Source organism: Helianthus annuus, chromosome 12 (genome assembly GCF_002127325.2).
Source record: "Helianthus annuus cultivar XRQ/B chromosome 12, HanXRQr2.0-SUNRISE, whole genome shotgun sequence".
NCBI lineage: Eukaryota > Viridiplantae > Streptophyta > Magnoliopsida > Asterales > Asteraceae > Helianthus > Helianthus annuus.
Genome location: NC_035444.2, coordinates 137817317 through 137889405, shown reverse-complemented (window position 1 = coordinate 137889405; position 72089 = coordinate 137817317). Strand labels below are relative to the sequence as shown.

The 72089-nt window shown below is 36.7% G+C and overlaps 2 protein-coding genes and 2 long non-coding RNA genes across 5 annotated transcripts; 1 reads left to right on the top strand and 3 right to left on the bottom strand.

The window, feature by feature from the left end:
- Nucleotides 1–3408: 3408 nt before the first annotated feature.
- On the bottom strand, nucleotides 3409–5299 carry LOC110895724 (phosphoglycerate mutase-like protein AT74H). Its single transcript, XM_022143045.2, has 2 exons — nucleotides 4716–5299; nucleotides 3409–3999 (listed from the first exon to the last, which is right to left on the bottom strand). Exons 1-2 carry the CDS (start codon nucleotides 5155–5157, stop codon nucleotides 3605–3607), a joined length of 837 nt encoding a protein of 278 aa, XP_021998737.1. The 5' UTR covers nucleotides 5158–5299; the 3' UTR covers nucleotides 3409–3604.
- Nucleotides 5300–22121: 16822 nt separating this feature from the next.
- LOC110893369 (F-box/kelch-repeat protein At3g17530-like) lies at nucleotides 22122–23180 on the bottom strand. Its single transcript, XM_022140480.1, has one exon. The coding sequence runs from the start codon at nucleotides 23178–23180 to the stop codon at nucleotides 22122–22124; it is 1059 nt and encodes a 352-aa protein (XP_021996172.1).
- A 3502-nt stretch (nucleotides 23181–26682) lies between these two features.
- On the bottom strand, nucleotides 26683–27563 carry LOC110895722. Its single transcript, XR_002567334.2, has 3 exons — nucleotides 27408–27563; nucleotides 26951–27257; nucleotides 26683–26877 (listed from the first exon to the last, which is right to left on the bottom strand). It is a non-coding gene; the product is annotated as an uncharacterized LOC110895722 (long non-coding RNA).
- Nucleotides 27564–65025: 37462 nt separating this feature from the next.
- LOC110897041 lies at nucleotides 65026–68099 on the top strand. Of its 2 annotated transcripts, XR_004875358.1 has the most exons (6): nucleotides 65026–65316; nucleotides 66144–66300; nucleotides 66420–66675; nucleotides 66923–67005; nucleotides 67094–67147; nucleotides 67244–68099. It is a non-coding gene; the product is annotated as an uncharacterized LOC110897041 (long non-coding RNA). The 2 variants fall into 2 exon arrangements; XR_002568388.2 differs by having other exon boundaries at nucleotides 66420–67005.
- The last annotated feature ends 3990 nt before the right edge of the window (nucleotides 68100–72089 follow it).

Here is a 72089-nt window from a genome sequence, read left to right as displayed (position 1 = left end):
TACTTCAGGGGATAACAATGGGATATGTTCTTCGTTTGAATTGTGTAACCAAGCCACAAACGATATGATGCCAATTGATTACCAAAAGGGTGCTATACCCCTTTTTGGTAACTGCCAAAATGTAAGGAGCCACAAACGATATGATGCCAATTGATTACCAAAAGGGTACTATACCCATTTTTGGTAACTGCCAAAATGTAAGGGTGTGACTTACAAGAGTATATTTTTTTTTTAAACGTCACTTTCACTAAATGCAAAACATTTTTTTCTTTTTTTTTTCTTTTCCTTTTTCTTTTTCTTTTTGGAACGTGACTTTCAGTAAAATGAACAAACCATTTAGAGGGTGTTTGGGGTTGAGTTTTGAAAATAGATTATGCGTTTTAAATAATTAGAATCAGATAATTAACTCTGTAACAAAACGTGATGTTGAATGATAGTGTTTCGATTTGATTATGTTGCTTGATATCACAATAATCAGATAATCAACTATTTGAGTGTTTGGCAAATATATATTTAAAAAAATAAACAAGTGAAAATCCTTTTCTAAATGCAAATAATCAATTTTTGGAAAACTGCGTTTTGTTGCAGTAGGGGGGGCTGCTTTTGGAAAACTGCGTTTTGTAAATTTCTAAATGCAAATAATCAATTTTTTAATTTTTTTTTACCCAAACACTCAAAACTGATTATTTACGATTTCAAAACTCAATAATCTAAAAATCTCCTTCAAAACTCAACCCCAAACACCCTCTTAATGTTGTGGTTTTTTAAAAGTCGCCTCCCTTTTTAAAGTGTGGTTTTCTAACAGAGTACGTTTGTTAAACAAAATTAAAAGTCGCGTCTTTTTAAAAGTGTGATTTTCTAACAGACATGATTGTTAAACAAAAGAAAATTAAAAGTTGCGTCTTTTTAAAAATGTGGTTTAAAACATCATGCGAAGAACACATACTGGACTATAGGTTTAAAACACCATATGAAGAATACATACTGGACAGCAGGTTTAAGACACCTTACGAAGAACACATACTGGACTGCAGGTTTAAAACACCATGAATGCAGGTTTAAAACACCACACAATAGATTTTCGTACACAGCAGAAAAGAAACCGTATTACAGTGATGATGATAACTTCTTGTGATCTTAAAGATTTATACGAGATGACAAATAAATCACAGATTCTTAAAGGATCGTAAAAAAACCAAATCGGAATCCTAAAATAACTCCCAGGCAGTTATGGGAATATTTATCATTTAATTGAATTATTGAGTAAATTTCCTTTTTACCGTTTTGAATTAATATAACTCAAGGACACATGTCAGCCAGAATATTTCTCACACTTCTCACAGTCAAGCCGTTTTTACAAGATCCTCAATCATCAGTTACATATGCGAGAGGCAGTTATGTACAAAATGAAAGGATGTGGGTAAATTGAAATAAAGGGTGAACTTTTAAACAAATTAGACATTATCCTATATATTAATAAACCAACCTTATGAATAATAGATGTCACATCATAATCAATAGTAAACTTTTCTTATTGGTTCACATACATCCACTCACATATTGACACGTGACAAAGTTAATGAATATGAAATATTGTTACCCCACCCACACCCACCCCCTTAGACAAAATTGTTGACTTCTTTTCCCCTATCACCCGAAACACCCAATGCTTAAGTGTACTTCTACTTTCATTTTTAGATGTGATTTTATTGTAGTTTTTTTTTACTCTTTTAAGTTTCAAAGGAAGTAATACACTTTGCTGATCTGAAAAAGACACCACTAACAAAACCTAGAAATGAAGCATGATAAAGATTTTAACACAAAGATTAAACCTAGAAACCAGACATGTGACGCAAGAAATCCAAAAGAAAAAAAAACGTTTTAATGCTTTATAATCATATATGCTAACCACAATGTAGATCGCGCAACGCGCGTCGGGCAATGACCCTAGTAAAATTAATTTCTAACCGTATAAGAGATGAACTCATTATCTAGCCTTATTCTTATATTAAACTTTCGTCCATTTTTGGAAAGAGCATCAAAAGATATGGTTTTCTAGTGGATTATTTGTTTCAGACGTTTTTTTTTTTAATTTTGATTTGGTTCGATTTTGCTGTTCAACCTATAAATAGAGTGAATTGCAAGTTTTGTCCTTTATCTTTAGGCCATTTTGCAAGTTTTGTCCTTTATGTTTAAATTTGACGAGTTTTGTCCTTTATGTTTAAAAATCAAGCACGTTTTACCCTTTGGGCCTTAAAAATCAAGCACGTTTTGACCTTTATGTTTAAAAATCAAGCACGTTTTGTCCTTTATGTTTAAAAAATCAAGCACGTTTTGTCCTTAAAAATCAAGCACGTTTTGCCCCAAAGGGTAAAACGTGCTTGATTTTCAAACATAAAGGACAAAACTCGTCAAATTTAAACATAAAGAACAAAACTTACAAAATGGCCTAAAGATAAAGGACAAAACTTGCAATTCACTCTTATAAATAGTACATAGTATCAACAAATTGGTATTATGTATATATAAATTGTCATTTTAGTCCCTGGGGTTTGATCCAAATTGTCATTTTAGTCCAAATAGTTTTGTTTCTTCTTTGAGTCCCTAACTTTTCTATTTTCTTGTCATTTTGATCACATTGCCTAACTCAGTCTAAAAATATGGTTATAACAGGGTATTTTTGACATAACTGTTGTGTAGTGATAACCAGGGGTAGTTTACAACATAATTTATAATCCTCATAATAATTTAATGCCAAAAATACCTCTGATTATAACCTGGTTTTTATACTAAGTTAGGCAATGTGATCAAAATGACAAGAAAAAGGAAAAGTCAGGGACCCAGAGTTGAGAGAAAAAAAACTATTTGAACTAAAATGGCAATTTAGACAAAAACTCAGGGACTAAAATGACAATTTACTCATAAATTATTTAATTAATTTTCCTGGTGATCAGTAAATAATATATGAAAATATTTTAAAACTAAACTAATACATCTAGAATGGAATGAAAGTGAAATGAAAGAAATAAAGAGAATGGAGAAAAAAATTTGATGACGGTTAAATTGCAATCTATTTCTATTCATTGGTTGTTTTAATAAATCAATAAAAAAAAGTAAGAAGACTAAGTATTAAATAAATCAATAAGAATTTAGAGAAAAAAAAAAACAAAAATTTGGTCCGACCATCCCATCTGGTTCAAATAGATTCAATCGGACATCCAATCCTAATGGAAGGTGGTGTACTCCACAACCAAAACTCAAATAGTAGGGAGTTCAATTATGTAGTGTTCAATCATATAGTGACATAATTACCCAATAAGATCTAGATATGTATTGTTGTTAAAAAAGGCCTCAACCGGACCTGTCTCATGTATCCTCAAAATGACCACATCATCTGTTCTCAAACGATATAAAAGAAATCTAAACATTGAGATAATCAAAACAAAGAGAGAATCAATCTAGTCTTGCATTGTATTCACTTTTGCTTACAACAAATGGTCATCTATTAATCAATCACATCAGTGAACAAAACTCACCAATTTTCTTCACACAGACAAATTTCTAATTATTGCATAAACATATTAGCAGCTCAAAACCCTTCTCATCAATCTATTTTGTCAGTATTGTGATCTCCATTGTTAGCATCCTCAGAATCGGTATCTAAATGGTCAAAAAGACCATCCATTAACCATTGGCATTTCTCAGTGGCTCGACATTTTTGGTCATTTATCATCTGCTGCGAGAGCCCCCACTCCAGCATTTCTTCATCCGAATGGTGAACTGCAAGACTGTACTCACCACTGTCTCCTAACTGCATTACTCGAAACTCACAGTTGTTCAAATTGTTTAGGTACTCAAATTGTTCGACTGTCCACTTGAACCACTTCATTAGAAAGACTCGGGAAGCGAGCCCGTGTGAAACTATGATTATATTTAAATCATCAGAGGGGTCATGATGGAGCCTGGTGTCGATATCCCTCCATAAAGATTCAAGAAAGCCTAAAAATTCAAACAATTTTTCAGAAATTATAGCAGAACTTTTAGGCAACTGAAATTGACATTTAAAGTCATAAATATGGCTTTAAAGGCGTTATATCCTTGTCAATAAGTTGTAAATTATAGCAGAATTGTTACATTTTCAAAAATATTTCGGTTAGAGCCACTTAATCTAAAGGAAGCAAGTTTTGACCCGTTTACTTGTTTATTATAGCTCAAATTTTTAGTTATAATTCTCTGACAGGTTAAAATTTTGAGATGGGTTGAAAGTTACTCAAACTATATTTCTCAATGCACGAAGACTCCAAATCAATTCATTCAAAAATACTAACTAGATAACTTTTGTAATCATATTAGACAACCCTAATTGTCAATAACAAATATTAAATTAAATTTATTGACAAAATGTTTTGGACTTTTGGGTAACTCTGACCCATACAGAACAGATGGTCATTTTGGTGTGCTACCTAACTCGTCCATTTTACCTCTCATTACAATTAGCAACTACTCATTGAATTTCTCAAATTGAATAATTTATATGTATAGACAAATTAATCATCAAAGTTTAGAGCGTTGGAACTCAGAACTTTTCTTATGATTTATGTTAAATTGCATGATGGTTGAAGAAATTTATATGTATAGACAAATTAATAATCATGAAATGAAAGCTATAAGTAAAACAAGAAAGAATGAAAAAGGAATTGCAGAGAGAGACTTACTGGAAACACGATCAAAGACATCAGCAGCGGACTCGCCCTCGGGAAAGCGATAAAAGAATCTACCAAATTTCTCTCTGGTCTCCTTAATAATCTTCATCCTCTCAGTAATCTGAAAATTCCCAAAATCCTGTTCCCTAATTCTGCATTCCTCCTTAACCCCAATTACTCTCTTTCGAGGGAAGGATCGGCCGATCTCCCGTAGGGTTGACCTGGTTCGCTCATAAGGCGACACGTAGAAGCAGGCCTTCCACTTGCCGGACTCGGAGATTACATCCCGGATCTTTTTTCCGGCTTCTTTGGCCTGTTGAATACCGGCTTCGGTGAGTGGGATCTTGTAATCTGGTGTGGTGGCGTAGGCTGAACCGTCCAGATTGCCCGCGCTCTCCCCGTGACGGACCAATATGATTCTTTTCGGAAGGAATTTCTGTTGTTGTTCACTCATTTTCTTTCTTTCTCAGCCGATTGGATCACAATATAGATCAGATCAAGATAACTAACTGGTGTCAAAAGGGTGTGGTGTGGTGTGGGAACAGCTCACATTCACGTTTCTTCTTCACCTGCAAAACACCGGCATACAAAATTCTTCTTCACCTCTAGATATTTTCATATATATTTATGAGTAAATTACAAGTTTTGTCCTTTATGTTTTTTCCAAATTTAGGCGCTCTCATTTACCTTTAAAATTGATGACTTTTATACTTAATGTTTGAAAATGTTGCATGTTATGTCCTTTATGACAAACCCAATTATAATTTTTCAGTTAAGTTATGTTATGTGCAGTGCACATGAGGATAGAACGGTCATTTCACCTCCCCACTTGTCTTTCCCCCTTTTAATACCCTAATTTACTTTATCTTCAACCTTCATACTCATCTAAACCATCATTCCCTTCATCTTCAGTTTGGATCAAGAACAAGAATCATAATCTTCCATTTGGCATTTTCAGTTTCAGATCTCGATTTAGGGTTTAAATAGTCAAGTTGGTTGAATGAAATAAGCAAGATAATTTGTAGTAGCAAATAAAGATTTCTTATTTCTTTTCTTTTCTAATTCGTAAATCACAGCTAGCAACCGAACACTGTGAAACGTTTTTTTTTTTTTTTTTTTTTTTTTTGTATAAAAGGGTAAAATAAAGCAATTTATATCATAGTTGCAGTGTTTGTTATGGATCTAAACAAGGTTCAAACGTCTTTGCTATATGTGTCCAAGAAGAAGTGCAAAGCAAATAATAAAGTATATGAATCGGTTCCAAATGTTTCTGATTTGGTATACAGTTTTGAAAATTTCTCACTTTATTTTTCTTCAAAACCATATTTTCAAGTTCTAAACTTCAAAAATAAAAGTTTTAAAACAACAAATATCCACTGATTAAGCGTAAATTAATAAAATCGTTTCTTACGGCTTGAAGTATAAACATGAATAAACGGAGAGAAAGCCGATATACCCTAAATCGAGATCTAAAAACGCCAAATGGAAGATTAGGATTCTTGTTCTTGAGTGATTGATCCAAACTGAAGATAAAGGGGATGATGGTTAAGGTTGAAGATGAAGTACAGTAGGGTATTAAAAGGGGGGAAAGACAAGTGGGAAGGTGAAATGACTGTTCTACCCTCATGTGCACTGCACATGAGATAACTTAACTGAAAATTATAACTGGGTTTGTCATAAAGGACATAACATGCAATATTTTCAAACATTAAGTACAAAAGTCATCAATTTTAAAGGTAAAGGACAACATCTGAAATTTGGAACAAACATAAAGGACAAAACTTGTAATTTACTCTATATTTATTTTGAGTAAACTGCAATTTTACCCCGTGAGGTTAGGGGTCATTGGCACCCTTACCCCCCCTAATGAAATAATTGCAATTTTACCCCCACTGTTTGCTGTTATGTCGCAATCTTACCCCCGGCTTCAAATTTATTGACTAATCTGTTGATTATAACTTGAAATGACTATAATGCCCTTTCATATTACCACCTGTGTTTTGTTCACTCTGTGATATTACCCCCTGCCACCACTGCCACCGCCATTCACCACCACAACCACCACTGCCACTTCCAGCCACCATAAAACTGCAATATTACCCCCTCTCTCATAAGCCCTCCACCACCACCACCACCATCAACCACCACTGCCACCACCTATCACCACCACCATCTCCCCCACCAACCATCATCACATATTCAAACATCATCACATATTAGAACTTAATGCTTCCGGATATTATCATTTCTTTTCTGATTGCAAATTCAATCATCAAATTCTCTACAACTAAACGAATTCTAATAACTTTGACTATATTCTTATTCAAAAATGGAACATATGCTTCCAGATTCATAATATAATTTGTGCCGATAAATATCGCAAATCTGATACCGTATCTGTGATTATGAGAAGATGAATCTGAATCTACTTTATCCAATTATTCATAAATGCAGATAAGGTAAACTGAATTCATAATATTGTGTTTGAATCGATTGATTTGGTAATATTTAGTGGAAGCATGAGAAATTGTATGATTCATCAACCTCCACAGTCCAACGCACCGTCACCGGAAACCTGCAACTCCGGTGTGCCACATCTGGAGAACTATAATAATTTTCAAAACCATCATACTATCCTTGCGCATAACAAATTATAGCTAGATTTGTTACTAATGAGCTTCAAAATTAAAATTAACAAATGACAGCTACAACAAACAGAATGTATATCAAAATCAACTTGAAATCCAAAAGTACAAGTGCACATTCCCTTTCTAAAATAATTACCTACATTATATATTCATCAGATACATATACATCATCAACATAAACAAACATAATGTGACAACCGGTGATTTACGGTTCCTAATTACGCGATTAACAGATGTTTAAAACGATAATAAATAGTGTTTATGATGAAGATTAACTTAATGAGGCCTTTGGAGTGCCTAGGAACGTCTATCCGACTTCACAGTGTGCGAACGGTGGTTTACAGAGAAACCTGTTAAACGTTAAACAACGACTAATTGAAACCGAACAGAATACTGACAACCCCGACAAGCACGAACCTTATACGAGTATTTTGTATTTATAAATTTAGTTTTACAAATTTATTGTGCTTCTGAACGACACAAAACGCAGACGCGAACGAAAAACGCGGAAACAGTAACGCACCGGCAATCAACGACGAAACTGACGCACCAGACTCGATTTTCGTCTCGATATTAATATATTATGATATATTTGGTTTCGTTTTCGAATTTTAATATACGTAGTTAAAATCGGATCGGAAAACGGATCAGAAACGGCAAACGGGGCATTTACGCGATTTTAACGAAACCAACGAACGCACACGATTAATAACGATTATCGACACTATTTTTACATGTTTTGACCCTAAAACATCGAATTATGACGTTTCACGATGCGCGGGTTTTGAAAACGGGTCTCGTGGAGAATTTCGGCCACTTAAACGCAGGATTCGGGCTTGTGGGCCTTGGGCCCAAGCCCAAATCCCATTATACAAACTCTTGTAAATAAAGGGGACCACCCCTTTGTTTTTCTCATTTTACACAAACAAACAGACGACACACACATGTCCTCTGCTCTCTCTCTCTAGAAGTAGTTTCCGGCGACAAACAAATCGACAAAGCCGGCCGGTGTACGGCGGAGCCGCCGCCGCCGGCGGAGCTCTGGCGACCCGCATTTTGTGCGCGTGGCGGCGCGTACGCCCCTCCTTTTCTCCGATCTACCCTCTAGCCCCTTTTTCTGGTGTTGGTTCGCGGATTCAACACGCGAAGACTTGGTAAAACTTAACGACACATTTATTTCGGGGTGTGACAGATTGCTCTGATATGTTATATAAACTTTTACACGTACGACTTCTCGGGACGACAAGCGATCTTAACGATATATTTATATTTTGATATAAATAATTATTTATTTCTAATATCTCGAGAATCAAGTCTTTTCAAGACTTGTTAGTTATTATCGACGATAAAACGATACTTATCAAATATGACTTAATCATTTCCGATAAGTTAACTACTTACCGTTGAATCGTTCGACTAACGATTCGGTAGAGCTCGGTGACACGTAGTTTAGTTACCGCGTTTATTTAGAAACTTATTAGATATTCCATGTTAGGAATATTGTAGAATGCACGCTAGCAAGTCAAGCCTTGGAAACGACATCACGAAGTCGTAATTAGCTAGCTTCGCACAAGGCAATTCAGGTGAGTTCATAACCCCACCTTTTTACGGTTTTACATTGTTGTAAATGTTTTCGAGGTGGAATGACATGCACGTTTTGCAGAAAACACATAAAGTTCTCAATAAACAAAGATTGCGTGTTTTTAGACAAAGCACGTTTTGCAAGAACATACAAAACTTTTGAACGAACGAAAACTCATATTTCTAAATCATATTACGAATGGATTATACTAAATATACCGGTTTTTACAAAAGAAATGCGTATTATAAAAATGTGAATGATTTTCATAACTAGGGAGGGATCGTCTGGTGATAATATATAGAGACTGGGGAGTCAGCCTTAGAGGTTGGGGAGGTTCAGTCTTAGAGGCTGGGGAGGTTCAGCCTTAGAGGCTGAGGAGGTTCAGTCTTAGAGACTGGGGTAAAATACATGTTACAAAAGGATTACTTACAATACTATTGGTATGATTAGCCTAGGAAAGAACCATAGATCATGTGATAGGGTAGGCGGATACTTAAGGCCATTAATCCTCGTCGTAGGACCGAGGGACATGAGTGATAGATCTATTTGGGTGTAGCGAGCCCCATCCATGAGTCCGCAAAATCGGCCATGTGGTGACTATGTCTTCCAGCCGAAAGCCCGGTACAAAGTCTGCTAGGTTTGAGTCTTCCTACACCGTCACACATATTAGTGGCCTTGCAAACCATTGGTGATCTTTTCCTTGTTTGCTTTCATACCGGGATTTACATACATACATACTTACATTGTTTACAAAGGTTTTACACAAATTCAAAGCATAGGGATTATGAGGGCATGAAGTCAAAGTTAGGGTGGGCAATGACAGTTATACAAATTTTACAAATACAAGAGTTTACAAATACATGGTTCTACGAACATAATGCGTTACAAATACGAAGTTATACGAGTACAAAGTTTCCATATAACTTGGCAAAAAAATGATTTCTAAATTCCTTTTCTCAATATTATTTCACAAACCGGTTATTCAAAAGATTTATTTCAAATCTTTTACAAACAAACTATGAACTCGCTCAACTTTATGTTAACTTTTTCGCATGTTTCTTTCTCAGGTCACATTTTAAAGTTATGGCACGGTTGGAATAGGAGAACCATTTGGAGACTCGAGTACTTAGTGGGCGTTCGTTTTCTGGAAGTCTTAGCTTATTTGCTTCCGCTGTGCAATGATGATACCAGTACAGTCACACCAATGCTCTGATATTTCAGGGTGTGATAGATTGGTGTCCAGTCAAACGTATCGACACGCGAAGACTTGGTAAAACTTAACGACACGTTTATTTTGTTATTTTTATAGTATTAATCTTACGTGTGAAACTAGCTCGAAACGATTAACTATTAGTTCATTCAACAAGACTTATATAAATATTGATTTTATTGTTTGAGCATTGATTGAATTTTGAAAATATAACGATAACTCGTGTTGTCGAGGGCGTCCAAAAACAAAGGAAACTCTGCCCGTTTTTCGAGAAAATCCGTAAAATGATTTCGTTTTATTATAACACCAAGTTATCGGATTTAAATAATCTTTTATAAAAACAAGTGTATAATTCTCGTTAACACTTTATGATATATGAAAACGACGATTCGGATATTACTTACAATAATAAGTGTAGTTATTATGCTAATTCTAAACTACGAGATTTCGACAATTCTTTTACAAAAAAAATAATAAATAAATAAATAAATATAGTCGATATATTTATTTCGAATAACAAACAAAACGCCTTCTTTTATAAAATAAATATAGTTTTATATATTTATTTCAAATGTTGAACAACACGACTTCTTTTATGAGAATAAATATAATTTATATATTTATTTCTTTATTTCAAAGTTCAAACGACTCTTATACGTCTTATAAAATAAATATAGTTTACATATTTACTTCAAATACCATACAACGCGAATTCTTTTATAAAATAAATATATTTCATATATTTATTTCAAGCGCCAAACAACTCGCATTCTTTTATGAAATAAATATAACTATCGTATTTATTTTAAACGACATCAACACGAAAACGCTATCAAATAAATATAAGTTATATTTATTTCAAACGCCTAACGACACATTATATATATATATCATATATCAACGTACAAGTTTGTTATATGTTATATAAACTTTTACACGTACGACTTCTCGGGACGACAAGTGATCTTAACGATATATTTATATTTTGATATAAATAATTATTTATTTCTAATATCTCGAGAATCAAGTCTTTTCAAGACTTGTTAGTTATTATCGACGATAAAACGATACTTATAAAATATGACTTAACCATTTTCGATAAGTTAACTACTTACCGTTGAATCGTTCGACTAACGATTCGGTAGAGCTCGGTGACACGTAGTTTAGTTACCGCGTTTATTTAGAAACTTATTAGATATTCCGTGTTAGGAATATTGTAGAATGCACGCTAGCAAGTCAAGCCATGGAAACGACATCACGAAGTCGTAATTAGCTAGCTTCGCACAAGGCAATTCAGGTGAGTTCATAACCCCACCTTTTTACGGTTTTACATTTTTGTAAATGTTTTCGGGGTGGAAAGACATGCACGTTTTGCAGAAAACACATAAAGTTCTCAATAAACAAAGATTGCGTGTTTTTAGGCAAAGCACGTTTTGCAAGAACATACAAAGCTTTTGAACGAACGAAAACTCATATTTCTAAATCATATTACGAATGGATTATACTAAATATACCAGTTTTTACAGAAGAAATGCGTATTATCAAAATGTGAATGATTTTCATAACTAGGGAGGGATCGTCTGGTGATAATATATAGAGACTGGGGAATCAGCCTTAGAGGCTGGGGAGGTTTAGTCTTAGAGGCTGGGGAGGTTCAGCCTTAGAGGATGGGGAGGTTCAGTCTTAGAGACTGGGGTAAAATACATGTTACAAAAGGATTACTTACAATACTATTGGTATGATAGCCTAGGAAAGAACCATAGATCATGTGATAGGGTAGGCGGATACTTAAGGCCATTAATCCTCGTCGTAGGACCGAGGGACATGAGTGATAGATCTATTTGGGTGTAGCGAGCCCCATCCATGAGTCCGCAGAAGGGCCATGTGGTGACTATGTCTTCCAGCCGGAAGCCTGGTACAAAGTCTGCTAGGTTTGAGTCTTCCTACACCATCACACATATTAGTGGCCTTGCAAACCATTGGTGATCTTTTCCTTGTTTGCTTTCATACCGGGATTTACATACATACATACATACTTACATTGTTTACAAAGGTTTTACACAAATTCAAAGCATAGGGATTATGCGGGCATGAAGTCAAAGTTAGGGTGGGCATTGACGGTTATACAAATTTTACAAATACAAGAGTTTACAAATACATGGTTCTACGAACATAATGCGTTACAAATACGAAGTTATACCAGTACAAAGTTTCCATATAACTTGGCAAGAAAATGATTTCTAAATTCGTTTTCTCAACATTATTTCACAAACCGGTTATTCAAAAGATTTATTTCAAATCTTTTACAAACAAACTATGAACTCGCTCAATTTTATGTTGACTTTTTCGCATGTTTCTTTCTCAGGTCACATTTTAAAGTTATGGCACGGTAGGAATAGGAGAACCATTTGGAGACTCGAGTACTTAGTGGGCGTTCGTTTTCTGGAAGTCTTAGCTTTTTTGCTTCCGCAGTGCAATGATGATACCAGTACAGTCACGCCAATGCTCTGGTATTTCGGGGTGTGATAGATTGGTGTCCAGTCAAACGTATCGACACGCGAAGACTTGGTAAAACTTAACGACACGTTTATTTTGTTATTTTTATAGTATTAATCTTACGTGTGAAACGAGCTCGAAACGATTAACTATTAGTTCATTCAACAAGACTTATATAAATATTGATTTTATTGTTTGAGCATTGATTGAATTTTGAAAATATAACGATAACTCGTGTTGTCGGGGGCGTCCAAAAACAAAGGAAACTCTGCCCGTTTTTCGAGAAAATCCGTAAAATGATTTCGTTTTATTATAACACCAAGTTATCGGATTTAAATAATCTTTTATAAAAACAAGTGTATAATTCTCGTTAACACTTTATGATATACGAAAACGACGATTCGGATATTACTTACAATAATAAGTGTAGTTATTATGCTAATTCTAAACTACGAGATTTCGACAATTCTTTTACAAAAAAAAAAAATAAATAAATAAATAAATATAGTCGATATATCTATTTCGAATAACAAACAAAACGCCTTCTTTTATAAAATAAATATAGTTTTATATATTTATTTCAAATGTTGAACAACACGACTTCTTTTATGAGAATAAATATAATTTATATATTTATTTCTTTATTTCAAAGTTCAAACGACTCTTATTCGTCTTATAAAATAAATATAGTTTACATATTTACTTCAAGGATTAGGTTCAAACGTGAACAAATTTTCTAGCGTGAACCGCGTGAACTGATCTGAACCATTGATTTCATATCCATTTGACAAGGGCAAGATTGTAACTTTGCATAAAATCTTAAAATGGTTATGAATTTAAAATCTTATTAAAATGGTTATTAATTTTAATGTAACTTTTCATATACATTAATTTCATACGTGAACTGCAATATCAGTTTCATAAAATGGTTATTAATTTAAAATCTTAACATATTTTTTTTAATTTTCTAGATTATCTTTCATGATCTTTTCAACAAATATCCATATTTTGTTGATAATTGATCCACAATTCACGTACTTATCAAGTTTTCTACCCCCAGAACATTGATCTATCGGAGATTAATAAACGACTGTCTTTCATCACGTCACCCTCTTCATCTCGCCAGACATCTCATCTCGTCGGAAATCTCATCTCGCCGGACATCTCGACGGACTTCTATATTGTTGCCGTCGCCGTCACCTGCCAGACATCGGAAGATAAGTTGGACTGATATTCCGGCGATCATCGTAGCCCATGTTGTTTAACTAAATGGTTATTCAGTTTGCGAAATTCTTTCACTTACAACTTCAATATTGATTAGAACTTGATTTTTATGTTTTTGTAATTAAATTGGTGTGTTTGTCTACATTGAAACATAGTTGAATTATTTCTGGCAGGTGATACCGTAATTCATTCATGGCCGACCCAGAAATCGACAATCATAATTCTAACCAAAACGTTGGCGATAATGTCTATGTTACAACAATGGATCGTCCAGGTAGTGTAATCGTATGACCGTTGATTTCCATATATTTAAACGAACATGTAAGAGTTTCATTGTTTTTTGGTCGTTTCGGCAATATTAGAATTATAGTTTACTCTTTTTTTCGTTGAATTAGAGTTTTCAGTCCTCTTTTTTATTGGGTATAATATTTAGCTCCGTCGTACACATGTGTACTGGTGTGTTCAATACACTCCAACGCGATAGTACACATGTGTATAATATACGGTGGTTACATGTAAATAACATAATCTAAGTTAATGAACCTTTAAAGACCCGCATCATTGTTTGTCCTTGTAATTTTGAATGATTCTTTTTGTATTGTAATTATGCAGAGTCGGTTGCTAGTAACGTTTACGAAACTCCAAATGGGCCCAAAGGAAATAGCAAAAAAGAAATTCAAAAAACATAGGAGGAAATGTAATTTCGTGGCAAACGGGTGAGGAAGCATGATAAAAGGAATTGTCTACTTAAAAAAGGTAAACCAACGAAGGATGATTCGTCTACAGAAGAAGATGATGAGCAGTATGTTTATGACGAAGGAAACGAAACCAATACTATGGCCATTTAGATGAGAGCGAAGATAACGGTAGTGACATCTAGGAATTTTCTTGGATTTACAAACAATTGAAACAATTTGGATAGTCTTTTTTTTTATTGTTTTGTGATTTTCATTTAAGTGTTTAATCATCGCTTTTTTTTCTGGTTGTTTGATGCGACATAATAAGACTTGTTATCACTAACAATTATTATTTTTCTTTTCTTTGATTGCACTTGTATTATATCTTAAACAAAGTCAATATAGACATAAATAACATTCATCTCTATTGAAAAAATCTGAAAAAAAATCCGTACACATGTGCACTTTTCTGCTAAATATTATACACATAAACAACATTCCTCTCTATAGAACACAGCAGTACACATGTGTACGACAGAGCTAAATATTATACACAATAAAAAAGAGGACTGAAAACTCTAATTCAACGAAAAAAATGAGTAACTATAATTCTAATATTGCTGAAACGACCAAAAACAACGAAAATCTTACATGTTCGTTTAAATCTATGGAAATCAACGGTCATACGAATACACTACCTGGACAATCCATTGTTGTAACGTAGACATTATCGCCTATGTTTGTAAATAGGTGTACTTGTATATTTACATAACAAGTACTCATGTGCACTTACTTTACTATGTTATAACTCTGCTCATTTTTTATTGTAAAAACGCTTAATTAGATTTAGTACACATAACCCATAATATGTACACTAACAACCTGTCAAGTAGTCTGACATACAAAAAAACCAAACATATACAAAATAATCAAAATACCAAACCTGTCAAGTTTCATTTTTTCAAAAAATATCAAAATACCAAACCGTCAAATGATTCTAGTTTGCCAATCACCACATGTTTATTAATCAAATACATACGAAAAACTCAAACCATCGCCTGGTCATGTTCAGTTGCTTCAGCCAATACGCGATTACGGTGCTTGTTAACCTTTGAAGTTACTAGCCTTATTGCGTACTTCTTCCTCAAACGTGTCAAGCACGCCTTCTTGGCCACATGCCCAAGTGGGAAGCCACTATCCCACTTAACGGCTGTTACCCCAAACCACGTTTCCCATTCCATAAGATATCCTCGGCCTGAACGCACAAATAACAACCAATGTATATTTGAATAATTGGCCACGCACAATTTAACATAGTATTCACAATTATAATACACAGTTTAACTTACAAAACAATTTGTATGGCCGAACAGTCGCGGCTTTATTCCTTTTACTTTATCAGCATGCCCGAATATATTGCATCCGCTTGTTCGCTCCTTTTCCTCATAGTTTAGTATTGATACAAAGTTATTTATCACTCCATCGTTAATCCACTTGCTTGGTTGTAAATCCATCATTTGAAAATGGTACAACCCAACGCCACTCTCAGTTTCAAACACCAATTTCCTGCAAAAATGTCATAATAAATTAATAATGTTTTCAATTAACCGAATGTCGGCCAATTACACTAGCATACGAGTACACCTGTGTACCAATCAGACACAAAGGATAACTAGCCTTGTGTGTCCACAAAAAACTATCGCATTTTTTTAACCAAAAAAAAATCCGACTAAACATATGCGGTTCTCGAACCCAGACCCATCAGTAAATATGTGTACATCGCATACTATGGTCATTTTTCAAATTCTAACACATGCTCATGTTCACAAAAAGTATGACATATGTCGAGTACACATGTGTATTGTCTTGTTGTAGTGATTTGAACACAGCAGTACACATGTGCAACTATATGGGTATACACATGTGTACACCATGTAAACAGACCTATTATTCAAATAACGCACTCAAACTAAAACGTGTACTGCACATAACATTTATAGTACTACATGTGTGTGTTTCGGGGAATAGAGCACGTACACACGTGTAAATATATAATCAGACTTGCTATCGAATATCAATCATTTTTCGGAAAAGAATACGATCCTTACGCATTTGTGTTGGCAACTTCGTTCAGTTCCGTTTCAAGCCCAACTTTTTTTCCCTGTCTTTTTTTTGGCGACCAGTACACATGTGTACTTAAACCACATAATCATATATAACTCAACATACTGACGCCCTAACATATTAAAATCATGGCACAACCCTTCATTGTGTTTAACCAAACTTTTTATTCTACAAAATTAACAAACAAAACAAATCTAAAACTATTTTAACACTACATACATAGGTGTACATCACGAATTAACAAAATTATCAACAGAATTGCCAAAACCGTACACAGGTGTACTATGAATCTGAATCGATTGAAGAACATACTTACAATTCAATAAAAACAGAACAACAACACAACATTCAAGCACTGAACAGCGATTAACTACTTCAACGTAATCGTACTCCGATTCGATTGACTCCTACTTAAAATCATACCATTGTAACTAAGATTTGTAAATAAACAACTTTCATAACACAACATTCAAGCCCTAATTCCGATTTGCGATTTTACATCATTAACAAACTAAAAAGAACATGCAGGTAGTTTCGATAACATATAAGGATTAAGATTTTCAAATGTGTACCTTTGATTGTTGAAGAAGTACCAGATTTATCCTCTGCTGTCATCGATGAAGAATGGAGAAAATGGGGTGTTTTCTTCCTCTGCCGTCGCCGTAGAAGAATGGAGCAAAGAGGGTTTTTTTTATTTGATTAAAATGGATATCTAAACAAGTAATAAACAAATAATTAGATTATTACGGGATTTCATCTTATATTATGGAAATAATTTTGTTTCCTTATTTTAAATAAGCAATTAACATAATTACACTTTTACCCTTTTGATTTAAAAAAAACAATAAAAGATAACCTATTAATTACAATCATGCCACCCCATCAACAAATCAAGATCATATTAATCGACGGTCAAGATCTGTTCACGCAGTTCACTCTTGGGAGGTTGTTCACGCTGGAACCCTACCCTTTACTTCAAATACCATACAACGCGAATTCTTTTATAAAATAAATATATTTCATATATTTATTTCAAGCGCCAAACAACTCGCATTCTTTTGAAATAAATATAACTATCGTATTTATTTTAAACGACATCAACACGAAAACGCTATCAAATAAATATAAGTTGTATTTATTTCAAACGCCTAACGGCACATTATATATATATATATCATATATCAACGTACAAGTTTGTTATATGTTATATAAACTTTTACACGTACGACTTCTCGGGACGACAAGCGATCTTAACGATATATTTATATTTTGATATAAATAATTATTTATTTCTAATATCTCGAGAATCAAGTCTTTTCAAGACTTGTTAGTTATTATCGACGATAAAACGATACTTATCAAATATGACTTAATCATTTCCGATAAGTTAACTACTTACCGTTGAATCGTTCGACTAACGATTCGGTAGAGCTCGGTGACACGTAGTTTAGTTACCGCGTTTATTTAGAAACTTATTAGATATTCCGTGTTAGGAATTTTGTATAATGCACACTAGCAAGTCAAGCCTTGGAAACGACATCACGAAGTCGTAATTAGCTAGCTTCGCACAAGGCAATTCAGGTGAATTCATAACCCCACCTTTTTACGGTTTTACATTTTTGTAAATGTTTTCGGGGTCGAAAGACATGCACGTTTTGCAGAAAACACATAAAGTTCTCAATAAACAAAGATTGCGTGTTTTTAGACAAAGCACGTTTTGCAAGAACATACAAAGCTTTTGAACGAACGAAAACTCATATTTCTAAATCATATTACGAATGGATTATACTAAATGCGTATTATCGAAATGTGAATGATTTTCATGACTAGGGATGGATCGTCTGGTGATAATATAGAGAGACTGGGGAGTTAGCCTGAGAGGCTGGGGAGGTTCAGTCTTAGAGGCTGGGGAGGTTCAGCCTTAGAGGCTGGGGTAAAATACATGTTACAAAAGGATTACTTACAATACTCATGGTATGATTAGCCTTGGAAAGAACCATAGATCATGTGATAGGGTAGGCGGATACTTAAGGCCATTAATCCTCATCGTAGGACCGAGGGACATCAGTGATAGATCTATTTGGGTGTAGCGAGCCCCATCCATGAGTCCGCAGAATGGGCCATGTGGTGACTATGTCTTCCAGCCGGAAGCCCGGTACAAAGTCTGCTAGGTTTGAATCTTCCTACACCATCACATATATCAGTGGCCTTGCAAACCACTGGTGATCTTTTCCTTGTTTGCTTTCATACCGGGATTTACATACATACATACTTACAGAAATACTTGATTTATACAAATTATATACCAGGTTTTATACAAATTCAAGGCATAAGATTATGCGGGCATAAGTCAGGGTGGGCATTGACGGTTATATGAACATTTCAAATACAAGAGTTTACAAATACATGGCTTTACGAACATAATGCGTTACAAACACAAAGTTTCCATATAACTTGGCAAGAAAATGATTTTTAAATTCATTTTCTCAATATTATTTCACAAACCGGTTATTCAAAAGATTTATTTCAAATCTTTTACAAACAAACTATGAACTCGCTCAACTTTATGTTGACTTTTTCGCATGTTTCTTTCTCAGGTTATTTTTCAAAATTATGGCATGGTTGGAATAGGAGAACCATGTGGAGTCGAGTACTTAGCATGCGTTCGCATTCTAAAAGTCTTAGCTTATTTGCTTCCGCTGTGCAATGAAAATACCAGTCCAGTCACGCCAGCTCTGATAATTTCGGGTGTGACATATAATCTGATAATACAGTTTAGTAAACAGCAGAATGTGCAAATCATCAAAATTAGGGTTTAAAAGGCTAAATACAACATCAATCATATATATATATATATATATATATATACTAGTCACTTACCCGCGCGATGCGGCGGGAGTGGCGATTTACAATAGGATACTCGTTTACCGTTAGTTTATCCGTCGTCTCGTGATATATCGTATAGTACTTAAGTTAGTTTTCTTATTCGTGATCTTCTACAAGAATAGTACAAAACAAGGAAGTAGATGTAATTAAAAACAAGAAGAGTTCAAAACAGTCAAGTAGCTAGACAAAACAATAAAAACAAAATGCGGGGAGTCTCTTGTATCTCTTCCTGTTTTACCAATACATCCGTTCGCTTATGACTTTCTTGTATCTTCTCCTCTCCTGTACCAGATTTCGACACATAACAAAATGTTACACGCTTACAGGTGCTTTAAAATAGTAATTAAAAAGTAATTTCAGGAAGCAAATAAGGCACATAATCTACTAACTTACCTTCGTTTTGATACGGATGCGATTAATTAATCACGCAACACTTCCTGGTAGACAACATTTGATGTGTAAACTCCGCGTTGTTTGAATTCTTTGGCGAGATGTACCAACACCTTCGTACTTTGTCTTGAAATCCCTCTTGATAACGCGACATAAAGTTGTCCATGTGAAAATACAGAATCCGGTAGATAAATACCAACGTTCGGAATTGTTTGACCTTGAGCTTTATTAATCGTCATGGAAAAGCTAAGTCGAATTGGAAATTGTTTTCTTTTCAGCTTAAATGGGAACATGTCATCTTCAGAAAGGGTTAGAGGGATTCTTGGCAAAAAAACTCTTTTTCCGGCATGTTGACCGACTGCAATTTCCGCATCAATAACATTTCGCATGAAACCCTTACATATCAACCGCGTGCCATTACACAGGCCATGTGATGGATCGATATTACGTAACAATATTATTGGGCATCCAATTTTTAAATGAAGCTTATGAGGCGGCAAACCACTAACATTTAGCGAATTTAAGAACTCGACCGGATAGAAGTTGCGCTGATCGTCTTCAGCTTCATCAAAACTGTAATAAACTTTTTCCTCCCCTTGAAAAATTTCAATCATTTGATTATTAATCTCGTCAACACTATCATTTTTAGTGGACAATATTGCTCTAGAGATTATATAATCTGAAGAATATACATTATCTTCAATTGATGGAAAGATGGCATGGATCAATTCTGTTGTTGCACTGAATTGTCATGTCATCGGGTATGCGGATATAGTTTCCTTCGATTGGTTCTTCAGTTCCATCGCCGACTCTTAAAAGAAATTTAGAAAACCATGGATCTTTCAGCGCTCTCATATTTATGGTCAACCGCATCTTCTTAGTCAAAGACCAAAGAGGTGACATTCGTACGCTGGAGTCTACAATCTGTGCTCGAGTGCCACGTTTGATAACCGGCAACACCTGTCTGAAGTCACCTCCCATAACCATTATCTTTCCACCAAACGGGAGACTAACACCTATAATGTCTTGGAATGTACGATCGACCGCCTCTATCGCTTGTCGTTTAGCCATCGACGCTTCATCCCATATGATTATTTTGGCAGGCGAATCAGTTTAGCGGCCCCACTCTGTTTTTTAATATTGCACATTGAATTATTTTCAAGATTAAGAGGAATCTTGAATCTCGAGTGAGCCGTTCTACCTCCTGGCATATTATTAGCCGCTGCACCTGATGAAGCTGTTGCGAGAGCAATAAGACCACGTGACCGAATTTCAGCAAGCAAGGCAATGTACAAAAATGTTTTTCCAGTTCCACCTGGACCATCAATAAAGAACACGCCTGGAAGATCATTATCAACATGCATCATGATCTCATCAAACACATTTTTTTGGTCCGGATTAAGTGAATGTTTGGCACTCAAGTGTTCAGGTTCCAAAACAATCCCATACTCTTCTTGTAACTCACGATAACCTGCATCTTGTAAGTTAACATCGTCAGTTATCTTAGGAAGGTCGAATTCATTGAAATTTTTACCCATGGATTGTACCAAGACACTTATTTCGGTAAGAACCATATTTTGAACTCGTTCTATACTTTGACAGTGTAACCGATGATCTTCAGATAGTGAATCAAAGTGGTCTTTCCATAACTTTCGAATATCTCCAGGTTGGCAAAAAATCATTATGGTCGCAAATAACCTTCTAAGAGCATTGGGAAACTTCTTAACGGTGTCCTTTCTGTTGACCTATTATTCATTAAAGATATTGATGAAGCACTTTGGGGGGCATCACCACTCCCAAATTTAGATACTTTGTTATTTTCTTTGCGTGCAGCATAGTATCTTTTTTGATACTCTTTTCGTTTTTCAGCTTTAGTAGATGCACTCGAGCTAGAAGCATGATTTCGAGGGTTTGAGAGTCCATTAGTCATTGTAAATTGAAAAAATGACAAATACCTTGCAAATTAAATAAAAGAGAGTTATCATAGATGATGAAATTCTCAAATCATAACAACATTCCAACACATAACTTAGAGAAAAACAAACCGAAGGATAACATTGAAATACATAATGATAACATTAAAATACATGACTTAAACGGAATATCATGACTTACAGAAAAAAAAAACACAAATCCTTAAAACATTGACATACATAATGATAACATTAAGTGAAAGCCAATCTAAATACTTGGTGAAACAATGGTCTGCACAATCACCGCACCCTTAAAACCTCGAAACCAAGAAACGGGATAAAAACATTCGAAGGGCTTCATATCCATTTCAATTGTAAACAACTTCCCTAATTTAGTCATCACAAACCAATTACCATTTGTCACATAATGTGTTATATCGCACCACAATGACAATGATATCGGGGGGATCGGAGGACATGATAAGACCTTAATCCAGTAATCCCCTTGTAGTGTCCATAGGTCAATTGTCATCTCAAACATGCCAGTGCTAGCAAACATGTGAAGCACATTTTTTACATTAACTAAAACACCTTGAACCATTCCATTAGAAGGAACGGGTGGAAAGCTTATCTCCTTGAACTGCTCCGAATTAACATCAAAACAAATCACCACATTCGTACCTCCAATCCAACATTCGCAAACAGTGAAATATAGAGTACCACCACAAAATGTGCCAGCTGACCAATTGAAATGAGGGCTTAGGTACTCTTGTCTTGTTATAAAAGGAATATTTCTCCAAGAGTCTACTTCCCTAGAATAAACATAGACACCAAGTACACCACTCCTACGCTTTATATGCAAGACCTTGTAATCATCGTCAGCGTCAACGTACAAACCAATGGCATCAAGGTTATTTATATAGAATCCATGAGAATCAGGGGTTGACAAACGCTTGAAAGCAGTAGTTGTTGGATTCCAAAGAAGCAGCTCGTATGTATGATTCAAGCAAACACACAACAATCCGTTCAAATGTGAAAGTATTGAGACATCATTATTTTGGTGATGGAATGGAAATGTAACTGTTGAGCTTGGACCATAGTCATTGTTATTAGAGATGATTGGACGAACAGAACACGTTAGGTCGTCAATTAGTAGAACTCTCTGGTTAGATGAAACTACTGAGCGAGAACAATGTATCTTTACGAAATCTTGTGTTGACAATAACGCATACCATTGCTTACATACACTCTTAGAACGACCTACATCCTTTGCTGGCAGCCTCGTTAATATCTCAAACACGATTGTATGAGTAGGAAGGTCAGCCATGGTTATACCTTCGTTTAATACAGATAATGATTATTTAGTTGTCCAATCTAAGAAGATTATACCTTGGTGATAGATTATAAATACTTCTACAATTACATCAATATGAGGGAAACAAAAAGCAAAACACGAAACACCAAGAGAGACTTTAATATTCAACAACTAAACAAATAACAACACCAAATGTTTCTAACTTAAACACAAATTGGATAACGATCCATAATTTACATATCCCGTGCCTCGACCATATCCGGTTCGTACGTAATCGTACTCAACTCCGTAGACTTCAAAATATTAACTGAAATAACAAATAAAATATAACTTTTATTAAACTACATGAGCCATTAGATCTAACTAATTATTAGAATGTTCATGTGTAAAGCATAACATACTATCTGGTAGATGAACCAACTTGAGACGTGATACATATATGATGGACCTTTGTTGCACGGCTCGAATGGAACGTATAACATCGGAAGGCTTCAGGGCAGACAAAAACAACTGTATTGTGTGACCACTGTATATTACGATTTTGGGTTAAAGTTCTTCTAATAATAATATTTTCTTACATATAACGTAAATATTATGTTTGTAATATGTTAATAATAAATAATAACGTACGTCTTATCTTGAAGAGAAAGTTCAAAACAACATCGATCACGTTTGCCTTCTATTATTCTCCCAACCACATCTAAAACCAAATCAGTTAAATCGTATAGACCATATATAAAGTTTTATATATTTAATAAAAATTATAGATAGAGAATTAATATGTACCAACAATATCCATTTGAGGTCTCCTGTCATGCTTCAATTCTATAATGGAAGGGACCAATGGATATAAAGAAGCACCCCTTGGAATCGTAAGCATAAGTGAAGAAAGCTTTGTATATTCGTTGATGACAATTTTCTTCTCGGACCAAACTAACACGTAATTCTGGTACTTTGGGCACTCAAGATAGTTGAGATTCTCAATTTGGAAATGATTCAACGAAAAAAAACCACCCATCAATGACGCGTCATTATATTTGTGTATCAAATTTTGTGGGACGAACGCAACAATTTTTTGTCTCTAAAATGAAAAGAAATTTAGTGGTGGAAAAACGCTTATATAACACAAAGTAAATTAAAATAATGTTCTTACGTGTTGATCAAGAAATATAACCACTAATCTCTTTCCATCGACGTCATGCCAAATAAACTCCACCTTAACAAAGATTATCTTATACCATGCTCTATCATTTGTCAATGATGAAAATTCTTCAACGGAAAAATGATCAGACATATCCTATTAAGTGTTCAATATTAGTTAACTAAAAAAATAAAAACTCCAGAAATAAAATTTAAACTAAAACATGATTAAAATTAAACAGCAACAAATTTAAATTTAAACTAATACATAATTAAAAGTTACATAATTAAGATTCAAACTAATTCGAGAAAAAAAAACTACAGTCATCATAAAAGTTGTTCTAAGGTTCCCAAACCATTTTTTCATCCAATGGTGGTTCGTAAACCGCCCCAGGGTCAGTTTCGTACCCTTCAGCCCAGGTCGGTAGTTCTTGTGTTTGACTGTAGTTTTCCACATAAGGGGGGTTTGAAGGTGGAGGATGCATAGGAAGTATAGGAGTGTTTGGCACCGGACGATGGCACCCCTCAATTTGTAGTCCACCAAATTGTAGTTGAGCGAAGGTATAGTCATACGCCCAATTCAACTCTTCATCCGTCCAACCAAATGGATCATCATATTCAGGGTTTGCCAATGGAGGTGGGGTTGAAACCGAAGGTGGGGTTAAAACCGGAGGTGGGGTTGACACCGGAGGTGGGTTTGAAGTTAGAGGGTTTGAATCAGGAAGGTTTAAATGGTTTGTTGATCCTAGTGATTCAACGGGAATTGGATAACCACCGCCCATACCTCTCAATTGATATGTGTTTGGAGTGATTTGTAAACTGAAAAATACACATAATTACTATAACAATCAGCTTTGTGAATACAGTATTGTTTTAAATACAGTATTGTTTTGAATACAGTATTGTTTTGAACAGAGTATTGTTTTGAATACAGTATTGTTTTGAATACAGTATTGTTTTGAATACAGTATTGTTTTGAATACAGCTTTGTGAATACAGTATTGTTTTGTGAATCGCGTTTTATTTTGTTTTGAATACAGTATTGTTTTAAAAAAAAATTCCTGTAATGATGAAGGAAAAGATCAAAATATAACAGAACAAAGTAAATGAATGAAAAGATCATAATTATCACAAAACCATGACACATATCAGTCCCAAAAATGAAGGAAAAGATCAAAATATAACAGAACAAAGTAAAATCAAAACTACAAAAACAATTTACTATAATTTACACATACACATAATAACTATAACAATCAGCTTTGTGAATACAGTATTGTTTTGAATACAGTATTGTTTTGAATACAGTATTGTTTTGAATACAGTATTGTTTTGAATACAGTATTGTTTTGAATACAGTATTGTTTGAATACAGCTTTGTGAATACAGTATTGTTTTGTGAATACGGCGTTTTATTTTGTTTTGAATACAGTACTGTTTTAAAAAAAATTCCTGTAATGATGAAGGAAAAGATCAAAATATAACAGAACAAAGTAAATGAACCTAAATATCATAATTATCACAAAACCATGACACATATCAGTCCCAAAAATGAAGGAAAAGATCAAAATATAACAGAACAAAGTAAAATCAAAACTACAAAAACAATTTATCCTTTCACTATCCCGAAAAATGAAAAAATATATCAAAACATCCCACAGAACAAACTAAAATAAAAAGTACATAACAATTTATCTTTTCACTATTCCATATCTAAAATTGACCTAACTATCATAATTTTCATTGAACTACAACACTTATCATCCCCAAAAATGACCTAAATATCATAATTATCACAAAACCATGACACATATCAGTCCCAAAAATGAAGGAAAAGATCAAAATATAACAGAACAAAGTAAAATCAAAACTACAAAAACAATTTATCCTTTCACTATCCCGAAAAATGAAAAAATATATCAAAACATCCCACAGAACAAACTAAAATAAAAAGTACATAACAATCTATCTTTTCACTATTCCATATCTAAAATTGACCTAACTATCATAATTTTCATTGAACTACAACACTTATCATCCCCAAAAATGACCTAAATATCATAATTATCACAAAACCATGACACATGTCAGTCCCAAAAATGAAGGAAAAGATCAAAATATAACAGAACAAAGTAAAATCAAAACTACAAAAACAATTTATCCTTTCACTATCCCGAAAAATGAAAAAATATATCAAAACATCCCACAGAACAAACTAAAATAAAAAGTACATAACAATCTATCTTTTCACTATTCCATATCTAAAATTGACCTAACTATCATAATTTTCATTGAACTACAACACTTATCATCCCCAAAAATGACCTAAATATCATAATTATCACAAAACCATGACACATATCAGTCCCAAAAATGAAGGAAAAGATCAAAATATAACAGAACAAAGTAAAATCAAAACTACAAAAACAATTTATCCTTTCACTATGTCATATTTGAAAGAACTTACAACAATGCAAGAGGGAGATGTGAAAAGCCGACAAAAATTTTAAAACCTTGATGTGAGAGCCGAGAAACAACGCAAGATCCGAATGCAAAGAGTTGATATATTCTGAAATCGAAGTAAATAGAAGTTGTTAAGTTGATGTTTTGAAAGTAGGATTATTCAACTGAGATAAACTTACAATTTCAGTTGAGTGTAGTTGAGAGTTTGTAAAGTGTGAGTAGAGTGTAGATATCTCTGGATTATTTATAGAGACTGAAGGAAGCAGTGCTGTCTTTCAAACAGTGTATGGAAGAGTGTTGATATATTATAGAGACTGCAACAAGCAAGCTGTCTTTCACACAAAAGTAAAGTGTTGCTTTTTCCTGTAGATTGTACTTCCCTGCTTTTGGCATCCCTTTTTGTCAGATGTGTGAGCATTGAGAGAGAAAGCATATGGTGATCCGTGTGAAGTCAAATGGACGGTCCCGATCTTGATCCCTTTTTGTCTGTAGCATAAGTCAAATGGGTTAAGATCAGTTAAAAAACAAAAAGCATAAAAATAACAAAACACATCAAAAAACAGAGAATATAGTCAAGTTTATATTCTCTCAGTAGCATAGCATGTTAAAAATTAATATTCAAGGCTTAGAAATTACCAAAAAAGAGCGAAAAACCGACTGAATTCGAATCTCAGCCCATTCTTGACACTAATGCTCCGTTAGTTCTCGCAAAGTCAACCATCATAAAAAGAAATCAAGTATTAGTAAAGATTTGATATTAGTTATAACCAGTACACTATTAACTTAAAATAAATTTAATATAAATCACATTTTGTCAAGTTGCAAATATAAAAACCTTTATTATAAACAAAAAAGAAAAGAAAATTGATGAATGATGATAAACTTTACTTTACCTCTGCTTGAGTGAGCATGAGACCACTAAGTGAGGGAACATTCTGCATATGAAGCCCCCATCGATTCGAATGAAGCAGCGTTCAGCGTCGCCAAAGCCAATTCCGAGACTCTCCAAGCAGATACACTTTCTCCGGCAGCCAGAAGATCGGAGTGAGCTTGTTCTGTAATAATAGTGATCGTGACAGTCGTTAACCAAAGGTATAACTAATTAAATTCAGATCCTAAAAAAAGGTTTCCTTGCGAGTTGCGAGTGACATACCTGAGTCGATTCATCACAAAACACATGCGAAAATCCTTCGTAAACCTCAGATTTCGTCCTTCGAACATCCGTCAACCGCTTCACCTGAAAAGTAAGAATCACAAAAGAACATGGTAAGATATATAACACTCATTGCAACTTATCAGAACATCAAACGGATCCCTTGTTCAAATCTGTGGATCCCTTGCCAGATAAAGCTTGTGATACATCTCATGAAACCCTAGATCTGCTCATCGAGCATCCCACAGAACAAACTAAAATCAAAAATACATAACAATCTATCTTTTCACAATTCCATATCTAAATGACCTAAATATCATAATTATCACACAACCATGACACTTATCAGTCCCAAAAATGAAGGAAAAGATCAAAATATAACAGAACAAAGTAAAATCAAAACTACAAAAACAATTTATCCTTTCACTATGTCATATCTGAAATTAATCTAACTATCATCACCAAAAATACAAATTCAAATATCACAAAACTTTCAACCTAATTTGAAATAACCGCATCTACTAACAAATCTACATCAAGATTAAAGATAAGAATCACAAAAGAACATGGTAAGATATATAACACTCATTGCAACTTATCAGAACATCAAACGGATCCCTTGTTCAAATCTGTGGATCCCTTGCCAGATAAAGCTTGTGATACATCTCATGAAACCCTAGATCTGCTCATCGAGCATCCCACAGAACAAACTAAAATCAAAAATACATAACAATCTATCTTTTCACAATTCCATATCTAAATGACCTAAATACCATAATTATCACACAACCATGACACTTATCAGTCCCAAAAATGAAGGAAAAGATCAAAATATAACAGAACAAAGTAAAATCAAAACTACAAAAACAATTTATCCTTTCACTATGTCATATCTGAAATTAATCTAACTATCATCACCAAAAATACAAATTCAAATATCACAAAACTTTCAACCTAATTTGAAATAACCGCATCTACTAACAAATCTACATCAAGATTAAAGATAAGAATCACAAAAGAACATGGTAAGATATATAACACTCATTGCAACTTATCAGAACATCAAACGGATCCCTTGTTCAAATCTGTGGATCCCTTGCCAGATAAAGCTTGTGATACATCTCATGAAACCCTAGATCTGCTCATCGAGCATCCCACAGAACAAACTAAAATCAAAAATACATAACAATCTATCTTTTCACTATTCCATATCTAAATGACCTAAATATCATAATTATCACACAACCATGACACTTATCAGTCCCAAAAATGAAGGAAAAGATCAAAATATAACAGAACAAAGTAAAATCAAAACTACAAAAACAATTTATCCTTTCACTATGTCATATCTGAAATTAATCTAACTATCATCACCAAAAATACAAATTCAAATATCACAAAACTTTCAACCTAATTTGAAATAACCGCATCTACTAACAAATCTACATCAAGATTAAAGATAAATCAACATTTAGAACCTAACCTGAGTCGATTCATCACAAAACACATGCGAAACTCCTTCGTAAACCTCAGATTTCGTCCTTCGAACATCCGTCAACCGCTTCACCTGAAAAGTAAGAATCACAAAAGAACATGGTAAGATATCTACTAACAAATCTACATCAAGATTAAAGATAAATCAACATTTAGAACCTAACCTGAGTCGATTCATCACAAAACACATGAGAAAATCCTTCGTAAACCTCAGATTTCGTCCTTCGAACATCCGTCAACCGCTTCACCTGAAAAGTAAGAATCACAAAAGAACATGGTAAGATATCTACTAACAAATCTACATCAAGATTAAAGATAAAGCAACTTATCAGAACATCAAACGGATCCCTTGTTCAAATCTGTGGATCCCTTGCCAGATAAAACGGATCCCTTGTTCAAATTTGTGGATCCCTTGCCAGAACATCTCATGAAACCCTTGATCTGCTCATCAAACGGATCTGGTGATAGATTCAAACGGATCTGGTGATAGATCTCATGAAACCCTAGATCGCCGAGAAGAGAGAGAAGAGAGAGAGAAGAGAGAGAAGAAGATCTGATGTTGTATTGTGAGATGTGTGAGCATTGAGAGAGAAAGCATATGGTGATCTGTGTGAAGTCAAATGGACGGTCCCGATGTTGATCCGTGTGAGAAAGTAAAACATTTGGACGGCAGATGTATACCCTTGTAAAGGGTAAAAAGGGTTTGTGTTTTCTTGTGCCTTAACAGTTGTACATTGTGCATTAAGTGTTTTTTCAACACCTTGTTCAATTACCATCTTGTCCTTCACATATCCTTATTAAAGTAGTATAGATATAGATATATATATATATACCGATCTTCAATTTGCAAATGAAGTTGAAAAATATATGGATTGGATTCAAATTAAGGAGATTTAACCTCTTTAGAGTGGTGAAGACACCCAGATAGTCTTCACGGAGAAGAGAGCAGTCTTTGGGTTCTCTACAACGAGACATACACTCACTGAAATCCATCCATAAGTCGTAGCACCTTCCCTTGTTCCCCGTTATCCCCCACCCTGACGCCATGATTCGATCTTGAGTTTGACCTTACGTTTCAGTTTCTGAACCTATAATCACGGTTGTTGATGGTGGTCGCCCTCGCTTCATCTGATTGTGGGCCTCGCTTTGTTTTTGGGCCTCAAATTTAACGGGATATTAAGTTGTGGTGGTGGCTGGAGGTGGCAGTGGTGGTTGTGGTGGTGAATGGCGGTGGCAGTGGTGGCAGGAGGTAATATCACAGAGTGAACAAAACACAGGGGGTAAATATGAAAGGGTATTATAGTCATTTCAAGTTATAGTCAACAGATCAGTCAACAAATTTGAGGCCGGAGGGCAAGGTTGCGACATAACAGCAAACGTTGGGGGGTAAAATTGCAATTATTTCGTTAGGGGAGGTAAGGGTGCCAACGACCCCTAACCTCAAGGGGTAAAATTGCAGTTTGCTCATTTATTTTTAGAGTGAATTACAAGTTTTGCCCTTTATCTATATACTAAGTTTCAGTCGATGTCCTTTATTTTTAAAATTGATAAATTTTGTACTTAATGTTTTCAAATACTGTACGTTATGTCCTTTAGCCTAAACTCATTTAATTTTTTCTGTTAAATTTGATCACAAAAGGGTAATTTAGTCTTTTTACACATATAAATACATAAATATTTAAATTAAGAATAAAACAGAAATAAATTTAAAAAAATAATTTATTATATATATAAATAATATAAATAAGTATATTATTACATAGAACCCTAACTCTCTCTCTCTCTCTCTCTGTCTCTCTGTCCACCCCTCTCTCTAACTCTGTCGACTATCACCGACAACCGCCACCAACCACTACCTACAACCTTCACCAACCACCACTCTCAACATCAGCAACACCACCACTCTCAACATCAGCAACACCACCACTGTTCTCCACCGCTCCTCACCGCCCTAGACTGATCTACTATGGCGACCACCACAAAGGACCGCCAACAATCATTTAAAGGAGTGTGCTACGTGTTTGAAGAACCGCTGGCCACCACCAGATCTGAGCATCTCCCCTCTCTCTAAATCCTAAATCTCTCTTCTTATTAGATCTTAAAATATTGACTGAGATGGTATTTAGTGGTGGCGGTGATGGTGTCACACCCCAACCGATGGCGGAATCATCGGGGCATGGCACTGAGCGAAACAGATTGTCCAGAAGTTTCCACAACAACTATTAATACAAATTCAGTTTAAAATGATACGTCCCGTACCGTATCCCGAATAAATAACAAGTTATTACAGATAACATCCAAACAATTAATCCTGTTCCGACAACTCAGATTCAAATTAAACATAAATATTGTTCAATGCCCCTAAAGACCCAGACTGACAAGATCTACAGACAACTATACACTAGCAGCTTGTTCTTGACAGACAACTATTTGTTGGGGGCCTCTAGAGACTTATTCTAGCTTCACTTCCCTAGCAAGCAAAAACCTTAAATACCTATCACGTACGTTAAAATAAAGTCAATACATAAAATGTAAAGGTGAGCATACAAGTTTGATAATAGCATATAGAGTTCGAATAGTTTACGCATAACCAACACGTACACAGAGGGAAATGATGCATGTTAATTATCGACATGGACCTATCGATACCAACGACTGCGGGTTGACTGTCCGAGACAGTTGCAATACATGATTACCACCGTAATCCATGCAAGTAATTGTCCTTAACAACCCCCGTGAGAATGGGTGTTGAGTCCAAACTATAGTACTACGTTGCTAAGGCAGGTAGAAAGCATTCCACGTGTAAACATAACAACAAGCATACATTTAGTCACGTAATACATGCAATCGGTTAGCATTCAAATAGTTTGAATAGTGTGTTCGATTGTGACTTTGGATAAGTAACGTATGTAACACCCAAAAGTGCTAAAGCAAAAAGGGTTCGAGTATACTCACAGTGATTGGTTATGGATTGAAGGGAGCGCTGAGAGTAGGCTTAGCCTGAATAGTTCGATAGCACAACAATGAGTAACGCGGAAATGCAAACGAGTGTAAGTGGATCGAATAGTCTGGTCGATCGAACAGCAGGTTCGATCGGACGGGCTGTTCGATCGGCTTGAAAGTCCGTTTGAACAGTCCTGTTCGATCGGTCGGTAGGCTCGATCGGCTGGACCATTCGAGTGGATTGTTTCTTCCTCTGATGTGTTTTTGTATGATGGTTTGAACTTTTGAAGTTTTCGTTGTAGTATTTGAGAACACTGAAGTGTTCTTACCTTTCAGGTCGATCGATCGAACGGTCTGTTCGATCGGCCGGCTTAGCCGATCGGTTAGGAACTTCAGATGTAGTTCTCAGCAGGATGTCGCTCGATCGAACAGTCTGTTCGATCGGCTGGCACTCCTTACTACGAACGAGTCGCAAAATCGATTAAGTGTTGAAGCATAGTATCTCATGATCCGAAGAGTAATGTTTACCAATCGAGTAGCATATTCGATCGAACATCACTTCGTCAATAGCATACTTCATGAAATTCGAAAAGTGTGGAACCATGTGCTAGCCGATCGGCTGGCCCGGCCGATCGGCTGGTATGTTCGATCGGCTGGACTGTTCATTCGAACAGCCTAGCCGTTCGACCAGCATTCCTGACCTGGTCGGCCCTTCGTCTAACACTTGGCTGTTTTGGTTGTTTTGATATGATTTGAGGTATTTTGACAGCGAGTTAACCATAGAACGTTGGTTCTTACTTACTTTACCGGTTCGGACAGGAATCACCCAAGTCCGGCCGGTGAACTGTTCGGAACGGTAGTTTGATGTTTAACCCGAAATCGATGAGCCTCGTAGATAGAATCCGAATCTTGAACCTCTTGACTGTTAGAATGATTAGTCAGTTGGTCCGAGCTCCGTTTCTATCGGTTTTAAGGTTTGAGTGTAAAAGAGTTGAAAGAAAGTTGGAAATCCTTCCATGAAAATGTTAAGATTCTTACAAATCCTAGCTTGTTTATGTGGAAATCGGTCAGATCTAAGCTACTCATGGTTGAATGAGGCCAAAGTATGATGTTCTTCAAGAACACCCTTATGACATCACCCAAGAACACTCAGATCTTGGTGATTTCACGGTTAGAAATCAAGTTTTGAAAGATAGAAAGGTGTAGAATCATGTAATGATAAAAAACGTACAAGAATTAGAGTGAAAACTTACCGGAGTTGAGAGAAATCTGGGAAAAAGTGAAGAACAAGGCTGGTTCGGTCAGAGCTTTCCAAAAACAGGAAGGGTGATAATGACAGGGCTATTTATAAGCCTCCCAAAGAGGAAAGTGGTAGCCGATCAGCCAGGATCTCCGATCGGCTGGGCTGCTCGATCGAACAGCATGTTCGATCGGCTAGCCTGTTCGATCGGTGATTCCTGTTCGATCAGGAACACCTTCTCGAGTGTTTTGCGACGATTTTTGATATTTCGATTTTGATGGACGATGATACGAATACGATAGAGTTCCTAGTCAAATTACTTTCAGTCCCAACTACTATATCTAACATACAGTCATCTATAAGTCACGTTTCAATGTCGGTTTCGATTGAGTTTGATTGCCTTTCGAGTTTCGATTCGAGTTTCGATTGATTCGATTGAATACCACTCAAAACATAAAGTAAACAAGCACAAGTAACACATAAGGCACACATACACGTAAGCATTACCACACCAGTTTCACATAGTTCGAGTCTCCAGTTCGATTGATTGATTTGATTAACTTGATTATTGATTGATTAACTTTATCGCATTGTTACTTCCTATTATTCACAGTCGTAAATCGGTCGCATTGATTAAACATTCGATCATTTTATTTAGACAACACTTACTCCACATATTACAAAAAGCAAAAAGAACATTTACAGTCAAAGAAGTCAAAGTTGACTTGGACTTTGACTTTGACTTTGACATTCGAAAACACGGGGTGTTACAGCTTCCCCTTGTTTAGGGAATTTCGTCCCGAAATTAGGCTCGAAGCTGCACATTACCGTGAGTCATTTTACCAATTTGATGCTTCAGATCTATTTAAACAACTGCGGGTACTTGGCCTTCATGTCGCTCTCGAGTTCCCAAGTGAACTCCGCGCCTCGCTTGCCTTCCCATCGGACTTTCACGATAGGGATGCGTGAGCGCCTGAGTTGCTTGGTTTGGTGATCCATAATTTCGACAGGCTTTTCCACGAAGTGTAAGGTTTCGTTGACCTGAAGATCGTCGAGTGGTACGATTAGATCATGATCAGCAAGGCATTTTCGGAGGTTAGTGTCACACCCCGACCCGCAGCGGAAATAGGTGATCGGGGCATGATCGGGTTGACTTGAGAGCTTATGACTTGCTATTGCGTTTTTTAAATAATAATTTATTCATAACCAATGTTTCACAAAACAATTTATTCAAATAAACAATTACAAACGCGAGACATAAATAAACTACACTAATCTGTTTCTTGTTAACTAAGGCACATCCTATGTCCAATCTTCTCTTCGTACCTGTTCACCTGTATCATGTGTAAAAATGGTTTTTGGGTCAACAAAATTTGGCGAGTAGATCTTTATTTGTTTTTATTTAAGCTTAAAAGATTACTTGATTTTATTTAAAAAAAATTATGTAACATGCAATTTTAAATGTAATAGTGACATTAATAAATAATTCATCAATCAATCCACATCAACAAGTAATATAACAAGACATAATGAAACATAATCAGTGAAACAAATGATGCGATTCAAGCCCCGAGAGGCGAAAAGCGATACTATGAAACAATGATGGTGATACCGAGTTCGCCCCATGGCCGTGGGGGAACCGGTCAACCGGTGGTGGATCCACGCGAAACAGAGAAACAGAGACACAAAGCGGTAAACACGTAATACATGTATGTGAAACAGATAACGAAACAATACGATATCAATTATGAACACATATGACATTTAATTTTGCATCTTGGGAAAATAATATGAAACACTTATGAACACGTGACACATGATACACCCCAAAAAGTTAAAGTGACAAAAAGGGGAAGGAGTAAGATCTACTCACAGTGGTTGCGTTGGCGATTCCTTGTAAAATAACGCACGAGTAAGAGTTGAGAAACCGAACGAACGGAAACGATTATCCTAAATATTTATAATATCACACAATGATCTTATTAATATTCATCAGTTAAATAATAATCCTAATATTTATGGTTTATAATCTAATTGCTTAGATATTTAAGTTTATCTCATTATTAATATTAATGTTACAAAAATAATAAAAAAGTTATATTTTTAAAGGAAAAGAATTAAATGGAATGTTATTTATATGGGTTTTTAAAATAAGAAAATGAATTTTAATTACATAAAATCCCACAAAAAAAATTAGTTTTCATTTCCTTAAACAATATTCTTCCTCAAAGAGAAAGAAAAAAAAAACAAACAACTACTGTTGTCGATTTGTTCATTGTTTCTAAAAAGAGTAAAAGAAATGTCTTCATCATATAAGAAGAATAACAAGGAGATAAAATGAATTCATAAGGAAAAAAAAAAAGAAAGAAAAATCATCAATAGTAGACTATTTTATATATGATCATGTTTCCTAATTGCAGATTCTTAAATAAAAAAAAGAACGACAAAGGATTGAGGCAACAGAAACAAGAGGATATACCGAGACGTTGATGTGTGATTCCGGTCGTGACTTCGGTCGTCTCCGGCGTCGCCTCCGATCTCCGGTGGCTTGCGGGTTAAACAGAGGATGGTGAAAGGTTGTAGGATTATGTAAAGGTAGTGAAGAGAATGATAAAGGGCTGTGAACTTCGTCGCGGTTTGGGTGTCTCCGACGGCGTCGGACTTCTTCGGTTCCGTCTGTCTTGTCGCAGGTTACACAAAAGGTGAAGTGAGGGTCTATGGGTGCTGGTGTATCGAGACAGACTTGTATATATATATATACCATTGTTTCGATCCGATTTGGAAATCCGAAACTTCCGAAATAGATGAAAGTGTCGGTTGATGAATTCTGTTTGACAATGAGACTAGGTTCTTGATTGGTTTTAAAAACGGCAACACGGTAACAGGATTTCAATCCCGAAATCAAAGGAACTCGTTGACTTCACCACTGTCAACAGTTGTATGGTGGCAAACTTGATTCAAAACAAGGACGAGTTTAACGCATGTTAATAAGGAAATGATTACTAAATTTTTTGTCAAAAGAAATTGTAGTTGAGTGGGTTGTGTATTGCATGTTGAGCGAGTGAACCTGTGTTCGAAACCCGCGGCTTATACCCTTTTTTATTTTATTTCAGTTCTAGTTAATAAGAGGACCCCAACTTTCAATATTCGAAAAAAAAGATCCCTGCAGTTCAAATATTATTTAACTTGATAATTTAACTTGGTTAATTATATCGCTTAGTTAACTCTTTAAACAAATTTTTGAAACCTAACAACTAACTAGGTTATTTTTATTTTTATAAAACAACCAAGACTTTTAATTGTAATATTAGTTTAATTAGTTAAACAAATAAAATAAATAACCTTAACTCAAAATTTTCAAAACGGGTCGGATTTTGGGAGCTAATTTTGTCGGTTGTTACAGTCTCCCATACTTTTAGTAATTTCGTCCTGAAATTAAGAGGAAACCGTAATCGGTAACTATTTTAGCATATTTACTAGGAGTACACATAGAATCGAAGTAGGGTTTAGGTTCAACTGTGGCGGTAACGTTCCTTGTAAAGGAATCGCTCTTTGTTGCCAGAGATGTAGATGTGGAAAACGTCATAACACGGAGATGAGTTGTATCATGACAATGATTTACTACTGAGTTGAAAGCATGATGTCTATGTGGGATTTGTGTCATGACAAGGGATTTCGAGGCAATCGAAACGTCATAATGATAGTGTTACATATGAAATCACAAAACAAAATCATCAACCACATTGTTATCCAAATTGAGATTTGACACTACTTACACAGAACCTCTCATGACAATCTAACAAGGCTTTTGATCCTTTGACAAGAACACTTATATATAGGAAGTACCAGCGGCGTATCCACCATGTCCTTGTCAAATTTTCATTGGCTTTGTTATCAAGTCATGATTAGTTCTATGCGACTCATCCTAAATTCTACCAAACATAACCAATCACAACAACCAATGCTTGAGTCTCGAATCCGAAGAAAACAAGACTAATGATGGTGGTACCTCTTTCTGGTGTTATAAGGAAGTGGTCAGCCTATGAAAAAGTGAGACGTGACCCACTTTCCCTAAGTTATGAAATGAGGTCCACCGTGATGTATGATGACATGAAATGACATGAAATTTAATCGATGTAAGGTGACATTATATGAAATTTAATGAAAAACCATGGCATGACGATGGAAATAATATGAAATAATGTTAACTTGAAACGTTAAAACCCAAATTGAAACCAATTGTAACTTTGAATAGTTAAAACAAGAAATGTAATTGATAAAAGCTTGGAATGGAAATAAGATAAATAACTAGAGCGGAGCCTTGGGTCTCCATGGAGGATTAAGGCTAGTTGGGTTGCTCGCTCGCACCGTTGTCGTTGACCTCAGTTGGGTTGGCGTTGATGTTGTAGGCTCTACCACTTGCTGGTGGGAGTGCTGGGTTAGCCTGATTCGCTTGGTAAACTGGGTTTGCTTGGGCTTGAGCGTTGATGATATTAACTAGTCTAGGGCACGTGTTTCTGAAATGGGTAGGGTCACCACAATTAAAGCAGGCTCTAATATAGGGTACCATGGGATATTGTGGTTGCTGATAGGGTTGGATCATGTTTTGGGCAGGTGGTGGAGCTTGGTTTTGAGGGGTACGACAAGTGTTACTCAGATGACCATATCGTCCACAATTGGCACATAGTCGACAAGGTACGGTGGGTTGATGATGATAGTGGCAAGTGTTGCATTGAGGGTGAGGACCGGTGTAGGGCTTCTTATTTGGGTAAGATGGGTTGGGTGCCACTTGGGTGATTGGAATGGCTTGGAGAGGTACAGCTTGTGGAGTTGGGTTAGTTGAGGCAACGGCGTAGTTTTTACCATCATACTTCCCTTTGGTGTCGACACGGGAAGATGATTCAGTTTTTGTTTCTTTTATCTCCTTTGGCTTTTCAGCAGAAACCTTGTCCAATGAACCCTGATCCCCTTTGCGTTTCAGGTCCTTTGACTGTACTCGATTTTCAGTGAGCTGGCCTGCTAGACTCATAGCCTCTTCGAGAGTGGCTGGTTTACTTCCTTCCACCGTGTCCTTGATAACTACAGGGAGACCCTTAATGTACTGCTAAATGAGTCGGGTAAGGGGAGTGAATAGATATGGAACCATCTTTGTAAGCTCGTGAAACCGTTTATTGTAAGTCGTGTTCTCACCTTCAATTTGTTTCAAAGCCCAAAATTCATCTTCTAAGTTCTTGATTTCATGTTGGGGGCAAAACACCTCTTTCATAATCTCCTTGAGCTGCTCCCAGGTCAGAGCCACAGCAGCTTCCTCACCACGAGTATTTTTCTCGGCATTCCACCAAGTTAATGCATTTCCTAGCAAACGACCCGTAGCATATCGAACCTTACGATTGTTGGGACATTCGGAGTTCAGAAATGTACTTTCCATTTCTTCGAACCAACGGAGAAGAGTAGTAGCACCACCGGTGCCTTCATAAGTAGGAGGGTCACAAGACTTGAAATGTTTGAATGAGCATTTGGACGAACCAGAACCGCCATGGTTCCCTTGGTCATCGGCCCCTGCGAGGGTTTGGTGAACTTGAGCCACAATGTTGGGAAGGATAGCGGCCATCTCTTTGGCAAGGTAAGACGCCATGCGGCGTCCAGAATTTCCGACACGCTTTCCATTGAGGTTGCGTTTGGCAGACATCTATAAGAATCAACGCAAACGACGCTGTGAGATTTTTGGCGGACTTGCTAGCGGATATGCGAAAAATATAAATATATGATAAAAATGAAAAAGTTTGGGGTGTATACAAAAACTCATGATAACACTTTTAAAGTGTTCTTGGGCTTTGCTCGTAATTGGGCCTTGCATGCCGCCATACTTCACCTTCGTAATCATGTGGGCCCCCATGATTACCGGGCTTTCGTATGGTTCGCATGTGTTAGCCTGGTAATGTTCATTAAAACCCGGAGAAAATCAAGAAACATGAATGTAATGTATGAAAATCGGAGGGTATCCCTGGGTTGGACACGATGACAACTCAAAGTGGGGTTAGGTCACACGACGTTTGGTGTGGCATGCTTTGGCCTAATAGGTCCTTCGTACTCTCATCGTTAGTCCCCAGGTAGGCAAACTGGTCCGTTAATTTGGATTTATACGAATGCCAATCCTAGACAGGACGTCCCGACTACCGGTACTCGAACCCTTCCAGTTACTACATGCCCGTCAAATGAACTCACTTTGATGAGATTTGAAAACAAAAATCACAAAAGTTTGAATAGCATGAAATGAGTATTTAGAAAATGGAGGGAAATGTTTCGAAGATTTAGTGAAATTGAGAACTTATAAATAAGATTTTATAAGTTTCGTATGGTGTATTGGAGTGATATATATGTAACACACATGTAGACTTCCTGACATAATTATAACCATTACATGTATCATGTAATTAAGTGCAAATAAAGTGCTTGCATGCGTTTGTGTGTGAAATGGAAGGAATTTAAATGCATGAGCAATAGCAAATCATAAGTTAAGCATAACATAAAATCACATAAGCACATAGGTCCTAGATGACTAAAGTATAGGTTCTAAGGGTCTAATAACCTATCCTATATCCCTAAAGTCAATAGCTCTGATACCAATCTGTCACACCCCGACCCGCAGCGGAAATAGGTGATCGGGGCATGATCGGGTTGACTTGAGAGCTTATGACTTGCTATTGCGTTTTTTAAATAATAATTTATTCATAATCAATGTTTCACAAAACAATTTATTCGAATAAACAATTACAAACGCGAGACATAAATAAACTACACTAATCCGTTTCTTGTTAACTAAGGCACATCCTATGTCCAATCTTCTCTTCGTACCTGTTCACCTGTATCATGTGTAAAAATGGTTTTTGGGTCAACAAAAGTTGGCGAGTAGATCTTTATTTGTTTTTATTTAAGCTTAAAAGATTACTTGATTTTATTTAATAAAAATTATGTAACATGCAATTTTAAATGTTATAGTGACATCAATAAATAATTCATCAATCAATCCACATCAACAAGTAATATAACAAGACATAATGAAACATAATCAGTGAAACAAATGATGCGATTCAAGCCCCGAGAGGCGAAAAGCGATACTATGAAACAATGATGGTGATACCGAGTTCGCCCCATGGCCGTGGGGGAACCGGTCAACCGGTGGTGGATCCACGCGAAACAGAGAAACAGAGACACAAAGCGGTAAACACGTAATACATGTATGTGAAACAGATAACGAAACAATGCGATATCAATCATGAACACATATGACATTTAATTTTGCATGTTGGGAAAATAATATGAAACACTTATGAACACGAGACACATGATACACCCCAAAAAGTTAAAGTGACAAAAAGGGGAAGGAGTAAGATCTACTCACAGTGGTTGCATTGGCGATTCCTTGTAAAATAACGCACGAGTAAGAGTTGAGAAACCGAACGAACGGAAACGATTATCCTAAATATTTATAATATCACACAATGATCTTATTAATATTCATAAGTTAAATAATAATCCTAATATTTATGGTTTATAATCTAATTGCTTAGATATTTAAGTTTATCTCATTATTAATATTAATGTTACAAAAATAATAAAAAAGTTATATTTTTAAAGGAAAAGAATTAAATGGAATGTTATTTATATGGGTTTTTAAAATAAGAAAATGAATTTTAATTACATAAAATCCCACAAAAAAAAATTAGTTTTCATTTCCTTAAACAATATTCTTCCTCAAAGAGAAAGAAGAAAAAAACAAACAACTACTGTTGTCGATTTGTTCATTGTTTCTAAAAAGAGTAAAAGAAATGTCTTCATCATATAAGAAGAATAACAAGGAGATAAAATGAATTCATAAGGAAAAAAAAAGAAAAAAAAATCATCAATAGTAGACTATTTTATATATGATCATGTTTCCTAATTGCAGATTCTTAAATAAAAAAAAAGAACGACAAAGGATTGAGGCAACAGAAACAAGAGGATATACCGAGACGTTGATGTGTGATTCCTGTCGTGACTTCGGTCGTCTCCGGCGTCGCCTCCGATCTCCGGTGGCTTGCGGGTTAAACAGAGGATGGTGAAAGGTTGTAGGATTATGTAAAGGTAGTGAAGAGAATGATAAAGGGCTGTGAACTTCGTCGCGGTTTGGGTGTCTCCGACGGCGTCGGACTTCTTCGGTTCCGTCTGTCTTGTCGCAGGTTACACAAAAGGTGAAGTGAGGGTCTATGGGTGCTGGTGTATCGAGACAGACTTGTATATATATATACCATTGTTTCGATCCGATTTGGAAATCCGAAACTTCCGAAATAGATGAAAGTGTCGGTTGATGAATTCTGTTTGACAATGAGACTAGGTTCTTGATTGGTTTTAAAAACGGCAACACGGTAACAGGATTTCAATCCCGAAATCAAAGGAACTCGTTGACTTCACCACTGTCAACAGTTGTATGGCGGCAAACTTGATTCAAAACAAGGACGAGTTTAACGCATGTTAATAAGGAAATGATTACTAAATTTTTTGTCAAAAGAAATTGTAGTTGAGTGGGTTGTGTATTGCATGTTGAGCGAGTGAACCTGTGTTCGAAACCCGCGGCTTATACCCTTTTTTTTATTTCAGTTCTAGTTAATAAGAGGACCCCAACTTTCAATATTCGAAAAAAAGATCCCTGCAGTTCAAATATTATTTAACTTGATAATTTAACTTGGTTAATTATATCGCTTAGTTAACTCTTTAAACAAATTTTTGAAACCTAACAACTAACTAGGTTATTTTTATTTTTATAAAACAACCAAGACTTTTAATTGTAATATTAGTTTAATTAGTTAAACAAATAAAATAAATAACCTTAACTCAAAATTTTCAAAACGGGTCGGATTTTGGGAGCTAATTTTGTCGGATGTTACAGTCTCCCATACTTTTAGTAATTTCGTCCCGAAATTAAGAGGAAACCGTAATCGGTAACTATTTTAGCATATTTACGAGGAGTACACATAGAATCGAAGTAGGGTTTAGGTTCAATTGTGGCGGTAACGTTCCTTGTAAAGGAATCGCTCTTTGTTGCCAGAGATGTAGATGTGGAAAACGTCATAACACGGAGATGAGTTGTATCATGACAATGATTTACTACTGAGTTGAAAGCATGATGTCTATGTGGGATTTGTGTCATGACAAGGGATTTCGAGGCAATCGAAACGTCATAATGATAGTGTTACATATGAAATCACAAAACAAAATCATCAACCACATTGTTATCCAAATTGAGATTTGACACTACTTACACAGAACCTCTCATGACAATCTAACAAGGCTTTTGATCCTTTGACAAGAACACTTATATATAGGAAGTACTAGCGGCGTATCCACCATGTCCTTGTCAAATTTTCATTGGCTTTGTTATCAAGTCATGATTAGTTCTATGCGACTCATCCTAAATTCTACCAAACATAACCAATCACAACAACCAATGCTTGAGTCTCGAATCCAAAGAAAACAAGACTAATGATGGTGGTACCTCTTTCTGGTGTTATAAGGAAGTGGCCAGCCTATGAAAAAGTGAGACGTGACCCACTTTCCCTAAGTTATGAAATGAGGTCCACCGTGATGTATGATGACATGAAATGACATGAAATTTAATCGATGTAAGGTGACATTATATGAAATTTAATGAAAAACCATGGCATGACGATTGAAATAATATGAAATAATGTTAACTTGAAACGTTAAAACCCAAATTGAAACCAATTGTAACTTTGAATAGTTAAAACAAGAAATGGCAGGTGTTTATTCCAACTACCACCAAAATCTATGACACACGCCCGGAGCATGTCTTCAAGAGTACGGATCGTTCTTTCGTTCTGTCCGTCGGTTTGTGGATGGAATGTAGTACTCAGATTAAGCGATGTACCAAGAGCCGCTTGAAAAGTTTCCCACAATCGAGAAGTAAACCGAGCATCACGGTCAGAGATGATGTCGCGAGGCGTACCATGATTACAAATGATCTCGTCGGTGTAGATTTGGGCTAGTCGTTCCACCTTGTAGTCTTCTCGTATTGGCAAAAAGTGGGTTGATTTGGTTAGACGATCAACTATAACCCAAATACTGTCGTGACCTGATGGCGTGGGCGGGAGTTTCGTTATGAAATCCATAGCTATACTCTCCCACTTCCATATAGGTATCGGCGGTTGTTCGAGTAAGCCATAAGGTCTTTGATGTCCAGCCTTAACTCTTGCGCAGGTTAAGCAACTTCCAACGTAGAGGGCGATATCCCGTTTCATGCCTGGCCACCAGTACTTATAACGCAGGTCCTGGTACATCTTATCGGCACCGGGATGAATAGAGTATCGGGATTTGTGGGCTTCATGCATGATAATCTTTCGCAAATCGGTCCGTATAGGGATCCAAATTCGGTCCAGATAGTAGAATATCCCATAAGCTTTGCTTACTAACTGAGCTCCATCGTTATAGATCCTCTCTTTCTTCAATGTACGCTCGTTAAAGCAAGCATGTTGAGCTTCGCGAATAAGGGCTTCGAGGTTATGCTGGGCTTGAACGTTTCGGATACTGAGCACGTAACTCTTTCTGCTGAGCGCGTCGGCAACAACATTCACCTTGCCTGGGTGATAGCGAATCTCACAGTCGTAATCGTTGAGGAGTTCTACCCATCGGCGTTGACGCATATTAAGTTCCCTTTGATTGAAGATATGTTGCAAACTCCTGTGATCAGTGTAGATTGTACACTTAGTGCCATACAGGTAGTGTCGCCAAATCTTTAATGCAAAGACAACCGCGCCTAGCTCGAGGTCATGGATTGTATAGTTCTTCTCGTGGATCTTGAGCTGTCGAGATGCGTAAGCTATAACCTTGTCTCGCTGCATGAGGACACAACCAAGACCAAGGTTGGAAGCATCACAGTAGACAATGAAATCGTTGCTTCCGTCGGGCAGCGTAAGAATCGGAGCGTTGCACAGCATATGCTTGAGAGTTTGAAAGGCAGACTCTTGTGCGTTTCCCCATACAAAAGGCTTGTCTTTATGAGTAAGGGTGGTAAGCGGCACAGCGATTTTGGAGAATCCTTCAATAAATCGTCGGTAATAGCCCGCTAGTCCGAGAAAAGAATGAACTTCAGACGGGTTCTTAGGCGTAATCCAACTCTTGACGGCTTCAATCTTCGCGGGATCGACGTGTATTCCCTGACTATTCATGATGTGACCCAGAAACTGAACTTCCTCTAACCAGAATTCACACTTGGAGAACTTGACGTAGAGTTGGTTCCCCTGAAGTAACTCGAGAACCAAACGTATATGTTGCGCGTGTTCGGCTTTCGATTTGGAATAGATCAAGACATCGTCAATGAACACGATGACGAAACGGTCTAAGAAAGGCTTACACACGCGATTCATCAGATCCATAAAGACCGCGGGTGCGTTAGTTAAACCAAAAGGCATAACAACGAACTCATAATGGCCATATCGGGTTCGAAAAGCGGTTTTGGGGATGTCTTCCTCTTGAATCCGCAATTGATGATAGCCTGAACGTAAATCGATCTTCAAGAAACACTTGGCACCTTGTAGTTGATCAAATAGGTCATCGATTCGAGGCAAAGGGTATCGATTCTTAATGGTTAGCTTATTCAATTCCCTATAGTCGATGCACATCCGGAACGACCCGTCCTTCTTTTTGACGAAAAGGACTGGCGCGCCCCAAGGAGAGGTGCTTGGGCGAATAAAGCCTTTTTCAAGTAATTCCTGGAGTTGGTTCGAGAGTTCCCTCATTTCGGATGGCGCGAGTCGATAAGGGGCTTTGGCAACGGGGTTAGCTCCAGGAATAAGGTCAATACGAAAGTCGATATCACGACTTGGCGGTAGTCCGGGGAGATCGTCAGGGAACACCTGAGGAAATTCATGGACCACTGGAACATCTTTGACTTCAACTTTCTTTTTATTTTCCTTCTCCGCTACTACGATGTTAGCCAAGAAGGCTCGGTATTCCTTACGGAGATACTTGCTGGCTTGAATACATGACATAAGCTTGAGGCCTTTCGAAGCAGTTTCACCGTACACACATAGAAGATCACCGTTTGCGAGCGAGAATCGAATCATCTTCTCAAAGCATACAACTTCAGCATGGTTTTCGCGAAGAAAGTCCATGCCTACTATGACGTCAAAACTTCCGAGTTGCATTGGAATAAGGTCGATTGGAAAGATGTGATTGTTGAGCTCGAGAGTACAATCACGAAGAACAGAGTTAACTGCGACAGTTCTTCCAGTAGCGACTTCGACTTCGAATGAGGAGGACAGTTAAGAGCGCTTACGACTAAGGAGCTTCTCGAATTCAAACGACACAAAGCAGTTATCGGCTCCAGTATCAAACAAACATGATGCATAAATACCATTCACAAGGAATGTACCATTAACCACGTTGTTATCTGCCTGAGCTTGATGGGCATTGATGTTGAAGGTTCGGGCATGGGCTGCTTGCTGCTGTTGCTGAGGCTGCTATTGTTGCTGCTGGGGCTCTTGCTTAACCACCCTGTTCGGGCACCTGTTTGCAAAGTGGTTAGGGTCACCACATGCAAAGCAGACTCAAGCATTGACTGCGGGTGCTTGAGCTGCTTGTTGGCCTTGAGGGGCGGGGAGTAGAGCTTGGTTGGCAGTAGCTTGAGCTGGGGCTTGACGGGGACCATAGCGACAGTTCGCAGTGAAATGACCGTAAAGGTTGCAGTGACCGCAAAAACGACAGGCTAGACCCACTGGATGATGATACGAGCATGTCGGGCAGAGCAGGTGAGGGCCTATGTATGCACGCTTTGCTGGCGGTGCATTGATCACTGGAGCTGAGCGATGGTGCTGTTGCTGCTGAGCTGGTACAGCTTGTAGAGGAGCAGCAGTTGTTGTGGCAGCACAGCTCTTGTTGCTGGAGCTGTTGTTGTTGTGCTTCTTCTTTCTTCTTGATGACTTGGAGGATTGAGCAGATGAGTCGGTGGGTGCTGCGGTGGCTTGGTGCAGAGACTTGGTTTGCTTATCCCAAAAACCAGACTTCACTCGCTTGTCATTGATCTCAGCGGCGAGTAGGTAAGTCTCTTCAATCGTTGCTGGCTTGGCGGCGTGAACAAAGTCGGCTACACAGTCGGGCAGAGCTCGAATGTACTTCTTGATGGTTTGATCTGGGGTCTTGACCTGATCGGGACATATGATGCTAAGCTGCTTGAAACGAGCAGTGAGAGCAGCGTTGTCTCCATCCTTCTGCTTGATGGTCCAAAACTCGTCCTCCAGCTTTTGGTGTTCATGAGGAGGGCAGAATTCGTCGATCATAATTGCCTTCAACTCCTCCCATGTTAGCTCATAAGCTGCATCATTTCCGCGCTTGTTTCGTTCGGCCGTCCACCAGACTAGGGCACGGGACTGGAAGACGCCTGTAGCATTGAGGGTGCGGAGGTTCTCAGGACAGCCGCTTTGGCGCAGAGTGACTTCGACCGAGTCAAACCAGTGAAACATGGCGGTAGGGCCATCCTCGCCAGTGAACTCTTTGGGTCCGCATGCTTTGAACTGCTTGAAGCTGAAAGCAGCCTTGCTAGCATCTTTGGGTGCGTCAGTTCGTGATTCATCAGTCGACTTGCTGACGTTTTCATAAACATTGCTCACAGTTTTTGCCACGCTTTTGGCGATGATAGCGGCAAGACGCTTATCTCTCTTTTCCTGACGAGTCAGGTGGTGTCGGGATCCAGACGACGACATGGTCTGCAATAGACATCGCCACAGGACTCAACACAACGTAGACGTAGCTCACACGTCTAGACTACTAAAGCTTAGGAAAACGTCGGAACACATATCACATAAACACATGGGCACATAACCACAGATACGTGTAAGCACAGGAGCACATAAGCACGTAGGCACGTAGAGCACAGAGTCACATAAACACAGAAGCACATAAGCACCTAGGTATTTAATCACAGATGCAGTCAGAATACAGAAACCTATCATTCAAAGCTTGCGTGTCGTTCGTATAGCGATCGCGTATAACATACTGAATAGCATCGTATAATATAGTCTACCTTAGTCGTAGCATAGCTAATACCGTCTAGATTGTAATTGAATATCGAATTGAGATAGAATAGCAATGCGAGTCGTGTGTGTTGATCGAAATGGCAGCAAAATTGAATAATGTCCAAAATATAAACACGTAAACAGATAAAGCACACAGAAACACATAAAATCAACGAGTCATCAGAGTACACGGCTGCGGTTCTCAGAATCAAAACGCATAAAATCGTGAGGTAGATTGTCTGCGGCTACTAGACATCGACTACCCAAAGCAATCCGACTATTCACAGTGGACTTGTCGTCACTTTCGACTTTAAGGGTCGTGTTTCTGCCTCGATTCTTGGGCTTTCCACACGCATCCTCTAGGTCATACTTGTGAGTTTAGGTCGTTGAAGTCCGTCGAAGCTTTGGTGAGAGGAAACACGTCCGGAATAAATTGCCAAGGTTAGGGTCTCACCCCTGGCTTAGCAATTTCTTCCTTGTTTTTAGAAAATCTAAGGAGAATTTTCATCAAAATGGGGATTTCACTCCTGATTTGGTATAATTCTCCTCGTATGTTATTGAAAATATCAGGATAAGCATGAGTAAATGGATAAAATCATCATTAGTCAGGCAATTTAGTCGAGAGTTTGCGGTTTTCACACCTATTCCTGACCAAATTGCTTAGCTTTTATTGAAAATTCGAGTGTAGTGATAGCGAATAATTGGGGAATAAGGCACATAAACTTGGTCTGATAGTTCCTAACTATAGTCTAGGTCTCTACGACAGCGACCCGGACTAGGTCGTGTCTAGCCTAATTCCCTATAGTTATGGCTCTGATACCAATCTGTCACACCCTAACCGATGGCGGAATCATCGGGGCATGGCACTGAGCGAAACAGATTGTCCAGAAGTTTCCACAACAACTATTAATACAAATTCAGTTTAAAATGATACGTCCCATACCGTATCCCGAATAAATAACAAGTTATTACAGATAACATCCAAACAATTAATCCTGTTCCGACAACTCAGATTCAAATTAAACATAAATATTGTTCAATGCCCCTAAAGACCCAGACTGACAAGATCTACAGACAACTATACACTAGCAGCTTGTTCTTGACAGACAACTATTTGTTGGGGGCCTCTAGAGACTTATTCTAGCTTCACTTCCCTAGCAAGCAAAAACCTTAAATACCTGTCACGTACGTTAAAATAAAGTCAATACATAAAATGTAAAGGTGAGCATACAAGTTTGATAATAGCATATAGAGTTCGAATAGTTTACGCATAACCGGCACGTACACAGAGGGAAATGATGCATGTTAATTATCGACATAGACCTATCGATACCAACGACTGCGGGTTGACTGTCCGAGACAGTTCGCAATACATGATTACCACCGTAATCCATGCAAGTAATTGTCCTTAACAACCCCCGTGAGAACGGGTGCTGAGTCCAAACTATAGTACCACGTTGCTAAGGCAGGTAGACATCATTCCACGTGTAAACATAATAACAAGCATACATTTAGTCACGTAATACATGCAATCGGTTAGCGTTCAAATAGTTTGAATAGTGTGTTCGATTGAGACTTTGGATAAGTAACGTATATAACACCCAAAAGTGCTAAAGCAAAAAGGGTTCGAGTATACTCACAGTGATTGGTTATGGATTGAAGGGAGCGCTGAGAGTAGGGTTAGCCTGAATAGTTCGATAGCACAACAATGAGTAACGCGGAAATGCAAACGAGTGTAAATGGATCGAATAGTCTGGTCGATCGAACAGCAGGTTCGTTCGATCGGACGGGCTGTTCGATCGGCTTGAAAGTCCATTTGAACAGTCCTGTTCGATCGGCCGGTAGGCTCGATTGGCTGGACCATTCGAGTGGATTGTTTCTTCCTCTGATGTGTTTGTGTATGATGGTTTGAACTTTTGAAGTTTTCGTTGTAGTATTTGAGAACACTGAAGTGTTCTTACCTTTCAGGTCGATCGATCGAACGGTCTGTTCGATCGGCCGGCTTAGCCGATCGGTTAGGAACTTCAGATGTAGTTCTCAGCAGGATGTCGCTCGATCGAACAGTCTGTTCGATCGGCTGGTACTCCTTACTACGAACGAGTCGCAAAATCGATTAAGTGTTAAAGCATAGTATCTCATGATCCGAAGAGTAATGTTTACCAATCTAGTAGCATATTCGATCGAACATCACTTCGTCAATAGCATACTTCATAAAATTCGAAAAGTGTGGAACCATGTGCTAGCCGATCGGCTGGCCCGGCCGATCGGCTGGTATGTTCGATCGGCTGGACTGTTCATTCGAACAGCCTAGCCGTTCGGCCAGCATTCCTGACCTGGTCGGCCCTTCGTCTAACACTTGGCTGTTTTGGTTGTTTTGATATGATTTTGAGGTATTTTGACAGCGAGTTAACCATAGAACGTGGGTTCTTACTTACTTTACCGGTTCAGACAGGAATCAACCAAGTCCGGCCGGTGAACTGTTCGGAACGGTAGTTTGATGTTTAACCGAAATCGGTGAGCCTCGTAGATAGAATCCGAATCTTGAACCTCTTGGCTGTTAGAATGATTAGTCAGTTGGTCCGAGCTCCGTTTCTATCGGTTTTAAGGTTTGAGTGTAAAAGAGTTGAAAGAAAGTTGGAAATCCTTCCATGAAAATGTTAAGATTCTTACAAATCCTAGCTTGTTTATGTGGAAATCGGTCAGATCTAAGCTACTCATGGTTGAATGAGGCCAAAGTATGATGTTCTTCAAGAACACCATGATGGCATCACCCAATAACACTTAGATCTTGGTGATTTCACGGTTAGAAATCAAGTTTTGAAAGATAGAAAGGTGTAGAATCATGTAATGATAAAAAACGTACAAGAATTAGAGTGAAAACTTACCGGAGTTGAGAGAAATCTGGGAAAAAGTGAAGAACAAGGCTGGTTCGGTCAGAGCTTTCCGAAAATAGAAAGGGTGATAATGACAGGGCTATTTATAGGCCTCCCAAAGAGGAAAGTGGTAGCCGATCGGCCAGGATCTCCGATCGGCTGGGCTGCTCGATCGAACAGCATGTTCGATCGGCTAGCCTGTTCGATCGGTGATTCCTGTTCGATCAGGAACACCTTCTCGAGTGTTTTGCGACGATTTTTGATATTTCGATTTCGATGGACGATGATACGAATACGATAGAGTTCCTAGTCAAATTACTTTCAGTCCCAACTACTATATCTAACATACAATCATCTATAAGTCACGTTTCGATGTCGTTTCGATTAAGTTTGATTGCCTTTCGAGTTTCGATTCGAGTTTTGATTGAATCGATTGAATACCACTCAAAACATAAAGTAAACATGCACAAGTAACACATAAGGCACACATACACGTAAGCATTACCACACCAGTTTCGCATAGTTCGAGTCTCGAGTTCGATTGATTGATTTGATTAACTTGATTATTGATTGATTAACTTTATCGCATTGTTACTTCCTATTATTCACAGTCGTAAATCGGTCGCATTGATTAAACATTCGATCATTTTATTTAGACAACACTTACTCCATATAATACAAAAAGCAAAAAGAACATTAACAGTCAAAGAAGTCAAAGTTGACTTGGACTTTGACATTCGAAAACACGGGGTGTTACAGATGGCATCATAAATCTCTAAATATCTATTACCTATTTTTGTTTGACTCGAACTTAGGCCTTTGTTTTTTGATTTTATGTAATCAATCGAAGATTTGTGGTGCATTGGTGGTGAATAGAGAACCAATTTTAATTTTGGCATGAGATATTTGGTGAGCTTTTTATAAATTTTATATGTTTTTAGTTTGTTGAGTAATTTTGCATAGGTTATTGAAAAGCAATTTTTTATGAATAAGAATAATGTAGTTTGTCCTTTGTTATGGTGTTGTTGCTGGTGGTTTTTAGATGTATGTTTGGACATTTGGTTGGCTGTTGGGCTTGTTCTTTAGCTGCTTTCCAGGTGTTGATTTATAATAGCTATGGAGATGTTTATCTAAGGTTTTAATTAAAACAACCATTGTACAAGTCGAAGTCTTTAAATGGTGAATTTTTTTGTAAAGGGGTGGTTGGTGGTGGGGTGGTGGTGGTTTGGCAAGTGGTGGCAGCGGGTGGGGTGGTGGTAAAGGGATGGGTGGTGGTGGAGTAATACAAAGTTATTTTTAAAGTATTTTTAATAAAATGGTTAGGTATTTAAGTTTTATATAATTAGTCCTTAAGAGATGAAGTGTCAAAACTGCCTTAATGTGCATGGCACATGATCAAAATTAACAGAACAATTTAACTGGGTTAGGATTAAAAGACATAACGTGCAAGATTTGAAAACATAAAGTACAAAAACTCGTCAATTTTAAAGGCAAAGGACACCGCCTGAAAAGAGGTAAATAAAGGAAAAAATTTGCAATTCACTCTTATTTTTATTTATTTGTACTTGTCGAGTCCTTAGATCCCGGTAGGTAGTCAACAGGCCTTGTCAACGTTGTAAAGGTTTAACTCCACCGTCCTACAAAAGGGAACACCGTTAACCTCGCCACGGAGGACCCGGGGGGGGGGGAGGGATCCGTGACCAAGCTTCGGCGTGAGAATAAGTAAGCTTGCCGAAAAAATGAGAAGCTTATTCCGACGAGTGTGTGATCGTTAGAATATTCTCCTTGGTGTGAATTCTGGGTAATTTGAGTTTAATGCAGTCCGAGGATGTCGGAATAAATGTGATGTTAGTGTATTTAATGAGAAGGGTTCTTGAATGCATACCGTTAACTGATTCGCTACCTTCCTTTTATAAAGGGAATCACTTATCTTCCAAGGAGAGGTCAGACCAAGACCATCTAACGGTTTCTGCGAAGTCTTAGGGAGCTCAGACACGTGTCTGAGCCTCAACGGTCTGATTACGAGCTCATTAATGGAGCCAGCTAACAAAGTACCTTTCTCCGGCGTTCACCTGCTCTCTCTCCGTCAAGCATTAAATGAGAACAGAGATATCATATCATTTCCCTTTCCCACCTTTTCTTTTGGTTTGTCTTTAATAGAAGAGAACTGGTTTGGGCCCATAAGCCAGCCCAAGTGACGGGAGCCCAAGACGAGCTCACTGGGCAACCAGTGGGCCTCGTCGTCAAGTTATCTCTAGCCCCAGGTCACAAGGCCCGAGTCATGTGAGCCTGGGCTGAAATCGAGTTCCCTGGGATCGATGAGATCCGAATGATCCAATGGCTGGGGATTATTTCTATGATGCACGTGCCCCTAATCGAGATTTGATTTTTAAATTATTGATTAGACAATTACCGCCCTTACTCTGCAACTTCATTAAAAATCCGGAGTTACCCCTCATTTCTTCATAACTCCTTTCTTATTCTTCTCCAAATATTCTCCGATCATCTTCAACAATGAGCCGAACCGGTCGTTCACTGATACCCTCCGTTTTAACAAAGGAAGACCTCGAATCCTTTGTTACCACATACCAGATCCCTGAGAGGTTCTATCCATCTTTACCCGACCTAGATGATCCGGCGGTCTGTACGCCGGAAAGAATTGTCCTTTACACCCTGGCCTTTTCTTTTTGTGGCATTCGTTATCCCCTATCACCGTTCAAAATGGAACTCCTAAAGCACTTTGGTATTCATTTCTCTCAATTGCACCCCCTTGCTTTTATGAGGGTAGTGCATTTTGAACTTTCTTGTGTGGCGGTTTCCAGCGAACCATCGGTGCCTCTTTTTTGCATGTTTTACAAGCTCTTATCAGATGGAGACTGGTTTACCTTTGCCAAACAGAAAGACAGTGTTACCTTGCCTTGCTATTCTTTCATGCCAACATCCACTTATCCTAAAGAGTGGAAGAATAGGTTTATTTTCGTCTCAGCTTCCATAATTTCGCGGTCTCCTCCTCTGAGGGATCCGAAGGAGTCCATCGATGACAGCGTTCCTGTTCTTTCTGCAAATGAGACCGTGTTGTGGAAGAGGATGTACGAGCATCCTACCAGGGCTTACATTTTCTGGAGGGGGTTTTGGCCATGGGAGGCCTAAACCCCCTTTATTCTGTTCGTCCGAAGGCTTATTTTGTGAAAAAAGGTACTCTTTTTTTTGCTCCTTACAATGTCTATTAATTATGCCTTGGTTCGTGGTTCTTGTGTCGCAACCCCCGACCCCTGCCTTGGGAGGCGGGTGGCTGCGAGCTACTTAGAGCTGGTGGTATCGGTGTTTCTTAATTTGGCAGCGGAAATTTCATCAAGATCGAAGTTAGGAAATATTTTATCCGAGTAAAACACCACATTTTTATAATAATTAAATATATTGGGAAAAACCCAAGTTTCCATTACAAACATATTTTTAGGGATAAACCCTAATTTATTGAAATAAAACTTCTTCTTTACTTAGGTAGCTTTTATAGCCACTTTTCCAAGCCTTCAGTGCTCTCCAGCTGGCTTCTATTTGGCTTTCACATTTTGTTACTTGAAACGCGTTTAAAAACATTTTATCAGCAAGAAATACTGGTGAGTAAATCCCAGTTTATTCAAAACAGGTTTTATAATTTTACAGCATTGAGGGCAATCTAGTAATTACATTTGTTTACATCTACTATAATTACCACCCACGGTACTATCAATCCTGACTGGTGGTAATGTTACGACTCACAGTGTAGTAACAAATTTTGTATACAAAACCCTAACATACCGACGATAATTGTAGAATACAAATACTCAATCACTGTTAATTATACTTTAAAACAATTGAGGTTTTGTAAAAACAGTTTGCAAAAAGAGGAATTACTCACATTGCTATTTTAGGTATTTCTTTATGACTTCCTAGTTATAATCTAATAAATTAAACAATGCACACGCGTTAGTATAATAACCCAAATTTACATTAGCTATACCCTCCCTGAGACAGAACTCCAACGACTGAGTCAGGCAGAGCCTTGATATGCGTTACGGAGCACTAGATCAATTGGGCTGCGTATCTAATACGTAACCGGGGGTTATAATACTTACAACAAGGCAAAGCTTCACTAATTAGGGGGTATTATACCCGATATTACTTCTAATTTACAGAATTTTAGAGAGAGAGATCGATTGTGAGCGAATTGAAACTGAATGTCGTGATCCCCTATTTATAGTGCCTGATCGGCACTTTGCCGCGCCCCGCGACAGATGAGGACATGGCTTACGTGGCCCGCGAGAGACCACGTGTCTCGTATAGGGTTGCTGAGTTGACCCAGTAGCTTCGACACGCTCATGCCATATGACGGCACCGGGTTAAGCCTGGTGGCCAGGCTGTCGCGCCCCGCGACAGAGCAGGAGCAAGCCGTCGTGCCCCGCGAGCGACCCTTAAATCTTGTTTTTCTTGATTTTTGTTAAATTAAAGGTATTACGGGCGTATTTTTCGTATACGGGGTGTATTTTAGGACATATGGGGGTGTTTTAAATAAATTTTAGGAGAGTTGTTATATCCTCCATACCTTGTTTTAGAACTCGTCCTCGAGGTCTACTAGAATAGGTGTGGATATTTCTTCTGCATCTCTGATTCGATCTCGCAAGTGTATTCTGGTCCTCTCTTGGAATCCCGTTTCACTTTGACTAGAACTAATCTCTTGTGCTTGAGATTCTTGATCTTTCTATCTTCAATCCGTAGGGGTCTTTCTACAAATTTAAGCTTTTCATTTACCTCTATGTCCTTAAAAGGTACCACTAATGATTCATCTGCTAAGCATTTCTTGAGATTACATACATGGAATACATCATGTATTCCTGCCATTTCCTCTGGCAGTTGTAGCTGATAAGCTACAGGTCCTATTTTTCTAATAATCTCAAAAGGTCCAACATACCTGGGGCTTAGCTTTCCCCTCTTGATGAATCTGACTATTCCTTTCCATGGCGAAACTTTTCATAATACCTTATCTCCTACTTGGAACTCTAACGGTTTTCGCCTGTTATCAGCATAACTCTTTTGATAATCGCGTGTTGTTTTTAGTCTTTCCTTGACTTGAATAATCTTGTCCGTTGTTTCTTGTACTATTTCTGGTCCAGACAGTTGCTTCTCTCCAATTTCTGCCCAACAGACTGGAGTTCGGCACTTTCGTCCATAAAGTGCTTCAAATGGTGCATCATTAATACTGGTATGATAGCTGTTGTTGTAAGAAAATTCTATTAATGGTAGATGATCGTCCCAATTTCCTCCGAAATGAATTACACAAGCTCTAAGCATATCTTCCATTGTCTGAATTATCCTTTCGCTTTGTCCATCCGTTTGAGGATGATAAGTTGTGCTTAGATTTAACTTGGTTCCCATTGCTTTTTGGAAACTAGTCCAAAAATGAGAAGTAAAATGGCTATCTCTACCAGACACAATGGATAAAGGAATTCCATGTAATGAAACTATTTCATTTACATATAGTTTAGCTAATTGTTCCATACTGAAAGTTTCCTTCATCGGTAAGAAATGAGCTGACTTGGTTAATCTGTCTACAATCACCTAGATTTTATCATTACCCTTTAGTGTCTTGGGTAATTTGGTAACAAAATCCATTGTTATCAATTCCCATTTCCATATTGGCATTTCTAAGTACTGCAATAAACCTGAGGGTTTCTGATATTCAGCTTTAACTTGTGAACAAGTTAGACATTTGGCAACATAAGCTGCTACATCCTTTTTCATTCCTATCCACCAGAAATTCTTTCTTAAGTCTTGATACATTTTATCACTTCCAAGATGTATCGTATACTTAGACTTATGGGCTTCTTCTAAAATTCGGTGGCGTAGGTTTCCTCATTTGGGTATCCAATTTCTTTTCTTATGGAATCTCCAAATTCCATCTATTCCTTGTTCTAATTCCTTAATCATTCCTTTTAATTTTTCAGTATCATCCCTGATTACTGATTCTTGTATTTCTCTAATCTGTTCATTTAAATCTATCTGCAGATTTAATTTAAGAGAACGTACTCTTCTTGGTTTTTCGTGATATTTTCGACTTAAAGCATTAGCTACTACAATAGTCTTTCCCGCATGATACTGGATATTACAATCATTGTAGGATCGGTTTTGACACCAAACGATTGCGTAACAACACGTTCGACGTGCGGAATCCGTGAACGTGCGTGACCGAACACACAAGAACGTACAATAACCGTGATTCAACTGATTATGACGAGTACAAAGTGCCGAGAATCACATGAGAGAACTTTCTCTCTCTAAGCTTAGATCTCCTAAAAGTCAAATGAGCAAAAGTCTTAAACTCTACCACTAACTCCTCCATTTATAGGCCAAGGGATATAACGAGAAATCTCATTATTTACAAAATTGCCACCTTGCCTTTACTACATATTACAATGTAAGCATTAGATTTAAACAGTTTCAGCAACGGAATGGATTGACAGAGGCGATAGACATTACTGCACTAACAGACTCCCCCTTGGATATTGCCGCAGTCAATCTCGTAGCATCTTGTCTTTCTCTTTTTCGAACAGAATCCCCGTGGATCTGTCTTTAGCTTCAGTTGCTCCCCCTCTCGGTAGTCTCTTTCTTCAGGCTCCCCCTTTCGTCAAGCTTCCGTGCTTTTAGGATTGACGCCTGGCTTTCCGTATACAAGCTCCTCCAGGATAGTTACCTGGCTCCTTGAAAGTACGCTCCCCCTTGCGTTGAGCTTGTCTTTAGACTCCCCCTTAGACTCAGCTGTCGGGATCATAATCTGATATAGCACTCTCTATTTTCTCAGTATTAGCAGTTTTCACAGATTCAGGACCATCTCTTGGCTCTTCGTAGCAACAAGATCAGGAACCTGGCTTTTACGTCTACAGACTCCCCCTTTCGACAAGCTGGGATCGTAGTCTGGAATTCACTAGCTGCATACCTGCACATACTTTAACCAACAGTAAGATTTGACTTTATGCTTATCACTTATATTTAAAATGATTAAATTGGTTTCAAATTAATGAGCCATTTAGACATTTCAAAAACCTTTCTCATTTCAACAAACTTTCCCAATCCTGTTGATCCTCATGTTTAGCACTTGAACTTTGAATATCAGCTCTCCAACATCAGTTGTCGAAAATCTTTTTGGATTTTTCAAAATTTCATGCTAAAACACATTCTTTTTGGATTTTTGTTTAATGAAAAGCAGTAAACAAATATATACAGACAATATTTTTGTGAGTTTGTGTAAGAGGATCATATCAGTTCTTGAGACAAATCACTAGCACCGTTAAGCTTTAATCATTTTAAGTTCTAAACGATTCACATAGATTGACGATATAGTTGTCCTCTTAAACTCAATCTAAAAACTTTCGAAATGCTTACCAATACGTTAAGGTATATTAATTTTTGCACTAAATTGTTATGGACCCCACGATCTCAGCATATCCCCTCATCATGCAATACACTGACTCAAGTAATGCCTTTAAACTTTTATCAACTGTGATATGTGCGAAAATAATGCAGAATGTTTAAACATTAACAATCAGGTCGATCTTTCGATACGCAGAGAAAGTCCAATGTTTAAACAAAATAAGAAATAAAAACAAGCTGAAGTTGTTTAGGCTTTAACCACCAGTTCGATACTCCCGTATACGCAGAGGTGATCCAAAGCTTAAACGAAACACCAAAAAAAATAAAGCAGAACGTTTAGGCAATAACATCTAGTTCGATACTCACGTATACGCAGAGGATGTCCAATGCTTAAACAAAATAAAGAAATCAAACAAGTTTAAATCTTTGCAAAATGAAATGCACAATCACAGTGACTTTTCAGCAAAATTGTGAAAGTTCACAAATTTAACCAGTTTTTATGCTCTTTGCATTCAGCGATTACTGAGTAGGCACACAATCAAGAAGGACAAAACTAAGTACTATGCTTTCAATCATGTTTCCCACTAGAACCAGGCTTTTTCATTTAAATTTGTATCGTTATCGCAAATCTACTAGTCTAGCTGAGCCTATCGTCACATCTTTCGTGAGACCGTTTATCACATTTTACTTTCCAATTCTTTAGCGTGCTGTGATAGTCCACTGATGTACTATCATTTCCTCTTTTTTCACAACAAAACTCGTTTTTTATTTTTAATGTTTTTGAATTTTTCAAATTTTCTAATTTTTTTTTAAATTTTTCTCCCCCTAAAATCAAAATATATGTCAATTTTGATTTTACGGGAAAATTTGAAAAATAAAGCAGTAAACTATACAAACAAATTGACAAACCGATGAGAATTGCCTCAATTCGCCATCCACTTGGCATAAACAATCAAAACTCCCCCTGACAACAAACTATTTTCCCATTATGATTTCAAAACACTTAAGTTTGTCTTAATCAAAATGGTTTTTCTGGAAAAATAGTTTTGTTTGCCATTTCACAAACATGGGGGTTTATTCATCACATTGTTTTCAACCATTTGTAGGTTTATCACAAAAACAATTTCCAATAATCTTACCACTTGTAAGATAGTTAAATCAAGTACAACTTAATGTCCTTGTTTTCAACCATTTGTAGGTTTATCACAAAAACAATTTCCAATAATCTTACCACTTGTAAGATAGTTAAATCAAGTACAACTTAATGTCCTTGATTAACCACTTGTAAGACGAAATATCACAGTTAACAAACTGTTAATTTCTCAAGAAAGATGTCGATTCATGCTCCACGATTACCAACTTGGGAGCTCCGGCAAGTCAGGTTTTTCATTTAAACAGTTTCACCCAAGCCTGACGGTCCTTGGGTGCTTTTGAAATTCCTTTTGACAATGATGGAAAATTTTCATCATTCATTGTCAAAGCGGAATCACCACTTTTTACCTCAACCAATGGCTCCTCTGGTTTTGACAAACCAGATTCATTACCTGAACATGGCTCCTTTGACTTTGATGAGTCAAGATCATTGCCAACAACTGACTCTTTTATTTCAAAAGAAATAAATTCATCACCAGGAACTTTTCCTTTCTTCACACTCTATTATGTCCTCAGATTTGCATCTGATGAATTCGTTTTGCTTGATTTGTCATTCTTTGGAGAGCAAGACGATTTATTAGAACTATTCTCTGATTTTCTTATTGTATCCAAGGACAAAATCCTTTCGAGATACTCTCGTGCTTTCTTCCTTTTCTTTCTCAGTCTGTCTTTTTGCCCTTGTGAAAGCTTCACTTTCTGTTCTGAAACTTTCAGTTCCTTGGGCTTTTCTTTGACTTTGACTGATTCCATCACCCTTTTCTGAATGCAGCCCTCGATCTTTCATTTGATCTCATTGGGAAATCTCTGGCAATATGTCCTTTGATTTGGCAGTCATAGCATCTCCTCATCTCAAACCACTGATTCTGGCAGTTAACAGCAATGTGTCCTTGAACACCACAAGTGTAACACACTCTGTTATCGTACCATTCACCACTTTCACACCAAATGCTCAGATCATAACATTGTCTGGCTTTGTGGTAATCAGCACTCCTCCTGAAAGCTGGATTTGGCTTTGAAGCACTGTGGTCAAACCTGCACCACTCATTACCAATTTTCTGTGAGTTTTGATTTTTCAATTTTTGTGGTTTTTTATCACGATTGGATGATTGAACTGATGAACTTTTATATTTGTTTTGAACATTTTCTGAATTTTTTACTTTTTGTTTCTGTTCCACTTTCTTCTTCAAAGGTTTTTGCGTAGAGCATTCACCCTTTTCAGTCGATTGCAGAACAGTTTCTTGAAATTTTTCTTTTAATTTCAAAAAGATTTCTTTTTCTCATTTTTTTTATTTTCATCATCAGTTTTCTCATCACAATATTCAATTTTGACTTTGTCAAAATTTGTGACATTGTCACTTATTGGAATAGCATTGATCGGTTTTGGACATAATTGATCTAGTATCGCTGATGAGGTCACAAAACCTTTCAATTTCTTCTCAAACTCAACAAATTTATTTCTTGCACTCTTAGCTTCATTTTCAAGCTGAGAGATTTTTTCAAGCTGAGAAGTAATTGCATTTTCATTTTCCACTATATTCTTTTCAAGAACAGATTTTTCATTTTCTAAAACTTTTATATGTTCTTGAAATTTTTCTTCATTTTGTTTCAGATTTTTGTTTTCCAATTTTATCCAAAGATCTTTGTTTTCTGAAGATTTTATCTTATCTTTAAAAACTTTTTCATTTTGTTTCAAAATTTTGATTTCCAATGTCAAACTCTCCATCTCTTTTAAGAGTTTGACATTGTCTGCTTTAGATTTATCACAGTTTAAGCACTTCTTGGTCATCGTTTCAGCTTCATCTTTCTTCTCAACCTTGATAGCTGAAATTTCTTTAACCTGCTTCTCTACTACTTGAACATTTTCTTCAGATTTGATTTTTTTCTTTAGTAGTTGCTGCCTTATGATTCTTCTCTCCTGAATCAGACTTCAATTTTCTAATCTTTTGGAACTCAAGTTCTTGAGTTTGAATCTTCTTGACGAATGTGCTCAAATTGAATCCAAAATATCCAAAGCTATTCTTCCAATCCAACAAATACGTTCCCCACACATCATTTGGTAAAGCATTTGCCAACTTGTCAACCCACGTCTCATCCATTTTGTTAATGTTTAAATTTCTCATCTCTATACGCAACTTGCAATACCTCTCGATCAATTCTTTTGTAGACTCTCCCTTGATACCCGTAAAACTATCAAACTTTTTCTGTGCAATATAAAACTCAGAACCCATTTTCGGTATTAAAAGATTTACAAAGACAGATTTTCCAACGATACGAAAATTTACACAATCTAAAATAAATTCAATCACTTTATCAAACCACTGAATCAGATGAATATCCGATTGAGTGACAGAAATCCGGTGACAACGGATCGAGTGAGAATTCTCTCTGACGGGTATCCGATGCTTGACATATACAGGATCACCTGCAAAAAACAAACAAACAAACGATCAGTTTTAAACGAACTGAATACGTGAAAGTGTGTGTTAATGAAATCAATCTAAGACTCGTGTCGAAGATTTGCGGACTCGTTCCAACGTTGTTCGGGTGAAATCACTGAATGAATGGGCCTGAAAAAGAACCGATGTGATACACTTTTTGGATGAACTTAGAATGATTTGGGCTTAATTGGAACGAAATGGATTCAATTGGGCCTTTAATACATTGATCACATGGACGTTGATTTTAATATCTTGATATACTCAATTCACACCCCAATGCTCATTGGGTCAACATTACAAGTCTGAATCAACCCAAAGAATGATTGGTCCGCAAAACAAATTTTTTTTGTTTATGATTGGGCCTCTCTTTTACTTGGATCTAATTGGGCCTCACAACTTTAGATCAGATGCAATTCAAGAATTGATCTTATTTGACCTTTAATTAACATTCACATGCAGCCGACAACTATTTTTGTTTTAATATTTTGATTGGGCCAAACTATTTCACCAACTTCATATGCACACTCAATTAATGGATTTCATCTATTGGGCCGATGTAAACAGTACCGAAGTCATATGAATTCACATGAATTGTTTGAATATCTAAAATGCAATTTGACCACAACCACCACTAATCTGATTGGACCTCTTGAGATAATAGACAGACACCAATACTTGGCCGACAATCAATCCAGTTTTCAAATTATGATTGGGCTGTTAACTATGGTAAACTTGATTGGGCCTCTATAATATGGATTCACGTAAAGGTCTATTCTAATCAAATAAAGCTAGCCGACAAAATCCCATGATATATGGCCGACACTCTCTAAGTCACAATTCAGTTTCACATGTATTCAAGCAACCTGTTTCACATGCATTAATGGGGCCTGATACATTCAACACTTGTTAATTGGACCTTTCAACATTTAGTGGATCTGATTTATAATCACATGCAACCGTTTTTGATTCAAACAAAATGATGACTGTTCAAGCGAAATCAGGCAATAATGTTCAAGCAGAATCTGATTTTTCAAGCGGAAACAACTTTTGAAGCGGAATCTGATTCCGTTTGAAATAACAATGCAGATTCAAGTGGAATTAGTGATTTTGGAGCGGAATATGATTTCGCTTGAACTAACACAGACAATTTCAAGCGGAATTAGGCTGTTAATCACGAAATCGGACCTAAAAACTCAGATTTCTCCTAAACGGCTAGGAATTAGGATCTGAAACTTGGTAGGGTTATAGATCAGGTGTTTTCGCACAACATATAAAAAAATCATGAATTTTCGACCGTAAAAACCCGTTCAATTTGACGATTTTCAGTGAAAAACGTGATAAAAATGAAAAAGATGAAGAAATAGATGAAATTCAGATCTGAAATCGATGAAATCCTGTACGAATCTATGTGTTTGATCAGTGCAATCGAGCTCCTGCTCTGATACCACTTGTAGGATCGGTTTTGACACCAAACGATTGCGTAACAACACGTTCGACGTGCAGAATCCGTGAACGTGCGTGACCGAACACACAAAAACGTACAATAACCGTGATTCAATTGATTATGACGAGTACAAAGTGCTGAGAATCACGTGAGAGAACTTTCTCTCTCTAGACTTTCTCTCTCTAGGCTTAGATCTCCTAAAAGTCAAATGAGCAAAAGTCTTAAACTCTACCACTAACTCCTCCATTTATAGGCCAAGGGATATAATGAGAAATCTCATTATTTACAAAATTGCCACATTGCCTTTACTACATATTACAATGTAAGCACTAGATTTAAACAGTTTCAGCTACGGAATGGATTGACGAAGGCGATAGACATTACTGCATTAACAATCATAATCACTAAGAATTTCCATCCAGCATCTCTGTCTCATATTTAACTCCTTTTGCCTAAAAACATATCTTAAACTCTTATGATCGGTGAAATGGTAAACTTACTACCGTAAAGATAATGTCTCCAAATTTTAAGGGCAAAAATTATGGCTCCTAACTCTAGATCATGTGTTGTCTAGAGGCATAGGCTATAACCTTTTGACATTGCATCAACACACATCCATAACCTAATTTAGACGTGTCACAATAGACTACAAAGTCTTCAGTTCCTTCTGGTAATGCTAGTATGGGTGCGTTGGTTAATCTTTGCTTAAGGATTCTAAAGGCTTCTTCCTGTTTTGGTCCCCATTCAAACTTAACAGATTTACAAGTCAGTTATGTTAAGGGAATGGCTATTCTAGAAAAATCTCGGATAAACCGTCTATAATAACCAGCCAGGCCTAGAAAACTTCTTACTTCCGTTGGCGACTCAGGGACTTTCCATTTAGTAATTGCCTCGATCTTTGTGGGATCTACATGAATTCCTTCATGATTAACTAAATGTCCAAGAAATTGCACTTCTTCTAACCAAAACTCACATTTTGAAAATTTAGCATGAAGCTTTTCTTTTCTTAATAATGTAAGGAGTGCGTGCAGATGCGCTGCATGTTCCTCTTTGCTTTTAGAGTAAATAAGAATATCATCTATAAAGACAATTATGAAAATATCCAGATATGGTTTAGATATCCTGTTCATCATGTCCATAAATGCAGCTGGGGCTTTGGTTAGACCAAATGACATAACGGTAAATTCATTATGGTCATACCTTGTTTTGAAGGCAGTTTTTGGAATGTCCTCTTCCTGTACCTGCAATTGATGATATCCTGAGTGTAAATCGATCTTGGAAAAGAATCGAGGTCCTTGCAATTGATCAAACAAATCATCGATTCTCGGTAATGGGTACCGATTTTTAATCGTGACTTTATTGAGTTCTCGGTAATCAATGCACATACGCCTTGATCCGTCCTTCTTTTTGACAAACAAGATTGGTGCCCCCCATGGCGAGGAACTGGGTTGTATGAGTCATTTCTCCAGAAGTTCATCCAACTGTTTCTTCAGTTCTTGCATCTCTGGTGGTGCTAAACGGTAAGGTGCCTTGGCAATTGTAACATCCGCCAAACACGGATCTCCGAAACCCGACTCAGATTGTAAATCGGATCCGAACCAAAATAAATAAGAATGCAAATTTTAATTTTTTATTATTTATATTATTATCATGCACTATATTAAATAATATAATCGTATTCGGGTTATAAATGTTATTTTTTTAAGTTTTTTTTTTTCAATTCTAAAAAAAATCTTAAAAGACCTCACTTTTGAAACAAATGATTAAGATTAATAAAATATAAAATCTTTGATTTTAAATATGTTCTATAAAGTTGATTTTAGTTTGGAAAACATTTAAAACCTAATGGGTGTAGTTTGTAAATGTTAATTAAATGGCAACTTTCATTGAATCAGGATGTAGTTCTTCGTGCTTTATTATGGGTGACTTTCTGATTCAAAGAAAAATAAAACGGTCGTCACAATTAACTATAGTAACCGTTTGTGTATTGAACCAATCATTTAAGGAATTTACTCAATCTCAATCGTTAGTAACTTCATTATTTCTTTTTATCTTCGAATGCTTCTGGACCCTTTTCCCCACCCTCACGCACCATCAACAATGGAGAATCCTACGCATTCCATTTTGAATCCATAGCAAACTCACTCTGGCAACACCACTACAACCGATTAACACCACCACAGTTCCTCTCACCTCTTTCTTGTACTTGTCCACGAAGAGCTTCGAGCTAAATATTTAGCCGCTCACACATGTTGTTTTCTCTCTCACTTTGAAGACGCACCAGCCACCGGCACGTAGCGTGTTTCAATCTACGGCTCGTTTCTGTTCGGGTGTTGAGGTAATAGCCCTTTCCTTTGCTTATGGTTTGTTTATAATCGAGTCGTGAACTACGGCTCGGTAATCTTTATTGTTCCGGAGACTAACTAAAACCTTGTCTAATCGGAAGAAGATAAACTTACAAATAAGTTCGATATGAGATCTGATCGTTCATACATGTGTTCTACTTGGTCTTTTGTAATTGAAACTATAACAGTAACGGGAATACATAAACTTGTGACAACTTTAACCAAAGGTATGTACCTATGTAGTTGATGTCGAGAGTGGTCCTGGTAACTAGTTTCAATGTGTTGTCCATTAATGAACATGTGATTCTAAGCTCTTGATCAATGCAAATTAATTAAAAGTCCATCAGGCTAGTTTAATAATGTGATTCGAAGCTACTCTTAATTGGGTCGACCAGTAAACCTGAGATTGTTCATGGTTACATAGAGTTTAGTAAAACCATTAGGGGAGACTTTGACCTGGGAAAGTAAGTTACTGATAGTCAAAACCAAAAGCTTAAATGAATTACATTTTCTAAATCTATATCTATATCTATATATACTACTATATAAAGCATTTCTTGAGGGACTTCTTAAAATTTAAGAGGTACATGTAGAAATGCTTAATGTATAACACACAATGCATCTATTAACTATTTTTTAAGGGTAAATTTGTAAAGATGCCATGTTCTTCTCTTCAACTTCTCTTGCCCTAATCAACTATTGAATGCCATAATTAGCCATCTTGAATGCAGAATCAACCATCGTTCTTTCAATTTTCCTTCACCCTAATCGATTATTGTTAATTGTGAATGCTATTGAATGTCCATTGAATGCCCATCAGGTATGAAAGTCGATTGAATGTCCATTGAGGTCATGTGTTTATAGATTCATGAACGTGTGATTAATGGTACCCCTCATTCTTTGATGTAAATTAAAGAATACGGAGGGAGAGGAGCAGGCCAAGGGCTCTCCGGCCGGCGACATCGGTGATGGCTACGGTACCAATCTCACTCAATGTTATCCATTGATTACAGTTATAGAGAAACTATACTACTAGGTAGTGATAACAAATAGCTGGCACTGAGCTTGATAGTAAGATGATTTTAATTGAATTCAGCAAAGAAACAAACAGGACAATGGGTGCTTGGATGTGTTAGGAATAAGAAAGTTTCTTCAATGATCTGCGTCAAATTGGCAAGGTAAGTTACAATGTGATGCATATAGAGCTTTTTTTTTTCATCTGGGTGTTCTTTTATTTTTATAGCGTTTACGGGTTACTCAGAAGGTTTCCCGTTGGATGTGGCTTTGTAATCGGCGTTTTTTTTATGCTCAAAGGGCCGAAAAATCAGATTCTACATATGCCATCGACAGAGGTAATTGCATTAAAATTTTGAAATTAAATAGTGGCGATATGTTGGGCAGGTCAGGTGGTTCACGAATTAAAGTCGGTTATTTTTAGTTTTAAAAAGTGCGCCTCACACCAACATAGACACCAAACATTTGAATAGCGACTTCGATCTGAGATCATCCTGCTGCTGTGTAATGTGCAAATAAGGAAATGTTGTCCACTTTTTGGTGTTTTAGTTGTGTTTTCTTCTTATGAAATTTGTATGATCACAGAAGGCGCATTAATTTAGAGACTACTGGGAGGATATTGGAACGTTCAAGTCTTTTCATAGCGTAATAGCGCTCTTACAAATGTGGTGATTCGCTTATTAAGTGTTACGTTCTTTTCATGAGTATAATTACTTTAATGTTTTAATTAGTGTTTTGTTCGATGTCACTTTGAAGGTACCCAAGTTTCTTTTTTGTGGTCCGACACCAACCAAGATTGAAAATTGCAAGGTAAATTCATACCCAAAAGTCAAACCTTATTAAAAGTTTAACTATTTGCAGTTATACCCAAAACTCAAACCTTATAAAAAGTTTACTTATTTGCAGGTTTGATTCTGATTCATTTTAACTGGTTCACCCGCTCCATGAATTTAGCATATCAAATATGAATTTAGCATGCATTACAATTAATGATTCATGCTAGCATCTTTTTATATGCATAGAAAGTAAAAACTTGGGGTGTCATCCTATGTTAGTCAATAATAATTTAGATGTAGAATTAGCATATTATTTCTGGATGACTCGGCTAATTCATCAAGTAAGTTGTTTCTATCTCATATTTTCCTACTTTTTAATGATCAAACTCTGTTGATGTACATGGAAATTTGCTGGGCTAAACAGGTCGAAAGTCATACAAAGCGCATGATCGACGCAGAATACTAGAGCTGGGATAATGCTATTCCATTTGGTTGCCTTTTCTATGTTAGTTCTAAATTTATATCCTTAAAACTGTAGTGATAACAACAACAACAACAACAATAATAATAATAATAATAATAATAATAATAATAATAATAATAATAATAATAATAATAACAACAATGGGGATAATGAGATCAAGCAATCTGAGAGCATTGAAAAGGGTATCAACAAAGATGTTTTAATGGTAGAAAATGTTGATAAAATTGAAGAAACTGAACTAAAGAAAGAAGATGATGATGGGGTAGTAGAATAGGTTAAGAAGAATATTAAAGAATTATCATCAGTTCCATTGGAAAAAAAGTGAATAAAGTGCTAATGATGGTGCTTCAAAGGATGAAGAAAATGCAGCAAATGAGTAAGAACTTTGAACTCATATCAATCTAAAGGTATATGATTTAAAAAGGTTCATATAATCTCTTTTGCTGTTAAGTTTGTTGATGAATCTAAATTTGCAGATTTGCCCACTTTTTGTTTGTTTGTATTGTTGGTTTACTTTTTTTTTTCTTTTTTATTAGGTTTGGAAAGTGGGTTGGGTTTGAAGACGGGGGATAAAGAGGGGTTTAGTTAAAGTTATGGTAATTTGCAGTTTAATGTTTATGAATCAACTATATGCAAACTCTTGATGTAAACATGTGGCCTAATGTTATTAAATAATATTTGTAAATCTTTTGAGACAATGCCATCACCATGGCCACCATTACGCCGCCTCCTCTCTGACCGCTAACCTTGGGTACGATTTGAATCAATGTTTGGTGAAGGGCGCGTGAGGGCGCTTCATTTTGAGTTCGAGTTGAATGATTCTGAGGTTTGAGGCTGAAGACTTGAAGGTGGTTAGAAATCTAGAACATACCTGTTTCGGGTTGTTTTGAGTATATCTTTTTAATTATATGACATTTATGTATTATTTCATGTTACTTGCATTAAAAATTTTAGAGTTTGAAGTGTGAAGAGATGGGGAAGGGTCAATGGTCGTATAATAAAAATTATTTATTCAAGAAAGTCTTTTAAATTGGATGTGTATACGATTAATTTGGATAAGTATGTTATTTTGTATTTTCACGTCTTTTTTTTCTTTTAGAGGGGCTTATTTGAAACACAATGTTGACTACTTGGTTGTACTATTAAAGATGCATTTTTGCGTTTTTTGTACACATTAGATCCCGCGGCAACGCGCGGGTAAATCCGCTAGTACATATATAAATCTTGATGTGTGAAAATTTACATTTTAAATTTAATTATTCAGTTGATCTCGTAAACAAATATTTGCAATTATATATAACTAAGAAAAAAATAAAATAAACCGTTTGAAGTGGCGCACACTAAAATAATGTTTCATTTGATTCTACATTGGCTAGTAGAATTAGTGAAATACCCATCGCTACAGAAAGCAAAACTTAACATACAATATTATATTATAAGGAATTCATATTAAACATACGTGCATATGCTTTCCAACATGATGCAAATTGAGGGTTCTTTATTTTATTTCATATATACATATTATAAAATAAGGGTTATTTATACATATAATTGTCATTGCGATAACAAAAAAAAACTATAACTCCTTTTCTCATGAAAACTCGTTTTAACTTATTATTATGATTAGTCAAGAGTTGTAACGTCTCCGTCGCCGGACAGTCAGCCAACAAGTCAGCAAATCATATAGCGTTTAAATGTTAGTAGATTTAACTAATGAAAATATTAAGTCCTAAACAAAGTTACATTTATCTATATATATATAATCATATAACTTAGTTCATACATAAGATGGTTAAGAATACCTTTCAATATGTTATTTTTCAAAACAGCATGTTATACAAAAGTTTTCAAAATCAAGAACCCGAACTACTAGACCCATTTTATCGTTCCGCTTATTTAGAATATTTGTTATATCAATTTTAGGTTGATTTGGTCATTTGTTTTATCTCGTGTACTCGTGCAGTAATTCTCGTGGATTAACTCTTCGCAACCTGTGAGTAATCTCTTCCACTTCCCCTTTTTAACTTTTCAAATTTTGGGGTGCATCACGTTACACTTTTCGATTTACTTAACATGCTATGATCAAGTGTTATTATGTGAATGTCTTATGTGTATTCTATTATTCTATATACTATCTAATGTCAAGTCTATTGCATGCTATTGTGTCTGGTGGATCCACGGCTGACTATTTATTTTGGTTGTTTGTGTTGTTATGGGTTGTAGCCTAGTATCGCCAACAGTATTAGACTCGCTCCCCGGGGCTTGAGCCTAATGCACGCTATTATAAGGAGTCTATTTATTTTGGTTGTTTGTGTTGTTATTTAATTGGGTATTCTTGTTTGGTGAATTTGGATATATGGATATGTTGACTATGATACGAGACCAATTTCATACTAACCTTGAGGTGCATGTTAAAAATATTTTTTTTCTAAAAGAAATAAATATAAAACTGTTTTTATAAAACGGAGGAAATTATTCACCAACATATTTGTTGACCCAAAAATATATTTTTCTAACGTGGTGCAGGTTTTCAAAGTTGATGATCAAGTGATGTGGACACGTAGCATGGGCCTTAGGAATTTAAATTGAAATATTGATATGTTTGTTTTGAACAATGTATGAACAATTTTGACTATCATATGTTATGTGACTATTTAAATGGTTATGCTTTAAATATTGAAACAATAATTAATTGTCATGAGTATGGGCAATCATCATGCCCCGTACCTTTCCGCTGCGGGTCGGGGTGTGACAGCAATCGGTGCTGTTCCTGGTAGCAGGTGAATTCTGAATTCGACTTCCCTGTCTGGCGGTAGTCCCGGTAGCTCTTCTGCAAACACATCGGAGAATTGAGATACTACGAGAATATCTTTCAATTCCTTTCCTTTAGTGTTAATGATTATGGAAATCATATACGCTAATGACTCTTTTCTTGGATAACTTACTGTTTTCATCACAGAGATGAATTTTGTGGATCGAGTTAGCTTATCTCCTTTAATTGTGATCTTTTCACCTTTTGGTGAATTTACTTGTATTGACTTTTGATCACATAGGATATTGGCTTTATTGGCTATTAACCAATCCATTCTTAATACGATATCAAATCCAGCCAGATTCATTGGGTAAAGATTAGCAATAAAATTGTGGTTTAAAATTTCTATTCTTGCTCCCTGCAAGATTTCAGTGATCTTAATGGATTCTCCATTTGTCGTTTCTGCCAGACATTCTTGTTGAAGTTTAGTTAATGGTTGATTGAAAAGTTTGCAAAATGAAGTATTAATAAAACTTTGGTTCGCACCAGAGTCAAAGAGTACTTTAACAAAGACATCATTAACTAAAAACGTACCGACAATCACGTCCGGAATCATCTTGGCTTCTTCTGTAGTCAGAACAAATGCTCTAGCATTCTTAGTAGTCTTGTTGTTCATGGCTGGAGCTAGTTTCGGACAGTTCGGTTTGATATGCCCCTTTTCTCCACAATTAAAGCATACTCCATTGCTAGGTTTCTTTCTATAGTCTTCTTCCTTGTGTCCCGCTATCTTGCAAAAGTTGCAGTATGTGGAACATTTCTCTGAATACTTCTTCTTGCAGGCCTTACAGTAAGGTGTAGAGGTAGAACCTATGTTTTTTCCACGATTGGAATTACCGTAGCGAAATTCCTGGGTAAGCTTTTGGGCTAGGTTCTTCCTCTGGTTTTCTTCTTGTGTACGTACTAATTCATCAGTCAAGGTATTGGCTAGTTCTACAGCTTCTTCTATAGTTTGTGGTCTAGCTGCCTTGACTACATGTCTAATCTCGCTGATTAATCCCCAGATGTAATGGGAGATTAATACTGGTTCTGGTGAGGCTAGGGTTAGCACTATTCGAGCATATTCAAAGAATACGGTAGTGTAACCCTTACAGTCAACTCCAGTCATTCTAAGGTTTAAGAACTTATTAGCTATCTGTTTTTTTTATTAGGAGGACAAAATTTCCTTTCAACCATATTCTTAAACTCAGTCCATTCCATATTATAGACTTTGTCACTTCCCCTAGACTGGAGAATAGTGTTCCACCATTCTAGAGCTGCATTCTTAAAAAGATTGGAGGCAAACATGATTTTATCTTCCTCTGCACACTTGCTTATTTTTAAGACTGCCTCAGTCTTTTCTATCCAACGTAGAGCTGCAATGATTCCTTCATTGCCCGAGAATTCCATTGGTTTACAAGACCAGAATTCTTTGTAAGAACAACCATATGACATGGTTCTTCTTCTTTTTGGAATAGGCAATTGAAGTAATGGCCCATTGTTTACGCTGTGACTGGGTTCAGTAGGTACTCGTTTACTTCCACTGTTAATTGTATTCTTTTCCGCTTCCTTAACCGTTTTGATAATATATGGCATAGCGTTTATAATCCCTTGTGCCACTATGTGTTGGATGGCACTGTTATCTAATTGGTTCCTGTTATTATCATTTTTCGGGTTTTCTTGATTCACTTCGTTGTCCATCTG

Coding starts and splice junctions, on each gene's coding strand:
- LOC110895724 (XM_022143045.2), bottom strand. CDS start 5,157: ATGAGTGAACAACAACAGAAATTCCTTCCGAAAAGAATCATATTGGTC. Junction 4,000..4,715: donor TGTCTTTGATCGTGTTTCCA/GTAAGTCTCTCT, acceptor TTGAATTTTTAG/GCTTTCTTGAATCTTTATGG.
- LOC110893369 (XM_022140480.1), bottom strand. CDS start 23,180: ATGGCTGACCTTCCTACTCATACAATCGTGTTTGAGATATTAACGAGG.